Here is a 72,089-nt window from a genome sequence, read left to right as displayed (position 1 = left end):
TAAGTGTTTTATTTTTTTTAAATGTAATATGAAGATAACATGTTCAAATCAAATGTTTGATTGAAATTACATCGGTACATGTGGTGGTTTTTAAGTTTTTTATAATTATTTTGCATGAAATATGAAGATAACATAATTCAAATCGATATTAATTGTGATATGTTGGCATAGATACATTTGTTTAGCAAGACACGGCTTCCGAAAGGAGTGGATACGTGCAGTTGGCCTATACCATTGAGTGTGTGATTATTACATAGTCAATTCACCAAGACACGGGTGAATGGGAGATGTCCTCCAACTTTTGTAATGCCCCCCCCTGCCCACCACCCCCTCCCCCAACACACACACACACACACACGGCCTGCCATAAAGTAAAATATTTCGTCCGATTTTGGTCTTGAATCTTTGTGGCCTCGTATTTATCAATGGAAGATGCGTATTCCGGATATGCTCCCAAAAAGGGCTTTATTGGAAAAAGTAGGGCCCAATATCGGTGTAAAACAGGAAACACAGAAGATACACAGGGTAGTTATTGGACGCTTCTTTCCTTTTTCCTTCCCCTGCTTTGACTTTTCCGCACTAGCCCACCAAATACTATATGTCACCTTCATTTCGAGTCGGAAATGAAAAAGTTTTCGTGAGCGCAAACTTTGCAGTAAAACCCCCACAAAATATACTCGTCTCCCCTACCAATAGATTTTAATGCTTCCGTCGCCACCAGATTTTTCTCCACTCACTAACCTGCATTAACTCGGCACACAAAGGTATGTGTAATGTCCACGCATCGGACAGGTGATTTAGTCTTCCCCTGGTTAAGCCATCATTCAGGTCTTCTATATAGTGACGGTTTGGTACACCCGTTACAAACTCAATTCCAGAAGGTTTTATGCAATCTAAGAAGACACAATGAAGACAATGTCTGTTTAACCTGTTTTCTTTTTTCATCATTAGCAACAAAATTGCCGATTCTTTTCCATCGCCACACGCAGATTAGGAATACAGCGCAGTGATCGTAATCCACGCTGTAATTAGCCCGTTACAAAAGGTTGGCAAATTCGCCATGGAGTAGAAACTATCCCAATTTGTCACTTTTGAAACTCTTTCTTATCTCATTCAACATAATTATACTTTTACACTTGCCATAAATTTGGTTTTCAAAACCAAATGCTAATCAAATTACAACAGGTTATCCTTATATATTGTGGCTAATCAGCAGCAATCAAAAGTTTAAGATGAATTTTCCGAAAGCACCAATATATGCAAGCTGATCTAAAAACCTTCGAGACTCGCTAAAGGCCACTTTTCCGCCTTTAAAAATAGGAAACTGCACTTATGAAAAAACACCTCACTTGCCCTACAATACCTACAAGAACTTAAACGGAGAGTGGGTGTTACAACAGGTACACATTCTTTTATGAATCAAATTGTATGATTATTTTATTTTTATTTTACTATAAACATGTTGACAACATTTTGCAATAAAAACACGTTGACAACATTATTTATTTAAATATTGTTGTAGTGGTTTTTTTCCATATGAAACGGGTTTTTTTTTCAAAGTTTACATGACCTTATATAACCCGGCATGTTACCAACACGTTTTGACAAAAACAAAACACGATTATAACGTTTTAGAAATATTTCTATGCTTGCTGGGAAGAGATCTCGCAGATTCAATCTGGAGCGAAAAGCACACAAGAGCACGATACCATATATGCCAACACCGTACCGAACACATACCGGAAGACCAAATCCTGCAAAACTTAAGAAAAGGCACGCAAGCGTAAATAATCCTACAACCAAATGTCGTGAAGGGCTCATATTGCATGTAGTTTGATATAATTGGAGCCCAGCACATGAAATCTGTGAGAATCATTGAACAGATGACAATTTATAAAACGGTTCTGCTTTTAAGCACTTTCTTTAAGAAACGGGTAGTTTCCACACTATTCCACTTACTCTTTGGAACTTATCATCTGTGTAAGGACTTTGTTGACATTCTCACAGATTTCTTGTGCTGGGTTTCAACTATTAGACTGTGAATGTGGTCCAGGAAGCTGTTCCATGTCAGCGCATGTTGCTGTTGTGTTAGTTGGACAACTGCTTGGTTACCGACATGTGTTTAGAGTAAAGTATTGAAGTAATCCTGTGTGTAATTTTGGTTCATTTTGATGGACATGATTTTAAGATATAACCTTGTGAAAAATCTTCACAAGAGTTTCTTTTTTGGCTTAGTGTATATTCAAGTCAAACAATATATTTAATGAGACCTTTTTGTCAACGCTTGACATGTCCAGGTTGGCAAAATATTATTATGATACTGTTACCACAATACCTGACTCTTTAGATTTATTTTTTTAACAAAAATCAATACCTAATGACAGAGCTAGAGAATTGTTACAACCAAGTATTTCCAACCGTAACTGGCATTCCAGATTACACTCAGAAGGCTCTATGCGAATAAGGATTGTCTCGATCGGACTGTCAAATATGTTGGTCACATATCCGTTCCCGTCAGTGTTACCTAGGAAAAGCTGATATAAAGGAAACGAAATGTGTTATGTTTTAACAAATTGGGCAAAGTTTTTTTTTTCTGCATGCACATTTGATTATATATTAGCGTTGCTGACTCTTTACCCCTTACATTGCTCTAAGTAGAGCATAGACTTCTCCGTAGTCCACTTGCATAGTAGTACAAAACACATCAAAAATATATGATATTATATACAACAATCAAAATTACAATATTGCTCTTGACACATTTCAACACACAATTTATCACACAGCAGTATAAGATAAGTTATGTAAATAAAAATTATAAAGGGATAAAATTTCATAAAAATCAACAGTGGCATATAGGGGCTGAATGAATTAAGTTAGCAGGACAGCACTGGGCAGGTAATAAGAAAAAACTAACTATTCAATAAACTAATAAAATATGGAATTGGACTACCCTGGAAGCGCGAGGTTCTGGTAAAAGCTGGGACAATTTGTCAGCATTGCGTAGGTTGCGACCATGGACCCTGCCCCTGACAGGGGTAGTAAATCATTTGTTTTAGGATTATTGGAGAGCCCTTCGGCAAACCGTAGACAATGATCCACCCTCCTGTAACAGAGAGAGTCCAGATAACAATCACGCAGTGCTTCAGAATAAGCTGTAAAATTCCTGCCCAGGACTATCCTACAAGCTCTTCTTTGCAGCTGTTCAAGTGATTTGGACTGGCCAGCAGCTAAAGATGAGTGACATGCTGTGTCACAATACTCTAAAAGAGGCCTTATATACCCTCTATACACTGTTATCAGTTCTTGATGGTTAAAACCGAACTTTTTCAACATGCGCAGCATGTACAGCCTACGGTTGGCCTTATTAGTAATTTCAAGGATGTTTGTGTCCCATTTAAGATCATTTTGAACCCAGATGCCAAGGATTTTTGCATTATTAACATATTCAAGGGGTGTGTTATTAATATCCAAGGAAGATGGAAGGGGCACATCTCTTTTAAAACACACCTGGAGGGTCTGACACTTGCTGGGATTCAAACACAGTTCACTGGTCACTGGTCCATTGCGAAAAATCATCTAAAACTTCTTGCCAGACATGGAATGAGTGCGATTCTCAAGTGTCAGGTCATCCACATATTTCCAACACTTTGTATTTGGGGCAATATCAGTGGCAGCATCATTAATTATGGCTTGAAATCCCAGAGGACCAACTTTTGTTCCCTGTGGGAGCCCCCCCCCTTTCAGAACTTTAAAATCTGAGAGTGACTGATTATATTTAACACATTGCACACGCTCGTTGATGAAATCACACCACCTTGGTACGATGGCCCCCTGACTCCCAAATGAATAAACTTCTCAATCATGCGAGTGTGGTCAACCATATCGAACGCTTTTGAGAAGTCAGTGAGGACCATCGTACCAATGTTGTTGATAACATCAGCACCTATATGCCCATTTTGCATACTCTGGCTAATTCATTTATACAACTCTGATTTGTATTAATTTGTGTGCAATTGATAGATTTTCACATCTGATCTTTTCAGTCACCGTACTCCCTCTGTTAGCTTCCCAAATGGACTACTTACTTTGGATTGCGGTTAAGATTCTTAACAGGGGTTTCTATGTAAATATTTCTGGCCTACTACAATTGGCCATGATGTAATGCATCTTTAAATGGATCTGGCTTGTGATTGGGCGCCCAGAACTCGCTATGGTTTAATTTCTCCTGGCATGTGCCATTACCATTCACTACATCGAAAACAACAATCTTTAGAATTTTCTGCGCTTTGTCTCACTTGGTGCATGGACGTTGGCCAACGTTTACAAATGGTTTAGCACGTCTTGTACTACCATGCTTAGTACTTGTGGTTAAATTGGATAGATAGATTCCAAAATCAAAATTGTTCAGTATTGAAGTGAGCCATCATAAATATGCACGATATCTTCCATTCAATAACATAAGCCTACGTATAATTTACTTTTACTGTCACTAATTATATACACTCTTTATCACCATTTTACTATTGAGCACTTTAATTTTAATAAACATCAGTATAATCTTGAGTTCAACGGAATGCGTTCATCATGACTAATAATAACATATTTTTATCTATCAAAATTCGACTATGGCATAGTCTATTAAAGTAGAGCATTATGCGTTGTGTGTGTTAAACATGACGATGAATATTATTATTTAAGACACGTTGTCATCTTCATCATCATCATCAAATCAATTATTATTGTTATCATCAACAGCACCATCATCGTCATTATTCTCTTCCTCCTCAATAACATCATCATCATCATCATTTTTTAAGAAATCAATTTAATTATGTATGTTCAACATTTTTTTTTATTTTTGAGTGTATCGTTACAGAAGTACACCCTTAAGGTTATTAATTATTTTAAACTGTTGTGATTTGGTAGTTCACAGCATCTTACGAATGGTAGTGAGCTTTGGCAAAAACTGCATTGCTCAATTCATAGCGAGCGTGTAGAAGAATTAAAATATCACAGATACACTTTTATAGGTGCTGCGGTTCTTGCTTTACGTTGTAAAGAGGGCTGAAACAACAACACTTTTGTAGAACGTACATAACTCATTAACAACAATAAATTAAGCAAGTTTGCAAAGTATATGATTTGAAGAATGGACTTTTGCAAAACATCAAGGTGTTAATTTTCAATAATATATTGAACTAGAAAATGAAAATCGATTTTTAGGTTGCTTCGACCAACAATACCTCGTCTACCCTTAAATAACACTATTTCAGTTAATAGTGCTTTGTACCTTCTTGAAATCACGCGTTATATATTGTAGTTCTCCTCCGAAACTTTGTCTCTGCACATAGTAGCTCATCACCCAGTTAACATCATTTCCCTGTGTCACAAGCGCAGCAACTGTGGTTGTCAACCCTAGATACACCTGCATCCAGGCGCTATAAGTTGTACCTGTGTCCCAAAAATCTATGTTGTTGAGTCTGCCGGCCACAGCCATATGTATATTGAATGGATTGTATTTCTCGCTAGTGATTCGTGAGTCTGGAATCTGGTAATTCTCCATCCCAAGTGGAGAAGAACATGCTGATAAATCAGATATTAAAATATTAAAGAACAATGGTGACGAAGAAGAAGAAGAAGAAGAAGAAGAAGAAGAAGAAGAAGAAGAAGAAGAAGAAGAAGAAGAAGAAGAAGAAGAAGAAGAAGAAGAAGAAGAAGCAGAAGAAGAAGATGAAGAAGAAGATGAAGAAGATGAAGAAGAAGAAGAAGAAGAAGAAGACAAAATTGCTGAAAAACAGCCAAAATCGTTATCGCCGGCTTGTAATCAGTATAATACAATACAAGCCGGCCAAATGACTGGTTTGTCATTTTGCAGACAACTTGCAACAATTTGAACTGACCCATCGAAAGTGGACCGTTACTGGTAATTTCAATGGTCAACCTACCAAAGGTGGTCGATTCTGGTGTAGTTGATCCTCGGGTAGTTAATCCCTGGGTGGTTGATCCAGAGGCTGTCGATCCAGGAGTGGTTGAATCCGGGCCGGTTGATCCCTGGGTGGTTGATATATGCGTGGTATGTCCAGGAGTGGTCGATCCAGGGGTAGTTAACTCAGTTGTGCTCCCTCCATTGTCAGAGGAACTTGTAGTTGTAGGTTCACTAATTGACGGGACATTTGATGTTGGACTCTTTGATGTGATACCTTCTGTGGTAACTGTAGCATGGAACAAGGTATATATACAATGTATATTATACATGTATGGTATTATCGAAGGACCTCCTGAAATTTGACTTTCAATACAATTAGATTGCTATATCAAAAACAAGAGTATTTCAGGAATTAATTTCAAATTACTGGCACTAAAGATGTTTTTAAAATTGTAAATTTCTCCTCATGAATCACCAAATCGGTACTTTAAAGTGATGAATTCACTTGGTTTATCAACGACAAGGTAATAACAATAGACTCAGGAGCCATGGGTTGGGAGCTCAACCGCCATAATTTGGGAGAGGGCTTGAATACACTTCAAACCCCAATAATTACATATGAAGTAAACTACTTGTGATCAGGTACCCGGGATAGGTACCGGGAAAAAAATGACCGTTTTAACATATTTATTACAAAACTTTCTGACATTCAGGGACCCCCCCAACCGTCCAGAACAAATCATCAACAAAATTATGTTTGAAATATTTCTAGGCCAATAAAAACCGATCTATCAGTGTCTTGAAAGTAAACAACTGTATCGCTATACGTCGCTAGGCACGACTAAACGTCGCGCTGGTACAAACAATGCCAGCGTTTGATCACTAGCGATTTTTGAATCAGCGAATGAATTGGTGTTCAAAGTACGATACTGAAGACGTGAGTCCAGTCATATTTGCCTGGTATAAATAAAATGGAGTGGTTTTTATTTATTTTTTATCTCAGGAATTCAGTTCGATTCTTCAATAGAGTTTATTGTAGGGTCTTAATGTTCACGGGTAGTATTCTAGTTTAGATTTCTAATTCAAAAGTCTAAACGGTATATTTTTGTTTTTGGTTTTTTTCACTCATATTTGAACGGTTGTTTACTGTTTTTTATTCTTTTATTTATATGCTCAGAATGTAAAAAAGAAGAAAAAGCGTAATTTAATTGGTGAATTAAATCGAACAATTATTTACTCATGTTAATTGGTAAAATATCTGTTTCTCAAAAATATGAAAAAAAAAAAATTGAAATAGACCAAGGCTTACGACATAAGACCTGCTCTTAGGCAGGGCCAAAAAGCCATTGTAAGCCTGACCTAAAAGGCTGGCGTAGACTACGGCTACAGAAGACTGAATTCGAGAAATGCAAATTTTACCGAATCTTGGGGCTAATCCTACAAGCCTGGCCCACAGGCTAACGAAGTATCGAGGCTATGGGAGCCGTGTTTCGGGAAACGCGTTTTCAGTTAAGCCTGGACTTACGACCTCTTATCCATGAGGCTAGACAAGATAACTGCTAAGCCACTCGTCGAGAAATTTGCTTTTTCAGGCATGGTCTTTGGTGAATATATAGACTAGAACATAACAAACTAATGTACCAATTTCCTCAAAAATATCGAATACGTCATTATGTGATACGGCCGATGTTGCGTGTTTTCCATAGTGACGTATCGTTTTATAATTATTGCTTTCAATTTGCAAGTAATCATGTGTCTTTATTTCTTTTGAAAGTTATATTTAGATAAAATCTATTTAGTTTACTACAGAAATTTCACATCAATTACAAAATACTCAAAATGTAATGAATGTCTGATTTACACAACTAGATTTTTATTTCTTCAAACCCGATTTTCTCGAAAGGTTGTTTATTCGCGATGCCCTACGATACAGCCAACGAAATCTGCCATGTGCCAACTTAACTCTCCCTTTCCGAATTCCCAATTTGAGTAAATACAGTCATGGACAAAAGTTGCGAATATTTTTATTTTTTGCATAGCCCTGTCTTTAAGCGCAGATTTCTTAGCATCAATGACCCACCAGCCATGCAAAATGGATTACGGGTGTCTGGCAAGGTCTTAGGTACAATTCCATATCACACAGTACGTAATGTAGGACAATGACTTCTTATGCCTGACCAATGAACAGTCGGCCATCCTTTTCGCAGTTATTTTAGCGATATGATTTTGAAGGTTACATTGGCCTTTGCATTACCTTGTGAAGAAACCAGCTTTACTTTGTTGCATCTATCTGTTGTATACGATATTGCTGATCATGGGGTGCGAGTTGGGCGCAGATTTATACGCCCGCGTCATTGACTTACGTAATCGCGGCAACAAACAGAAGGATATTGGTGCCGCTTTAGGAATTACAAAAGGTGCAGTTACTAAAATTTTGAAGAGACGTCGAGGTCAGGTCGGCCCCGAAAGACAACCGCCAAGGAAGACCGATCTCTCCTGAGACTTTGCCGCAATGGTCGCACGAAGCCTGCATCTCGGCTACGAACAAAATGGCTAAGGTCCATAAACTTGCCTGTTACTAGGAAACTTGTGAACAATAGACTGGTTAGTGCAGGTATTCGCTCAAGACGACCAATAAGAAAGCCGATACATCTGCAAAGACATCGGCATGCGCGTTTGTTTTGATCAGAGAGACATAGGCATTTGACAGTAGGCCACTTGCGTAATGTGATCTTCAGTGACAAGACCCGGTTCCTCCTCTACGGACAAGATGGTCGATTCAAGGTCTGAATATAGGTTGTTCAAGCCCTGCTTGAGGATTGTATCCTGTCTGGAGTCCAGGGAGATGGTGGTGGAATCACATTATGGGGAGGATTTCACAGTAGGTCGCAATCACACATCTACATGCTAGAAGATCATATGAACTAGGACCAATATCTTCATGATTTTGATACAATTCTGCTTCCGTTTGAAAGAAGAGACTTCGTGAACAATTTCGTGATCCAAGATGACAACACCACGGCGCACAGAGCCCTACGCGTGAGGGGATTCCTTGAAAATGAGAATGTAGAACACCTGGACTGATCGAATATGAACCCTGTAGAGAACTTATGGGCAGAAGTATCCCGCAGGTTAGGTAACATGGACGAGCAACCAATCACCCTGCAGGAACTTAGACACGCCCTCGTTGCGAGATATTCCACAAGGAACCTTAGTAAACCTGGGCGAGGGAATGTCACGTCGCGTACATGACCTTGAGCTTAGCGTTTTCTAAAGCAAGAGACTTATCTGAACATGTCACAGTGAGAGTTTTTAAGTTTTTGTTTAAACAATAAAGTTTGCTAGTGTCTTTAATCTCATTTTGTGATATAAAGAGACCGCCAAAACGTTTTGTGATTGTGTGATCCTTCCATTGTAATACGCTTCTTCAGTTATTTCTTTGTTTAATTGACAAACTGAGTGATGTAAACATCAAAGGTATCTTTCAATTAAATTCAACTCAGCACTACTCCAGAGCAATAGACCTGTTCCTAATATGATTGAAAACTACATTTGATACCAAAATAAAAATATTCCAAACTTTTGTCCATGCCTGTATATACGTGTACTTATTAGTCCCGGATACTGGTATTCACTGCGTTTGTAACGTAGATATTGGTGAAAAATAAAATACACTTATGAGCATGATCAGACTTACCTTTGATGTCGACTACAAAATCACATGTCTCGTTGTTCTTGCTGTTGTCTCCTGCTACGCACGTGACCGTTGTTTGTCCTATAGGAAACTGCGATCCAGATGCCGGGCTGCACACTACGCTCACCTCACCAGAGTTATCATTAGCAGTAGGAGTCTGGTATACAACTATGGATGTGGCTTTGCCTGGATCCGTCTCCAATTCCATGTCTGCAGGACATGACCCGATCACTGGTGCTTCTACATCTAAAATGAGGAACGATGTAACATGTAGCATGTATAACTAGTAATAGTTATTCCACGAGTGGCTTTGAGTTAGTACATGTATAAAGACTAGAAGTCGATGCCTATGATCACGGGTGAAGACGCAACCAGTGATAAGTCTTATATATTACTTGCTCCGCAAGATTCTGAACTGTGTCTTACCATTTCAGTTGACACTGGCATTGAATTTGCGATTAAATATAATTGCATATATTACATTGCCCCATAGGCATCTGTGTTGTAATATCGGGCTGTCGACAGTCCACCTGAGAATACAAACTGGACGATACTATTGTCAACGACCGAATTTGCAAACAAACATTTTATGTGATCATGGTGATGCGATCAAGCAAAATCAGTCGGAACTCGGAAATATTGATTTTGAGATATAGCCATACAAAGGAAATATTTCCTTTTGTTTCCTGTTGTTTTAGAACTCTTTAATTGCTCATACCTTTGGAAATGGTTGTTCAATTTCAATGGGGTTTTCTGCAAAATCCAGATTTGTAAATGTTTTTACTATCCTATAAGAAACTAAAAATTTAATATTTCCGAGTTCCGACTGATTTTGCTTGATCGCATCACATATGTGACCCCTCAGCACAACTGAGCCCGGAAGTCGCCAATCATCATTTTTGAGATATTCAACCAAAATATTCTGCTTGAAATTAGCTTTAAAATGATGTATATCATGTCTATAGTACTTGACATTTAAGTAGTGAAAAATCAATAAAACAGTCAATAAATCCTTTGTTTCCTATTGTTTATTGTTAAGTTCAATGGAGCATATCTCAATAGTGGCACTGGCGACATCCGGGCTCAGTTGTGCCGAGGGTCACATATTGTCCTAGGTTTCTGATGGTATAAAAAACTTTTTTGCGCAAGTTGCACCTTTAAGGAAAATGTCCCTTAAATCTTATCACTCACATTACTATTCCGACCAGATGCGAAACTTTTACTATTTGTCATGGTTTTTTTCTTCAAAATAAAGGCATGCTAGTTGTGCGGGCTCTTTCCCGCGCTCGTGTGTGGGGGTGTATCTATAATATGTGTGTACGTTTATTGTGTGAGTGGACCGACTTGCCTTTTATATCAACTTGAAAGTCGCATGTTACGCTGTTCTCGCTGTGGTCTCCTGCTACGCACGTGACCGTTGTTTTTCCAATACTAAATACTGATTCAGATGGTGGGTAGCACACTACGCTCACTTCAGCGCCAGATTGATCTGCAGCAGTGGGATTCTGGTACATAACCATGGCGGTGGCTTTACCGGGATCTGCCTCCATATTTTGGTTTGCTGGACATGAAACCGTCACTGGTGCTTGTCGTATGTCTGGATGAACAAAAATTTAGATCTTGACTTTTGTACGCTACGCAAAGTAAACGTAATTTTCAAAGATAAAGAAGAAGATGATGATGATGATGATGATGATGATGATGATGATGATGATGATGATGATGATGATGATGATGATGATGATGATGATGATGACGATGATAATAACAATAAAAATAATTACACTAATAACAATAACAAGGAATAGTTTCTTACCACAATATGTAGCGCGGTTCATAAGTTCATCAAGTATGTCCTTTTCCCAATGTTGTCTCATAATCAATAAACTTGGGTCATCGATAAACCACAGGTCGGCTTCTTCATATTTCTCTACCCTTTTTGGACACGATTTTGCATGTTTAGGTGCTACCACTCCTTGGCAAAAACATATTTCCTTATATGGAAGAGACCATCTTAAGACACCGCCTCTAGAAGGATCTGGTCTTTTTTCAAGGATACAAACGGTAGTCTCCACCACAGCTAAATGAGCTGTTAATATATTGACAAAATAGTGAACCAGTTGTAAATTAAAATTAAAAATTAAAAAAGGAATGGGGCGCCCAATGTGAGCTGGACGAGATATGATGATCATGATATGATAGGAAATGCTTCATGGAATGAAGCTTTCGTGTCAATTTGCGATTATGTGGGGTGGGAGTTCTGTTTTGGGGCCTATTGTAGTGAGGATATTGCTTTGGATATTGAATATTGTTGAATTTCGTTATGCAGGGCCTAGGGTATATGATGGATAGTATAGAAGACACAAATAAGTAAGCTTCCCCCTAGTCATCTATACACTCATTCTTGTCACACGACGAATTTCGACAAAGTCATGTAAACGTAATTTCGTTTTTCACCCGACCTCCGTCCAGAAACAATCCTGAAATGTTGAAAACCTGGGGTCGGCGCACTCATGCCAGTTTATCCTATGGTATAATCTGTGTCTTCTGTAGCCAACCCTGTGGCTAAGAGAGGCTAGGAAATACTTAAACTAATACATAAAAATCATACCCTCCTTTCATATCAAACAATTCCAAGAAAATTGACAGGCCTGTTAAATCAAGGGTAAGATCGATCGTTATTCTTCATGAAACGGGCACAGCCCATTTTTATGTTATTAATTCTGCTAAAAATTAATTAATAAATAACAAAAATACGTCATAATTATGACTTTAAATCGGCCCATGATGCAGTCATGTCTACAGTAGAATTCATCTCGACCTTTGCAGGACTTAACCCCATTAAAAGCTATTAAACCAAGATAACACTCATTGAAACAGCTCAACTGATTAAATCGGATCTTCTCTGGTTGTGCACAAGTGTCTGTTTTCATGTGCGATATCGCAATAAAGCTGGTATTCATAGCTTCAGTTGGGTAACCGATTATAAAGGAAACGAAAGGAAACAATGGTATGTGTACCTTTGTTCACGAAATGAGACAATGGCGTGCTTTTTGTAAACCAGCATTCTTGAAAATGAGCAACATAATGATTGTTGACTTAACACGGGTTGGAAATAATTTCTTCATATTTTTTGGTGTTATCTGTCGTTTACATATCCTTCCTAAAACACCAAAGTACGAGTATTTCCAAACATCTAAATTAGCTAAAAATTTAGGACATGTTACAAAACTATATTGTCTAGAACTTTAGAAGAGTACTTTTAATATTGGCCGGTTATTTTTCACACAGCGACGTTAACTAGTCATATCCCCATACTTTTAACGTAGGGCTATTTGTAGGGGTCACGCGTCAATGGGAAAGAGCACTGTGTATTGTGTATAGGAAAACGGACAGTAACTGCAGTATGCATAGAACTCTATTTTAAACGGACAAAATTTCATTCAGCATTTTGGGTAAACACTAACAAAATGACGTAGGCCTAAATCGTACATTATTGCTTTAAACTGCCCAACAACGGTGAACCACGAGTCAAAAGTCGCCTAATTGGGCTACCATATCGCGGGGTTGGCAACTCTGGTTGCAAATACACTTATGACCTTCAACACATTCATGTCTTTCGAATTTATTCCTTTCTCTGCTGACCAGAATTGAAATTCGTTAATTAATGTTTTTATCAGAGATAGTCACCACAAAGATACTGAGCTGTGTTCTAATATCTTTGGTCACAATCAGTTAGCAGTCAAGCACATAAACCAATTTTGTTTGGTTTAAGGATTAGGTGTGCAAAGGTCACGGCCCTGTTGGTATTGCAATCACTATGTACCACAATGGCCTCATTCCAATGGCATATTATCAATAACCTCAATTAAACAATCATAGTGCAAAATTTGACCTTAAGTTGCAGAGTATGAGTTTTTGTACTCATATTTTCAAAGGTCATTCAATAAATGCACAAATGTATTGGGGTTAAAGAACTGTGCCCTGATAGATGAGCATGTTGTAGATTCTTCACATTGTAAACAACTAGTTCATGTGCAAACATGTTCAAAACATACGTAATTAGAATGGTCTAATGTCACCGTCTATCGGGTTCTAAGAGGCGGTAAACTGGTTTAAACCATACCTGATCATACAAAGGTCACGGTTTATTTGGTGTTTTTATAAGTCCAATAATTTTGTATTTTAAATTAAGAATATACGCACAACATTTTATCCCGTGCATATCAGAAAACAATAATAAAATAAAATCCAAGCATTATTGTGGTTTTATTTCTAAGCTGGGCATACTTTTAAGCAAAACTGTTACGAAGTAAATCTAGCAAGACCGAAATTAGAAGCTTTTTGCAAAGTCAAGCCTAATAATGGGCCGCCGCCGTAGCGGGCGCCCCAAAAAGTCTAAAAGGTCACTACCATTGTAGTAAGATCAAACAGAAATTGCCTCGGAATTCAGAAACCCTTGCGCGCAGCTATCTCGTCAGGTCAGTGACATTATATTTATTTGTTTATTTATAGAACAGCAAAATTAGACCAGCAAGCAAGGGCTTCCAGGTCCAGCAGAAATGTCAAATTAAGCACTGACATCTGAGATATGACTGGACCCACCTTTGCAAACTAGTCATAAAACGTAAACAAAAGTATTGCCCTATAGATACCCATAAAAATTGCAAAGATAATAACACATTAAAAGTACAATTTTTAAAATAGCACTATATTAAAAGCATAAAGCCCCAATAAGCAGAATAAAATACACTCCACGTATTACGATAATGCCCCCTCCCCCAGCTACATGACAAAACACAATATTGGCACTAAGGATTACATTGATTGGACTGAAAGTAATCTCTCAAGTGGGATTAACAAATTAATATCCGTAATGTGCCGGGTCTGATTTACCATTGGGCCAAATAGGTTCGGGTCCATAGACCCCCAACATTTTGGGACCCCAAAAATTGCCCTGTGCATCTTCCTTTTTGTTTGCTTACTTGCTTACTTGCTTATTTCGGGTGGTTTTCCCGAACCACGACAGCTCTCCATATCCTCCTGTCCTGCATCGCCGTTCCCAGGTCAGATGCTTCCAGTCCGGTGTCTTGCTTGAGTACATCTACATATGTAAGGGGTGGTCTACCAGGGTTTCTTGTTCCATGTTTGGGTGCCCAGTTTATCAGGTTAGCGACAGGTTCTCCTTTCTCTGGTCTTCTCTGAGAGCCTTGGGAAGTCTCCATACAACTCTTTGTTGCTTATGTGCTGTTTCCAATGGATGTTGTACACTGCCCTAAGCATACGGGTGTAACAGCCGTCCAGCTCTTTAGATAGTTTGGGAGTTATGGTCCAGGCTTCACATCCGTACTTTAACACAGACTCCACTGTTGCACTGAAGACCCTCGGTTTGAAATTCTTTGGTAGAGCAGACTTCCAGATCTTACGTAGGCTATTGCATGCTCTCCAAGCTGCTGCCTTGCGTGTTTTGACATCATGCTCTGTGCTAGCCATCCATGCTCCGAGGTATTTGAAGTCTTTCACCTCATCTAGTTTTGTACCATTATTCGTGCTGATGTTAACTTGCTGATCTTGGTTAAAGGACATGAACTTTGTCTTGGTGGCATTCATCTTTAATCCAACTCTTCCAACTGATGTTTCTACCCTTTGCAGCAGTTCCTGAGCATGATTTATTTCTTCTGACAGTAGGGCGATGTCATCAGCGAAGTCCAGGTCGGTTACCACTTCTGGCCCAACTCGTCTGCTCTTTCTCCTTTCAAGCTGGAATCCTATAGCCGCTCTCAAGGCATAGTCAAGCACTATCACAAACAGATACAGGGCAAGTGTATCTCCTTGTAGAACGCCGGCTACGATGTCAAACAGCTCAGTTTCTCCATCAGGGAGATCACTTTGGCTTTGGTTTTCTTGTATGTCCTTCCAATGGCATCCACAAGTTGTTTTGGTATCCCATAGGCTCTGAGGATTTGTAGCATCTTGCCTCGGTGAATAGTGTCGAAGGCTTTTCGGAATGTGATAATGGCTGGTAGATTTTTGGCCTTCACTCCTTCTATTATCCTTCTAAGAGCCAGTATGTGGCTGACAGTAGTTCTTCCCACTCTGAAGCCATTCTGGTTGTTTCTCAGAAGTCCATCAACTTTGGGTCTTATCCTGTTGAGTATCAACCTATTGAAGGTTTTGGCTACTATTGAGGATAGGCTGATGCCACGGTAATTACCTCCTTGACTTCGGTCTCCTGACTTTGGTATTGGGATTATGTTAAGAATAGACCACTGATCAGGCATTCTTTCTTTCAGCAATGCATCGTTGCAAAATCCTAGCACCAGGTCATCCAGGTCACATCTCTTTAATACTTCTGGTGGGATGCCGTCTTCTCCACTACTCTTTCCCTCTGCTATTGCTGTCTTTGCCTTTGTGTATTCATCATGGCTAAAAAGGACCAACCTCAATCGAGAGATCATCTGTGATGGGCTCTATCGTATCATCTTCTCCCTGTATATCTGGGGAACTTCCTAGTAGGTCTTTGAAATGATGATACCAGTTGTTAACCCTTTCCATCTGAGTATCTCCTTTCAGCTGGCCCCTCATTGACGATTTTCTTCCTGTAATGTCATTGATCAGTCTCCAACTCTGACTGTGTTTACAGTTGTCATGAGCCATTTCAACTTCTCTCAGCTTGATGTTGAGATCATCCTCTATTGCCTGATTATAGGCTCCTGCTAGTTCAGACTTTGGCTGGTTATAACTGAGCCTGTTATCTTCGGTTGTGCATTCTTGATATGTCTCATAAGCCTTCTTGATTTTCTGTCTTGCTGTTGTTACTCTGTGATCACTTGAGAAACACGCCTTCCTGATTTTCTTTCTAACAGGGATGATCTTCTCTGTTGCTTCTGCAGTGGCGCTTATGAATCTCTCATATCGCTCGGTTCCATTTTCATTGATGTCTTCTAGAGGCTGGAATCTGTTACGTACCTCAATTGTGTATTGCTGCTGTAACTTGTTGTTTGAACACAGTACCTTCCAGTCGTAGTGGTTTTTTTTTTGACAAAGCCTTGCTCTTTCTTAGACTTAGTATGATCCTTGCTGATACAATCCTATGATCAGATCCTACGCTGGAAAATGTGCTATAAGCTTCAGCGTTCAGCAAGCTGTTCTTCCACTTTTTCCGAATCAGAACATAGTCCAGTTGATATTTGCTTCCCGTTGGGCTCATGTACGTCCACAGCTTTCCATTCCTCTTTCTGAAGTAGGTATTAGCAATTATGAGGTTTTTCTCAATTGCCAAATCTACCATATATTTTCCATTTCTGTTGGTTGTGTCATGATAGGTATAATTTGCATCTCCAGTTCCAACTCTACCATTGAAGTCTCCTACTATTACAAGGACATTGTGAGCTGGGATGGAATCAATGGCTCTTCTTAAGTTGTCATAGTGTGCTTCAATGTTGTCTTCATTGTCCACGTTAGTTGGACAATAGGTAACTATTACTGTTGTTGCTGGGTTACCCTGAAAGTTGGCAGCCAGGATACGGTCTGTGTGTTGTGTCACGCTAGCTAGTGAGCTTTTGTACTAGAACTGAGAACGATGCCAACTCCGCCAGTTGCTGCACCTGCTCTATTTCTGACAGCTGAAGTTGTAAATAGCGTCTGGCCAAGGATGTTCTCATATCTGACTGGTTCCTTGTGGACTATACGATGTTCCTGTATCCCCAGGATGTCTATGTTGTATGCCATTAAGCTGCACACTAGTTCCTCACTGCATCTTTGTTCTCTGATGGTCCTCACATTCATGGTGGAGATTGTGACAATTTTCTTGCAGTTCATAAGGTTACTCCTTTTGCTTCCACATATGTCAGCCTTGTCCCTTCCTTGCGGCTTTGAGGACAAGCCATCATTTGATTTCTCAAAATCCGTGTCAGCTCCAGAAGTTGGTGTTTTTGTAGGGACTCTAACCCTAGTGTAGTTTAGGTTTGCTGTCATAGTTTTTCTTTTGCTGCTTAATTCTGGGGTCGCAACTCCTTCCTTTTTAGCCCCAAAATATACCATGTTTTGATCCTAAATAGGGTAACATCGTAAAATTGCCCTTCATTTTGGACTAAAATAGTCTGACATGGAATTTTTTTTTCGCACACTTCGCGTACAAATGTCAAATGTCCTAGTAAAATCGGAATATCAAAATTCAAGTTCCGTCGATCTTATACGTAAAACTTGGCAACATAAGTGCACATGCCTTCCTCACGATGAGTTTGGGCCTCCAAATGTTGGCCTGACACAGGGCCCTCAAAAAGGCAAATCCGGCCCTGTGGCTGAGAAGGTCAAACCAGGGAAGTGTTGGATGGAGTGATAAAGAAAAGTATTAGTTTTCAATTGAGATGGTAAAAAATAAGGTGATCAGGATGCCTACTATTCGAACTGATTTTATTTTATGATGTGTCAAATCTGACAGTTCATAATTATTACTATCGAACACATTGTGAAAAGATAATTAAACCGATTCTATCCACCATGTTAATTAACTTTTCTCATCATGTTAATGTTAATGTCTACTTTGCCAATTAATGGATACTCATCACTTGGCGGTGCTATAAAAATTTACGCTACATCTATTTTAAATGCTTTCAGTGCAAAATTCTGTCATTAGAAAGATTATTAAGGGCGTTCATTTATTTCTTCATGGTGTCGAGGCAATTAACAAAGTGCAAACTTACCGTTTTGTACCAAAGCCGGTTCTGCACTGTCGATTATCCCAATAAAAATACACACAAACAAAGCTTTTTGTAAAATTTTCAAGATTGCCTACAGAGAGTTTTCTAAAAGCTAAAAACACTTAATAAATTTAAGACTTAAAATGTTGCCATAATTATATAAATGTATCAAATATTGAGCTTTTTGGGAAACAACGTTTGCTCTCAATTTCTGATAGATTTATTGAACTTGGAACACGTGACCAGAGTTACCCCTGCATGCCAAAGCTACCCTGTTCTACGGTAGGCTTTACTCCACTTCTTGAGCTCAACCATTTGCCTACGACTGTTGAATACATATACACCAAGCACAAAAAGAAACTCGTCAGTTATAATTATCCTTGCTTCTTTTGAAACATACATTTTGCTAATTGGACTTTGCTTTCTTATTTGACACCCTGTTCGTGAAAACCGAGCAAGAATTGACCAAGATATGCGCCTCCAAACCCTCAAACCCCAAAATCAAAAGTGGGAATTTTGACGATTTTCAATGGGAACGCATCGTTGTATTGCACACAAGCACCGCGGACCAATCAACTGTGCTTGTTACATAATATGTGCTTTATTGATTGACCGTGGTGCTTGACGGCACATATCTTGGTAAATTCGTGTTCGATTTTGACGAACAGGGTGTCAAATGAGAAAGTAAAGCCCACTTAACAAACTGTATTTTTCAGGTTAATCCAACATTATCAGGTTGTTGAACAGCAAGGATGACTATAACTGACGACTTTCCTTTTGTGCCCGGTGTAGTTTATTGCACTGTGACTGTGTGGTGCTTAATATTTACATGTAGGCTAAATAATACATACACAATCGACAACACCAGCGCTCCTGTAGCAGTAGGGTTAGAGTTCATCCTCCAAATTTTTAGTGTTATGGTTTATAGATCTTGTAATCCATGAGTGAGCGATTACTACAATGGGAAGAATCACTGAACATGCGACATACCGACTATAACGGTTTATACCACGCCGTGGCGTTGCTAACGGGGGCAGCTGGCCGCCCTGATATTTAAGTTTGTTAGACCTTGTTTGTGCCTTTTTGGCCCATTTTTGACAATTCGTCGGCTGTATTCCATAGTGGCGTATAGTGATTTTTGGTAATTTTTTTGAAAATTGGCACATATGTTTTTAATTATGTCCTCTTTCATTTTTTCTAAGTCTCATCAGTCATAATTAGCTAATTAATTAGTAATTAATTAATTAAATGTGGCGTATAGTTACAAAGTGACATTTTTCGTATTCCATAGTGGCGTATCGACCATACGCCACTTTTTATACACATTTTATAATTATGAACTATCGGCAAAAATGAAAAACATCGTATGTCATAGTGGCGTACACGTATCGGACCTATACGCCACTATGGAATACGAACGACGAAAAGTAACGTCATATGGACTACACGGCGACCGAGGTGGCGTACGGTTAACGTTAGGTTAGGGTATTGCGTTTTGTTCGTTTTCCATAGTGACGTATAGTTTTATTTTCAGTTTGCCAGCAATAGTATGTATTTATTTCTTTTGAAAATATATAACAATAAAATCTATTTAGTTTACTACAGAAATTTCACATCATTTACAAAATATAATGAATGTCTGATTTACACAACTCGATTTTAAATTGGCATTTCTTCAAACCCGATTTTCTCGAAATGTTGTTAATTCGCGGCGCCCCACTATACGCCACTATGGAATATGGTAGATAGATAGATAGATAACAATCTTTATTCAGGGTATTTCATTCAGTTTACAAAAACTGGTCTCCCATGAGACCCTGATAATAATTAAATAATATAAGATTTTAACAATTTACATATCAAGAGATAAATTACATAATACAAAAGAAAAGCAAAATTGAAAAATGTGTACATATATGTACACGTAGGTAATATTTACAAATCAAGATGATAAAATGCATTTTATAAGACATGAATTTTAACAAACAGGAAGTGAAATTTAATACTAACAGAGGTGAAAAGGTGTGAATTATATGCTTATCTGTGATTTTAACATATTCACATTCATTGATGTAAGATTAATTCGAACATCAGAAGACAGTTTGTTCCACACTGAGGCACCTCTGTAAGAAAAAGTTCGTTTCCCTGAATTATTATTCCAAGATGGCAAGACAAGTGTATTACAAGATTGACTTCTGGTACATTTTGAATGAATTGAAGAAGTAAAAATAAATTGCCATGAGAGGTAAGACGGAGCATCATGATGAAGACATTTAAAAACAGTTACAAGGAGCTGTTTATCCCATCTTTCATTTAATCTGTCCCAGGAAAGAGTGTGCATCATATCAGAAATGGGTGTTCTAATGTCAGCAGACAAAAGAACACGAGCAAGTTTGTTTTGAAGAATTTGGAGAGAATTACAATGTTCAGAAATGCAGTTTGACCAAACAGGACTGCAATAATCAAAATGTGGGAAGACCAATGCATTGGCAAGTAAATTTAATGTGGCTGGAGGAAGATAGAACTTAACTCTGCGAATGACACCAATACGTTTAGAAATAACTGAAGAAATATAATTGAATACCTGAGTGGAAGAAGGGCCCAACTCCATCAACACTGTTTTTGAGATATTAAGAAAAAACTTAATATTTGGAAAAGTTTTATAGACAGAATGTTTTCATCTTCAGGGGACCTTTAATACATGAACATACAATACTACATATATTCGAAATTATATATGATGTTTCTATGGCAACGGGACAGGTCTTAATACGAGCTGGAGTTGGGCCCTTCTTCCACTAATATACTGCAAGTGCCAGTTCCGTGAGCAGATGTGTTATAAATACCACAGAAATTTGATAATTATCCATTAATTGCATAAGTAGAAGCATGTAATATGTTAGCAAGAAAAAAAAGCAGATTTCATGGATGAACAACATTCCTCTTATTTGTGGAAGAAGGGCCCAACTCCATGGAGTTGGGCCTTTCTTCCATAAAACCATGATTAAGTGTACATGGAAGACTATTTAGAGAGTGGATTTTGGCTCATCTTTCACACACAAGGAAGAACAATCTGCTGGCAATAAAATGCTGGGTCAAACTCATTTTGTAAATAATTGGAGTTGGGCCCTTCTTCCACTCAGGTATTCAATTGATATGTTCATTCCAAGTTAAGATTGGATCAAATATGACCCCCAAATACTTAAATTTATCAACCTTTTCGATAGACTCATTACCATAGATAAGTGAAATGTCATCAAAATTTTTCAAAGTATGATTTGTTCCAAAAAGCATGTACTTAGTTTTCTTAATGTTAAGAGTAAGCTTGTTGATTTCGAACCACCGAGCAATTTTTAACAAGCTATCATTCATCTGAGACTGAAGAGCATATGGGTCAGACGATTTGAAAAGCAAAGTTGTATCATCAGCATACATAACACATTTACAATCAATACATTCAGGAAGAGAATTAACATAAATTATAAACAACAGTGGACCTAAGATCGAACCCTGTGGAATGCCGATGTTTACATTCTTAAAATCAGAGAGTGTAGAGTTAACATTGACTGATTGTATTCTACCACTTAAGTACGACCTAAACCAATTTAAAGTATTACCAGTGACACCATAGCTATGAAGCTTTTGAAGAAGAATTTTGTGATTTACAGTATCAAAAGCTTTTTGAGGTCCAGGAACAATGCTCCTGTGACAACACCCTGATTCATGTTATTTAAAATGTAATCGGAAACATCAATAAGAGTAGTAGCAGTAGAGTGATTACGTCTGAAGCCAGACTGACAAGGGTTTAAAATGCTATTTTCAGTGAAGAAATTGTAAAGTTGATCGTGAATAGCTCGCTCAATAATCTTAGAAAGGACAGGAAGCACAGAAATTGGTCTATAATTATTTACATCATACTTATCACCTTCCTTATGAATAGGAGTAATTTTGGCTTGCTTCCAGTCATTTGGAAAACAAGATGTATAAAGCGAAAGATTACAAATATAAGCCAGAGATTTACAAATAACTGGAGCAGCCAATTTTAAAAGCCTTACATCGAAATTACTAATACCAGGTGATTTGCTGTTATTCATCTTACAAATTTCATCAAAGACAAATTCAGGTGTAATATAATCAAAACAAAATTGAGCATTAACACGATTACCCAGAGCACATTCTTTGTCATCATAATCATTACTGTTAAATTTAGTGGCGAGACTGTTTCCAATTGATGCAAAAAACTCATTGAATTTGTTCGCAGTTTCTTTATCATTAGCTGTGATTCCCTCATTAGATTTGACAGCATGAACGGAAGACTTATTGTCAGGAATCAACTTTTTAATAGTAGACCACAACTTTTTAGAATTATTTACATTTTCATTAATAGCATTACAGCAGTAAGTCTTTTTCAAAGACTTATTCATATTATTAACCTTATTTCTTAACACTTTAGCAGTCTTCCAATCTTCAGGATTGTTGGTTTTGTGTGCTTTCTTGAAGTGGTAATCTCTATCTTTAGTTAATTGAATGAAGTCCCTAGTAATCCATTCAGGAAGTGGTGATCCTTTCACAAGCTTTTCTTTTATAGGTGCATGATCATCACAAACATCATTGAATAGTTCTTTCCAAACACTTAATGCATCATTAACATTATTACAATTTAAAACCTTATCCCAATTTTTACCCTTAATAGAGTTAACAAAATCATTATCATTAAATTTTTTCATTGAGCGATACTTAATTGTTTTTGAAGGAGCTTTTGGTTTTTATTTTTCCGTACCAAGTATATTAAGGAGTGATCGCTGATACCAAAACTATGAACACCCGAGTCAGAAACTCGATTAGGATTAGAAACAAAAGCAAGATCTAATTTTGTTTTGGTTGTTTCAGTAATTCGTGTATAATCATCAATAAGTTGCTTCATGTTACAATGAGAAGCAACTTTATTTATTTTACTACTGTTACATTTTTTACATAAATCCAAATTAAAATCACCAACTATTACAACATCATCATAAATAGAAGTACAGTTTTGAAAGACTAAATCTAATTTGTCTAAATAGGCAGCCTTTGAATCAGGAACTCTGTATACAGTTCCATGGAGAATTGGCCTAGTGTGAGGAAGATTGATTTCAACCCAGAGAGCTTCAACTTCATTATCATGCAAATCAGATTTCTCTTTGAAAACAATACCATCTTTTACATAACATAATAATCCACCATGCTCCATTGTTGTTCTATCAAGTCTACAAAATTTAAATCCTTCAATTGTAATATTACTATCATTATCATCATTATTCAGCCAAGTTTCTGTCAAGCACAAAATATCAATATTATTTTCATCAAGTAAAATTCTGACATGGTCCACTTTGTTTCGTAAACTTTGAATATTAAGATGAGCAATTGTAAACCCTTTAGACATTTTACAATTATAATCAATAAATGGTTCATTACAAAAAGGAAGTTCAATGAGACATGTTCTGTAAAAGCATGAGTGGCACCAGTAAGAGGCATTATCATTTTCAATAGATACACAATCAATATGGTAATTTAGAGAGCATTGAATACAAGTGGTTTCAGATTGGGATGCTCTTATTTTACAATTACAAGTTCCACAAATAGAATTCTCAGAATGACTAGCAAAAAAAGATGATATACCTTTGGCAGCACATTTTTTTAAATTATTATTTGAAGTTATACTGTCAATCACATTTGCTGTTGTATGAAAGTTCAAAGAATTAACATCACAAACATCCTTATTCTTATCAATTGAGATCAAGTCTCTATTGTCATCAAAATTTGTTGGAACATAATTACATTTAATATCACATTTACTTTGCATATATAATGTACAATCAGGATTCAGTTCATGTATTTGAAGCTCTTTAGATTTTTAGAGTTCATAGTGAATTCCGTAGTCTTGTTTATTTTACAGTTTGGTTGTTCTTCAGTTGAAAATTTTCAGGAGCAGAATAGCGTAGATCTTGGATTATAGAAATATAGTTTTTTGCAAGTATGGTGGTACCAGTTTGTTTCAAATGAAGACCATCATCACCAAGATGAAATGAAAGTATGTTGTCATTTTTAATGAAGTGCCAACCAAGTTCATGGCAAAGTTCACTCATTCTTGTATTAAAATCCCTAATCCACACTCGGCGACCATGATGCCTTTGTATGGTGATTCCGGAGATGACAATATCCATAGGTTTCGTACTCAAACAAAGTAAGGTTTTAGCAAGTTGGTGAATACGATTGGCACATTCAGCTGGGGAGTTGAAATCAATGTCATTAGTACCAAGATGCATTATAACTACATCAGGAGTATCAAGTTCAATATATGCAGGTCCGAGTTTGTTCCAATAATCCAGATTGGAACCAGGCATGCACCGATTTAAGACGCGTTGAGTTCGTGACATGCGTCTTCCCTGAAGATGCTTGGGAATCGAGTCTCCGATTAATAGTACAGTTCGTTTGCGCGGTGTAAATCCTCTTGATACATTGTTGCGTTTGGGTGATGGTGAAGATCTAGAGTTGATAGCAGCAGGGTTATTTCTTGGTTTTGGTGAAGATTCAATCCATGGCAAGGGGAGAGGAGGCAGTTCCTCATCCAATGTATCCTCCACATATAACACACTAAATGAGTTGCTGGTAGGTACAGCTGGAATATAAACAGTTTCATGAAGTACATGTAGTTCATCATTTGATATGTCCTCCAGCTCTAATACATCAAATGGGTTACTGGTTATCGCAGGTGGAATTATACATGGAGGCTTGGGAACTGGCTTGTTAGCAGGCTGGATATGTGGTAGATCCTTAATTGCAGGTGTAGTTTGACAAAAGTTCGATGACAAGGAAGTTTCAGTTTGCATCGTGGCATTCACATATCTTGGAGCAGGGATAGGAGCAGTTTGAGTTGCCACACTCATGCATCTAGGAGCAGGGGTAGGGGGTGTTTGTGTTGTAGCATTAACACATCTTGGAGCAGGGGTTTGAGATTCTTGCATTTGAGTCAATGTTGCAGGTGAGAATGGCGAGATATCCATAGGCCCAGTACTTTCCAGACTGGCATTTAGTTCAAAGCATGGCAAGGTTGTAGATCTTTGATGTGTAGGCGAAGGAGTAGAAGTGATTGGCTGATCACATGGTATATCTTCTGCTGCAATTTTCTCCTGAATTTGCGAAAGTACATTGTCAACCCAGAGTTGGTGAAGTTTCCCTTGTACAGAAATGTTGTAAGTGCTGGCGTAGCATGTGATTGTAACTTGTGATTGTTCACTGTTGTCATCATTTGGCTGCAGGCATCTGTAGATATGTCCATATTTACTTCTATCATCAGGATTACCATACCTTGCATAAAGTTCGTACATAAGTTGGTCATAAATATCTGGATTGATGGCTACAGTTGTTGAACATGTCCTAGGTAAAATTTCCCACATAGAGTCCAATATTGCACTATTTGTAAATCCATTGAAGGTTTCATTGACAGAGTTGATGAGGAAGTTCATTGTGTCCATTGTAATGTCCATTGTCAAAGATATTGATTAGGCACAAGATGTAAACAGGAAGTGATGATGCATGGAGGACAATAGCAGCTCCTTAGCAATACACCATATATATGTCCACACAGTCAGAAAATATATCTATAAATCACCAATTTTTCCAGAAATATTGCACAAATTGAGAAAATAAGTACACCAAGATGATCCTGGTGCAAACAGCTACAATGTCATATAAATATGAAGCAATAAATCAATCTGGAAGCAGTCAAATTTTGGATCAGTTGGCAGAGCTCAAAAAGCTGTGTGCACTATATGTAGCTGTTATGAACGACGAATTATCGTCAATTTTCCCCCTCCCCCTTGAAATTCCCCCCCCCCCCTTCCCCCTTTTGAATATGTTCTGGCTACACCACTGATGTGTCTTTCTACAGGACTATAGTTGCTCTATTGGCATATCAGTTGTTCAATGATTGCTCGTTTAGCATTGGTAAGACCCTCGACATTGCACTTCAGTATCGCGACACCCTTACCCTTAAAAAGCACCAAATCTGGGGGCCACGGCGCGCCGAGCTTCAGTCCTATCATCGGGTCGGTAATATGATTGCTCAAAAACTACCACAGCAAGTACAGGGCAACATTCTTGGGATTCCACGCTATAACAGGATGCGATTCCGTATCGGCATTTACTGGATTTGTTAAGGAAATGTATTATGTATTTGAACAACATCCAGAGCACCTTGGTGGAATTGAAATAGATGGTTATTTTGCACCAGTATAAGAAGACGTCTGCATACTCTACTGTGTCCCAGCTCCCTTTTAGAGGGTTAGTCATGCCCGACATGACATGTTTAGGTAATGATAGAAAGAACTAGAGAAGATCCTACCAACCTCCATTGGGTTTTATGCAAATTGTTACTCAAACAAAAATCTAAAAATCCTAAATTGCAACAGCCAATACCCCACACGCTAATGGTGATTTCTGAACAATTGTCATACATGCAGATGGTTTCCCATCTAACTAGACAAACTCTTAAGATAAGTGTAGGCTATACATAATCGTTAACCCTGTTCTTACAGTATCCTTCCAGGTGCACTAAAACACTCGAATATGCGACCAAGTGACTTGTACTAATCTTGGGACCATGCGGAACCATAACGACAGTCAAACTTCAAGGGCAGATGAAATACACTGATATTCATTTTTCCTCTTACAAAACACTAAGGAGATTAAAGAGAGTTTAGTGATCTTCTTTCATATTTAGCCAAAAATCTGGTTCGTTCGATTTGAGTGCCGATGTATGACATTTTAGGCAAAATCAATCATTTCTGGCCTATATTTCATTATTTTGTACATATCGTCGTCTGTATTCCATAGTGGTGTATACAGCCTGTCTCAAAAAAAAATTGTGCAAGTGAAAAGTGCCCTCTTTGGCGATTAGAAAATACCGTTGTGACATGATGCTTACATCAACGTCAAGGGCCCAGTCTTAGCTCTCAAATACCGTTTGTTCTGTTCAATTTGCTCTTTTTAAACTCGAGATATGTTTAGTTAAGAACAAAAGGGTAAAATCATAATTGTGCCACTTTTACTAGGGAATAGGGCTGTACATGTAAATCAATGATAGCTGATGTTGATGCGTCTAATGCCCCCCCCCCTTCTGGCTCGTGCATTAGACGCATCAACACCAGCACGCTTGCATTATTTTGTCTAATTTCATTAATTTGTCAAATTTCATGAACTTGTCAAAGTTCATTAACCCATAAGTGTGTAATATTTGTTTGTCTTTTAACATGTCTTGAATGACAAAAAGAACAGTATTTACCATGGTAAAACCATTGACATGCACATGTATTTAATTTTACTGCAGAATGTGAAATATTTATTTATCGTTTAATTTGTCGTAAGAGGAAAAAGAGAATCATTATACCTAATTATATAAAACATTAAAAACAATTTTGTATTGTTGTGTAATTGATGCATTCTTTTGATTTCACGAAGGAACTCGTGATAAACTTGATGCTATCATTGATTTACATGTACAGCCCTCTTCCCATGTAAAAGTGTAAAAGTGGCACAATTGTGATTTTACCCTTTCGTTGTTAAGTAAGCATATCTCGAGATTAAAACAAGCAAATTGAACAGACTAAACGGCATTTGAGAGCTAAGACTATGCCCTTGACGTCGATGTAAGCATTTTGTCACAACGGTATTTTCTAATTGCCACAGAGGGCGCTTTTCACTTGCACAATTTTTTTTGAGACAGGCTGTAGTGGGGCGCCGCGAATAAACAACTTTTAGAGAAAATCGGGTTTGAAGAAATGCCAATTTAAAATCGAGTTGTGTAAATCAGACATTCATTATATTTTGTAATTGATGTGAAATTTCTGTAGTAAACTAAATAGATTTTATTGTTATATATTTTTCAAAAGAAATAAATACATACTATTGCTGGCAAACAGAAAATAAAACTATACGTCACTATGGAAAACAAACAAAACGCAATACCCTAACCTAACGTTAACCGTACGCCACCTCGGTCGCCGTGTAATCCCTACGGCGTTACTTTTCGTTGTTGGTATTCCATAGTGGCGTATAGGTCCGATACGTGTACACCACTATGACATACGATGTTTTTCATTTTTGCCGATATTTCATAATTATAAAATGTGTATAAAAAAGTGGAGTATGGTCGATACGCCACTATGGAATACAAAAAATGTCACTTTGTAACTATACGCCACATTTAATTAATTAATTACTAATTAATTAGCTAATTATGACTGATGATACTTAGAAAAAATGAAAGAGAACATCATTAAAAACATATGTGCCAATTTTCAAAAAATAACCAAAAATCACTATACGCCACTATGGAATACAGCCGACGATACATCGACTATTTCCCAGTTATGCTTGGGCGCACTTATGATAAAATAGTGACGTCATTTAGATAATGCTGGTACTTATTGTTGGTATCACTGGACAGATGAGTCCTATGGCAATCCATTGGTAGCAATATACCAAAATACATATTGTATTCCATTAATACATTTAGCCTATTGATTTTTAAGTTTGTATAAGCTGCAACATACCGGCTTCTTTTTTTCTTTTCCTATTTTCTGCATAAGATATGAATAAAAAATGTGCACTCACCTATTAATGTTATGGTGACGATGAAAACAAAAGAAACGTAAAATTCCATTGTCATATTCTATATATGTTCATCTTCTTCAAAGTGTAACGTTGATAGAGAAACATATCGTTCTTTAGTAACTCTTAAAGCGCTATGCTGATCAATTGACACAAAGGAAATGCAACTGAATGTCACGTGTTGACTTTGGGTGACGAATTGAGTGCCGATTGGTTACAGCTACAGCATCACATTATGTTATTAGCCTTAACGCCATATTGTAACATTTGATGAAGAGGACACCCTCAATGATTTTTGGAATTCTGATTTTCATACGACTGTAATGAAGTTGAATAAACTAGCATACCGTGCTAAAATCTAGGCTTAAGGTTATGCCAAATAACTTATTGTGTATTAAAGGAAGGTTTGTATATTGTAAGTAACCAACCGGTTTTTTATCTTCTTAATTCTCAATATAGGGATAGTTCATCTATTTCATATATTTTACCTTTATTGTATTCGTGTGTTTTGAACACATTTTAACTAAACTAGCCTCAAAAAGAAACTTACAGTTTTTTACCAGGTCATATCTTAAACTCCTGTCCATAAAAATGAAAAAAAATTACACACTGGATTACTTCAATACTCTACTCTAAGCACGTGTCAGTAACCAAGCAGTTGTCCAACTGACACAACCGTAAAATGCACTGACACGGAACAGCTTCCGGGACCACATTCACAGGCGAATATTTGGAACCCAGCAAAAGAAATCTGTGAGAATGCGTACAAGATCCTTACACAGGTGACTATATCCAAAGAATAAGTGGAATAGTGTGGAACGGGGCTGCTTCAGCTTTGCACACATTTTCTTCAAGAAACAGGTCTTGTTCCACACTATTCCATTTACTCACAGATTTTTGTGTGTTGGGTGCCAATTTATATTGGGCTGTGAATGTGGTCCAGGAAGCTGTTCAATGTCAGTGCATTTTGCTGTTGTGTCATTTGGACAACTGTTTGGTTACTGGCCAGTGTTTAGAGTAGAGTATTGATGTAATCATGTGTGCAATTTTTGTTCATTTTTATGGACAGGATTTTAAGATATGACCTTGTGAAAAATTATATGTTTCTTTTTGAGGCTAGTTTATATACACACAATGACTTCACACTTCACACGTTCCATTTCTAATCTAATACAGTAGTGCATTTGTCAGTTTATTGAAACCAAATATATTATGAAGATAAAGACATGATTAAATTGGCCCGGTTCAAGTCTTTGGTAATGAAATACAACGTTGTGCTTAATTACTCTGTTTCTACAATTAAGAGCAAGCTTGTCCAAATCTGCAATGTTAATCAATTCAGGTTGTTATAAAAAGGAGTTAAAATTGTGACCTGCAACCTTTCAACAGACCTGATATTGAGACTGTAAATTTATTGCAGAAAAAAGGACGATTATTAGGAAATAATTGTTGACTGCTGTTAAAGCAATAATGTGTGATTTCCATAAAGAATAGATTCCTATTTAAACGTTAGTTTTCGCTGATAGCTATTGATTACATCCCCGTTTAGTTTCAAGCCAAACAATTGAGGTAAAACGAAGAAAATGTCATTCCAGCACCTACAATTTGTGTAGCAGCTCGACGTTCGTATTGTGATCATGAATATTGGCGTAGTTTTACACAACTAGGACGAACAAACGAGGCGTAAGACGAATAGCGATATAAACACAGCTTATACGTCAAGGCGGACGGCGCCTATAATGCGTGTATAATATCGCCGATCGTATAATTTTCATGATTATTAGCGGAGCTACACGCAACTGATGAGATGTGCAAACAAGACGTAAGACAAAAATAGCGATGTGCATACAGTTTATACGGTACGTCACGGATACAATGGATTTTCGGAATGTGTTGATCCAGCACTCGATCAGTGAGCTCAGAATAAAATCGGAGATACCCGGTTTTATTATCAATATTAAATTTTACTGCAATTAAAGCACTTCAGGCTTAGTCTTTCACAGTGCATTTATGTACACCAATGGCACACTCTGAGATTCACTGACTTCAGATGAATAGAAATCTCTTAAGCTACGCAATTTCACAATGCGTAATCTGTTTGAATTCAAAACTTTTAAAATCGCACCAAACTTGGTATCCATTTTCATCTTAAAAAATAATTACCCTCATGTTTAATCAGTTTTATTGCTTTTATTTAAATATATTGATAGTTTTGACCACCTAATCAAGTAGGGACTTTCTTTTTTGGATGTGTTTATTTTGTGTTGAACGGCTTATACATCTTATTATACCCAAGATTATGCTTTTCTTTCAAACTGTTTATATTTTGGCTACCAACTAGAACAATGGTAAACAGCTATTACACCACAACAGATTATTGATATTGAATCATATTAATACATACTATTATCTCAAACTTCAAAGTTATATGATCATAGCTGATAGGCCTAGTGTGACTTCCATGGTCCTGATGGATCACAATTGTAAGTTTAAAGGGACATTCATGTATATTTTAGTTTCAATGTTTGCAACAACAAAAAACCTTTCATGGTGATTGACTCTATATAGTACACACTTCAAAGTTAAATGATCATATCTGATGGATCACAATAATTGCAAGTAAGTTACTGTTCCTCTATTAGGATAGCAGGCTTTTGCAGCTATATAATTTAGACTGTTACTTTATCTATCAAAACTGATCTTGCAAAAAGTAGCCCAAATCTTTTACAGAGTTTTGAGTAGTGATGAAAAATTAACAGACACGATGTAGGTCTAACAAATCATGCTGTTTTGTCAAAATGAATGTGGATTTTTTTGTTCATATTGATTGCACCATATCATGAGATCAAAATACTACCATTCTAAAATGTCCGTAGACCATGCCCACAAAAACATCCCTATCAAGAACCAGGATTTTTCCGTAACTAGCACACTTGTGAATAGTTAACGGAATTGCTTAATTAGTAGTCTATTTTTCCTAGCAGCGTAACATGATGCAGTTTTGTCTGCAGTATAATTCACCACGACATTTGCAGGACTTAAACCCCACTAAAAGCTATCAAACCAAGATAATACTCATTGAAAACAGCTCAACTATGTTTAATCAGATCTTCTCTGGTTAAATCCACACTACACATGTTTCTGTTTTACCTGTGCGATATTGCAATGAGCTGGTATTATAGTTTCAGTTGGGTGAACGATTATAAAGCAAACGCAAGGTAACAATTATACTGTGTGGGACTTTGTTTCCGAAATGAGACAATAGTCTGCATATTGTTAACCAGCATACTTGAAAATGAGAAACATAATGGTTGTAGACTTAACACGGTTTGGAAATAATTTCTTCATTTTTTTTTGTGTGTGTTATCTGTCGTTTACATATCCTTCCTAAAACACCAAAGTGCGAATATTTCCAAACTCCTAAGTTAACTAAAAATTTAGGACATGTTACAAAACTATATTTTCTAGAATTTCATAGAGTACTTATTGGCCGGTTATTTTCAGGTGGTGTATGACGTGCAGTCCCTAAATTCAGTAAATTTTCATCGTCAACCGTGTAATTGAATGGGATTATTTTGACATTTTAAAACGCTTGAAATATCACAAACAAATAGGCCTATGTTGATAAATAATATAAATACAAGCTAAAACCGTTGGGGTTCGATAATGAACCCCACAAAACTAACCAAGTATATGGAAAATGCCATACGGCCGGGTGGTTTCACGAGTTGCCGGCTCGATCATGTCATCCGCCGCCTGGTTATTTTTCAAACAGTGACGTTAACTAGGCAATGCTCTAATACCTATAAGGCTATACCATACACTAAAACACCAAAGTGCGAATAAACACCTAAATTAGCTCAAAATTTAGGACATGTTACAAAACTATATTTTCTAGAATTTCAGAGAGTACTTTCAATATTGGCCGGTTATTTTTCACACAGTGACGTTAACTAGGAAATACCCATATACCTATAACATACACTGTTTGTAGAGGTAACGCGTCAATGGTGAGAGTACTGTGTGTTATGTATAGGAAAATGAACAGTAACAGCAGTACGATCTTAATTTCTGAAAAAGAGTGTGTTTTGTAACTTTTAAGGTTGTGGTATTGATTTTTCCATTTCCTTTTTAGCTTTATTATGTTTAATCATTGTCTATTATGGTGATATATGTAAACGAGCCATGATAGATTTCTCCATTTACTTGAATTGCAATATACACCACTAAACTCTCGTCCGGATCTACATCGGCTTCGTCAACGATACTCAGGCTAACTGTAGCATCAGTCGCGGCAGGCATAAAGTTTACGAGTTCGTCCTGAAGAGGAATATAGTCGACACCGGCTGTCGCTGTATAATCTGCCGTGTTCATAACTGCAACGAAATAATAATACGCGTAATTGAATATAAGTTATGTTTTCTTTTTACCTAGCTTGGGGGGTTTACAAGCCCCCACGCTAGGTCCTGTTTTTCTATCCGATTCTTCTTTCTTTCTTCTTCTTCTTGCAACAAACTACAAAATGCTTTTCCTCCTACATGTTACACCCTACAATTATGTCACTTGCACATATGTATCGGCTATATCCAGTGCCCATAGGGTGCAAACATAATTGAGGTCAAAGGTCATTAAGAGGGCATTACCGGTATATAAAACCTTCAAAATGCTTCTTCTGTCACATATTACATAGCACAATGACGTCACTTACACATGTGCATCGGCTTTACCCAGTGCTCATAACTTGCACACATAATTGGGGTCAAAGGTCATTAAGGGGGTAAAATCTTACAATTGCCTTATCTCGACATTGTAAGGGGTGTGGGGGTACAAGGCTCAAACTCCGTGACAACAACCAATTTACTGACCAGGGGAACACTTTGCAACGCTGTGCAGGGGTCAGGTCAAAGCTTATCTGTGTCAAATCTTAGATTTTAATTTTCTGAGCATCTGTAAGGACTATGGGACTCAAACTCGGTGACAACAAACCTCATGACCAGGGGAACATTTTGAAACATTTAGTAGGGGTCAGATGCCTCCAAAACACTAACATGCCCCAGCTAGGTTTGTGGTCTATGACCACCATATGCCACTAGTCTATTTTGTTTCGTTCCCCCCTTTTTGTTTAACTTTTGATCAGGATTTCGATCGAATCTCTAACCAAATTAATTGATAATGTGCAAAATAAATTTATGATATGAAAAATGAGATTTGGAAATTAACATTATAATAAATAGGAAAAATTAGCATTTGTTCATGTTTCATGGATTATGTAGTACATGTATATAAATAGCGTTCAAAACACTATATGTTTAAACAACAATGTGAATTATACGAAAGTAAAACTACCGACTATTTCTCATAAATTAGGTAACAAAACGTAATTTCTGGATCAACAGTTTTTAAACACATGTTTGTAAATATCAACGGATTATAGGTACTACACATTCATTATATAAATGTCTTATGTGTCGACGGTCATTCCATGGTATTCAGATGTTCGAAATGTTTAGGTAAGGGGCGCACTATTATATAATCCAAGAAGCATAATTTGACTACTGTCTGTTCAATTAGCTTAGATTATTGTTTTTTAAGATATTTGAAAAAATAAACAATTGTGGTAAAAGTCATCAAAGAAAAGAGTTAGCACATAGACTCAACGTGATTTATACTTTTTGTGTTTGTTGAGGATGGTTCGTCTCAAATTTGTAACGGAACTTTCCCTCTCATTTTACATGAAAGTTACTGAGAAGTCTGAAGAACTAAGCAAAATGGTTTGCTGACATTACATGGGTGGGTACTTGATCTGTAATCACAGCAATATCTAGCTTTATTTATCTAGTCCTGCGCGAGATTCGGTATCGTTTCAAAAATGTGAATTATACTGTGTGTTGTGTGCTCCTCCTTAAACATTCGGCAAAAACATGAATTCTTCAGCTTAATGATGACATTATATTACTCATGCGAAGACTACTTAGGCTTAAAAAATGTTATTTCTCAAAGCCCACGCGCGCATTCTTGACGCGTCCATTTCAGCTGAAACAGCAAATTCATTTTTTATTTTATTTTTTTATTTTGTTTAAATAGTTTTTTGCCGAAAAATCATAAAATTCTGTGACAAATTTGGAAGAAAAGTTACTGGATTCGATACTAGCAGTTGTTTAGGTATAAAACAATATTTATTGATATTTGTACTTCAATTGTGTAAATCAGCCACAATTTTATGCGAAATGACATCTTAATTCAAAATTAAGTTTCAAAAAAATCTTTAAAAAAAATAAACATCTTTAAAAAAAAACCTCATTCCGCATTCGTTCTTGAATGCCATGGGCTTTGAGACATTATTTTTTATTTATTATGAATATATTTCAAACTCACCAACTACACCTGCGTTTACACAGTCCGGTAAACATGTCCTTGTAATAGTGATGGCTACAGCGCCGTCTGCTTCACCAACAACATATTCTCCAATGATGGAAAATGGTTTTGCTTCTATTCAGGAAATAAAATAATGATAAAAGAAACTAATGGGGTCTACGGATCCTGCATATAAACTCTATGTAGTCTCAGATATGACAATATAGGCCCACCATAGCCATCACTGTTCTTCAATCATGCCATACGGAACATGTTATCCAAACTCAACGAGTTTTATTAAAATTTAAAATAATAATAGCTAGGACATTTTCTAGGTTTTAATGTCTTTATATACTGCAATTTACTTGGTATATACTTATTAGGATTTTGTCTTTTATTCATTAATTGGTGAATGACCATTTTGTTACCTACATATTGCGTTACGAAGTAGCAAAACTTTCTTTATATATGGCCTCGTTCGCTCCTGGAAAGCTATATTGATTTTATCAAGCAAAAGGCTATCCCTTCTTACATCGACAGGTCTAATTTTTATAATGAGGTGTCACGGGGTTTAGAACAGATAATAGTTTTGTGTATTTAGAACAAAAATATGCAATTTTCGTTAAATTGGATATTTAAGAGTATACGAGGTATTGTTGGTCGAAGCAGCCAAAAAAAATCGATTTTCATTATCTGAATCAATATATTATTGAAAAATAACACTTTGGTGTTTTGCAAAAGTTCATTCTACAAATCATATACTTTGAAAACTTGCTTAATTTATTGTTGTTAATGAGTTATGTACGTTTCATAAAAGTGTTGTTGTTTCATCCCTCTTTACAACATAACTCAAGAACCACAGGACCTACAAAAGTATATCTGTGATATTTGAATTCTTCTATACGCTCGCTATGAATTGAGCAATGCAATTTTTGCTAAAGCTCACTACCATTCGCAAGATGCTGTGAACGACTTTGTTTTGGCTGTTTCGACCAACAATACATCGTATACCCTTAAGGTAAGTTGTTATGGCGGAAGGAAAACAAATTGCATCGAAAAAAGATTGCCTCGCCTTAAGGGGGTACTACACCCCTGCCCAATTTTATGCCTATTTTTGCATTTTTCTCAAACATTTTGGACATTTTATTTCAGCACAGACAACACTTGTGGACTTACACCAAAAATGAGGGAAAACCAATTTTGATCAATAAATCAATAACTACTTGCCTTGAGTTGCTGAATTTTCAGTGCAGTGGTTGTAGTCTTTTCCCCTATGATATACATATCTTATCTGTCACCAATGCGCTATAATTTTTGAGAAAATTGCAAAAATAGGCACAAAATTGGCCAGGGGTGTAGTACCCCTTCAAAGTACATTCAACTTACTGAAAGTTGGTAGTGTTAAAGTGCCATTAGCGTCGTCGCAAGTTAATATTTCAAATCTCATTGAAATAAAGGCGTCTGATGTAATGGTGAGAGGTTGCATTTCAATCAATGTGGCTTCTGTCACGCTTTCAAATGATATTACATCGTATGCATATATCGCCTGATGGTTAACATGAAATATCTGTGAGAGAGAAACAGAAATGGTAATTGCATTAAGATACGAATAGGTAGATGTGATGACATTACTCTCAACCGTCATAGATATATAGAAATGCAACAGTAGCAGTAGCTTATGTTGGCCACAGACTTAATTAATTTAAATTTGTCCAATTTGAATGAAAGTTGGTATATGTGATCCTGATGTAATTCAAAATATTATGGAGGTTATTTCAAGGTCACCAGAGGACAACCAGAGGTCAAAAGGGGTAAATACCAAAGTTTGTCCAATTTGAATGAAAATTAGTATATGTGACGTTGATATAATTAAAAACATGGTGAAGGTCATTTCAAGGTCATCATATGTCAACCAAAGGTCAAATTAGTGTATTAGGTAGACTGTTATTAAACTTAGTGCCGATGTTGACAATTTTGTCCAAAGAAATTTCAAGGTCAACCTTTACATTTGCTGTAGCACTCACATTGTTACACCAATTTTGACCTTTCTTGGTCACAACCATCATTGACTATGCTCCTACATGTCCCATGAAACTTGTGGGGTCAAAGTTCACGCAGTGGTCATAGGGGTCAAAACGTAATTTCAACTCAAAATGCTTCATCTCCCACAAATTACGTAGGACAGTGACGCCACTTGTACACATGAATTGCTATTACCCAGTACCTATGGGTTAAACACAGATTTGAGGTCTAAGGTCATTAAGGGGTCACTCCCGGTATAAAACGAAATGCCTTTTATTTTTATTAGCTAAAAAAAACATAGGACAGTAACGTAATGTTCACACATGAATTGTGGTTACCTTCTATACATGTAGTATTTTTATTTAGGGTTGAAGGTCATTATGGATTCACTTCCGGTATAAAACAAAATGCCAAAAAAAAAATATTAGGTAAGGAAAACATAGGATAGTAACGGTATGTTTACACATGAATGGTGGTTACACATTTTATATGTAGTATTTTTTATTTGGGGTCAAAAGGGTCATTTAGGGGCTCACTTCCGGTGTAAACGAAATACCTTCAAAATACTTCTTCTGTCAGAAATAACGTAGCAGAGTGACACCACTTGCGCAGATGCATTGTAATTATCCAAGGGGTCAAAGGTCATTAAGGGGTCACACCACGGCTATGTTCGTGGTCTTAGACCACAGCTATGTCTAGTTACTATTATTTGCTCTTACTTAACAAAAAGAAACGAAATATGTTAGATTTCAAATTCTACCAAGTATCGACCGCGGTTCGAACCAGACACCTATGGACCCATAGTCCAGACGATATAACACTGTGCTACGAGTTGTTCTGCCAGAAAGCCGTCTATTAAATCATACTTATTGTTTACGGAATAAAGCGCATATACACGATATAATATTACATGTATGCAATATATTCAAAAATTTTATTCATATTGCTATGGTAGTTATTCCGATTATTACGTCACGTAGTCTTATTGGCTATGGCTAAGAGTCATACACTTGTGTACGCAACTGGCTCTGGTTATTAAATTCAATCTGATCTACTGGAAATCAGTTTTAAAAGTTCAAGTCACATACCGGAAGTTAACCATAAATTACCTCACCTATTAAATTTTGTGTACACTATATTATTGTGCTGACCATTGTGGTACAAGTCACTTCAAAAACATTTATCATCAATCATGGACTTACAGCTAATAAGCGTACACCCTATACATACCACCATAAACCGTATCAGCCATTTTCATGCCGCTCCCCAGTTCTCGTACGGGTAACCGGGACACTAAGCAGTTAGTTTTTTGTCTAGGGAAATTTCAATTAATTCAACTATTTCACAATAGATTGTGACCGCTGACATAATTGGATTGTTGACACCAGCATTGCAGAAAAATGGTGAAGTTTTTTTCTGCAAGGGCGGTGTCCACAATCCAATGTGTCAGCACAGGGTGTGAATTGCGCTGTTCACACACATTGGTATAGGAGAGGAGTTGCCAGTGCTTGACGTCAATGTGATGAGCTTATTGCATCTATTGTTATCCTTTTTATGACGATGAATAATGTGGCCATCATATTAATATCTTCACCATCTATACTGCTTTAACATCAGGTTTTTAAAGGTATAGTGCTATTGAAAGTTACATACAAATTAAAGTTTACTTACCTTAGGCAGTACAGGGCATGATTAGTAATATATTCCATTGTATTGGTATCGTTGCCAATTTTAATCAACACACTAGTGACACAGTTTATTTTTGAACCCTTTGTTCCCTGCGGTTTACATTGCAAAATTACGCCAGATATTAACATTGGGTAAGCAAATGTCACCTGAAAAATTAAGCAAGATAAAATTCCGTATTTCATTTATTCGGTTATTATTCATCCATTAATTCAACATGTTCAATCATTCATTATTCAATTAACCCAAGTTATCCAAGTTGACTGTAAAATGGTTAAGTGTGAGCCGTTATTGAAGATATTGTTACTAAATTCAATTCAATTCAACTTTATGATGATAAAAGCACAGACAAAATACTTATTAACCGTAATGGAAAATATAGGGTGCACAACTTATAAGTTCCCCCCTACATATTTTTTACAATAAATCGACAACTATTTGACGAAATGCAAACCTGTAAAATGATTTGGGTAGCCTTATTTGTTTTACACATGTGGACCAAATGTTAGCGTCACACGTCATTGCGTTCAGTCACAATGGTTCATTATGTAAAAAAGGAGACCGTTTTAAACAGTGTTAAAAGTTGCATCTGAGTCCATAGGACTCAATTCTCAAACAATACAGTAGGCCAGGGATATTCATGTGTTTGTAAAAGAAAACTTAATCTTTGGTATTCTTCTTCTTCTTCTTGAAAAGCAAAGTAGGTGTTTTATTCTTTTTTTTTTTATGATAAATGTTTGAGATGGAAGGGATATGTACTGCAGTGAGAATAGACCACATCGCCAGTAGTTCATCACATGTGAAAAGTCACATTTTAATAATGCCGCGTTTACCAGAATTTCTTCGCGGTAGAGCAATAGGTTTGCTGGATGAAAATGTACCGGTGAAAGAAATTGCTCGTCGTATGGGAGTTGCGCCTAATGCAATTCAAAATTTGAGAACAAAATTTCAGTTGACAGGAGAGGTGAAAAATCAGCCAAGAGCACCTCGTCGACGTGTCACGACTGATCGTTAGGACATGTGTATAGTGAATCTGGCTGAAATCCGTCGAAAAATGTCTGGTAAGTTATTGCGTTTCAATCAATTACCGTACGTCGTTTCCCAAACAAATTTGACTTACACATTACGATTTTCATAAGTTGTATCTGAAATTGTCTTTCACCACGTTATCTCTTTACAAACACATGGACAGGCCTAACATATTGTATTGTTTGACAATTGACTCCTATGGACTCAGGTGCAACTTTTAAAACACTCTCTTTTTTTACACATTGAACCATTGTGGCCAAACGCAATGATGTGTGACACTACAAATTGGCCCGGATTTGTAAAACAAATAAGGTTACTCATAACTTTTTACAATTTTACATTTCGTTAAATAATTTTCGATTTATTTCAAAAAGCATTAGGGGGAACTTATAAGTTGTGCACTGTATACTACGATGATAACCACTGCGCATGCATGAATCGTGATGTGATGATGCAATCACCCTAAGTGTTATATGATCGGGGAATTGCTGGTCAGGCCAGCGAAATCCCTGTGACTACCGGTCGGTGGTCGTGTGACTTCTTTATTCATCTTCTCACCTTTTTTGTTTCTTCTTTAACTTCCGATAGCAAAAAAACAGTGTTCGGTGTTAGGGTTAGTTAACATGTATTTTCCTAGATTGCGGCCTATATTAACCCAAACCCCTGAAATTACCACAAAATACCACGATGATAGCCACTGCGCATGCATGAATGATGCGATGACGCAATCACCCTATGTGCTATATGATCAGGGAATCACTGAGCGGGCCAGCAAATCCACTGTAGCTTCCAGTCGGTGATCGTGTGCTTGGCATGAGAGGGGTCTAAGGTTCGAATCCCGGGGGTAAGAAGTGACTTCTTTGTTCATCTCCTCTCCTTTTTTGTTTCTTCTTTAAAAGCAGTGTTCTGTATTAGGGTTAAATGCATTACTACAAAGACAGATTAAACCAAACGATTATGGGAATGATCGAAAGGCCAATAAGGCTAACTAGCGAGCGAAGAATTGAGGCCTCTGATGACTGTCTTGAATGATTTGGGTGTCGTAGCTTTAATTTATACTACAGTCTGGACAAAAGTTAGGAATATTTTATATTTTTTTGCATAGCCCTGTTTTTAAGTGCAGATTTCTTACCATCAATGACCCGTCAGCCATGCAAAATGGATCACGGATGTCTGGAAAGGTCTTAGGTACCATTCCATAACACACAATACGCAATGTAGGACAATGGCTTCTCATGCCTGACCAATGAATCATTGGGCATTCTTTTCGCAGTTATTTTAGCAATATGATCCATAAGGTTACATTGACTTTTGCATTACCGTGTGAAGAAACCAGCTTTACTTTGTAACATCAGTCTGTTGTATACGATATTTCTGATCATGGGGTGCGATTGAGCATAGATTTGTACGCCAGCGTCATTGACTTACGTAATCGCGGCTACAAACAGAAATATATTGTGCCGCTTTAGGAATTCCATAAGGTGCAGTTCCTAAAAATTTGAAGAGACGTCGAGAGACCGGAACTACTACACCTACAACAAGGTCAGGTCCATAAACGCGCCTGTTACCAGGAAACTTGTGAACAATAGACTGGTTAGTGCAGGTTTTCGCGCATGCCGACTAATAAGAAAGTCGATACTTCTGCAAAGACATCGGTAATCGCGCCTGCTTTGGTCACAGAGACATAGGCATTTGACAGTAGGCCAATGACGTAATTTGATCTTCAGTGATGAGGCCCGATTTCGCATCTACAGACATGGTGGCCGATTCAAGGTGCGAAGACTGGTTGGTCAAGCCCTGCTCGAGGATTGTATCCTGCCTAGGTGCACCCGATACACACATGATTATGTACACGTAATACACGTAATATTGGCACGGTATATGCGTGCTGGGATGGATATTCTGTATTACAGCATACATATGGTCACGGTGTATCCCGTTGTCAAAATACCACGTACTTTAGTACAGTAATAGCGCCCTCTGTTGGTCATAATTCACTTTAGAAATATTTATGCTTCCGTTTGAAAGAAGATACTTCGGGAACAATTTCGTGATCCAAGATGACAACACCACGGGGCACAGAGCCTTGTGGCATTCCTTGAAAATGAGAATGTAGATAACCTGGACTAGTCGGCTTTGAGCCCGAATATGAACCCTATAAAGAACTTATGGGCAGATATATCCCGCAGGTTAGGTAACATGGACAACCAAACAATCACCCTGCAGGAACTTAAACACGCCCTCTCTGCTTGCTGGCGAGATATTCCACAAGGATCCTTGGCAAATCTGGTTGAGGGAATTTTCACGTCGTGTACATGACCTTGAGCTGGCAAGGGATGGACACTCCAAATATTGATGAGTTGTGTTTTCTCAAATAAGATACCTATCTGAACATGTTACAGTGAGAGTTTAAGTTTCTGTTTAAACAATAAGTTTGCTAATGTCTTTAATCTCATTTTATGATACAAAGACACCGCCAAAAAGTGTTCCAATTGTGTGATCCTTCCATTTTAAATTTTAATTCGCTTCCTCAGGTAGTTCTTTTTGTTTAATTGACAAACTGTGTGATGTAAACATCAAAGGATATTTGTATCTTTCAATTAAATTCAACTGAACACTACTCCAGAACAATAAACCTGTTCCTAATATGATTGAAAACTGCATTTGATACAAAAATAAAAAAAAATTCCAAACTTTTGTCCATGACTGTATATTGGAAAGCATGTTGGTGGTTTCTGAGTAAACAAACCGCGTGAGTGCTAATGCTCTGATGGTTTAATATTGATATCAACATCTGACTTAATGGTAACTTAAATGTCCTCGGATTTACCTTCAGATGTGACAGTGATGTTTAGCTGCATTGGAAGAGATTTGCGAACGACATTTATGAAAATATTGTAAGGGATATGGAATTGATCTATTAAATGGATAACAGTCATAACTAGATGCCACAGTAATGTGTTTTACCAAACACGAATATCTATGCCCGTGACCACACCTAACCCCCTTCCCCTATTCACTAAACGAAAACTTGGTGAGCACCATGTGAAAGGACTTGTTTTAAGCTTTCATTTGATATACAGTGCTCATAACACTGGACTGGCCCACACTCTCTCTAATACCCTACCAAGCCTTCATTCTCTTTTATACCCCCATCAGACCATCACTCTCTCTCTAAAACACCACCATACTGGACCACACTCTCTCTTATACCCCATCAGACCCTCACTCTCTCTTATACTCACCAAACCATCACTCTCTCTGAAACACCACAAGACTGGACCACACTCGCTCTAATACCCCACCAGACCCTCACTCTCTCTTATACCCCATCAGACCCTCACTCTCTCTAAAACACCACCAGACTGGACCACACTCTCTCTAATACCCCACTCCTTAACCAACCACACCCCTTGTCCCATCATGATAACCTTTTGAAGTGGTCCAAGGAACCAAAATCAAAATACCTACACATTCTCTTCAAGTGATCAGTTTCCTTGACGTACGATTCAGATCTTTATCATTGCAAACACAGGTAGCTAAGAAAATGAGAATGTAGATAACCTGGACTAGTCGGCTTTGAGCCCGAATATGAACCCTATAAAGAACTTATGGGCAGATATATCCCGCAGGTTAGGTAACATGGACAACCAAACAATCACCCTGCAGGAACTTAAACACGCCCTCCTGCTTGCTGGCGAGATATTCCACAAGGATCCTTGGCAAATCTGGTTGAGGGAATGTCACGTCGCGTACATGACCTTGAGCTGGCAAGGGATGGACACTCCAAATATTGAGTTGTGTTTTCTCAAACAAGAGACCTATCTGAACATGTCACAGTGAGAGTTTAAGTTTCTGTTTAAACAATAAGTTTGCTAATGTCTTTAATCTCATTTTATGATACAAAGACACCGCCAAAAAGTGTTCCAATTGTGTGATCCTTCCATTTTAATTTTTAATTCGCTTCCTCGGGTAGTTCTTTGTTTAATTGACAAACTGTGTGATGTAAACATCAAAGGATATTTGTATCTTTCAATTAAATTCAACTGAACACTACTCCAGAACAATAAACCTGTTCCTAATATGATTGAAAACTGCATTTGATACAAAAATAAAAAAAAATTCCAAACTTTTGTCCATGACTGTATATTGGAAAGCATGTTGGTGGTTTCTGAGTAAACAAACCGCGTGAGTGCTAATGCTCTGATGGTTTAATATTGATATCAACATCTGACTTAATGGTAACTTAAATGTCCTCGGATTTACCTTCAGATGTGACAGTGATGTTTAGCTGCATTGGAAGAGATTTGCGAACGACATTTATGAAAATATTGTAAGGGATATGGAATTGATCTATTAAATGGATAACAGTCATAACTAGATGCCACAGTAATGTGTTTTACCAAACACGAATATCTATGCCCGTGACCACACCTAACCCCCTTCCCCTATTCACTAAACGAAAACTTGGTGAGCACCATGTGAAAGGACTTGTTTTAAGCTTTCATTTGATATACAGTGCTCATAACACTGGACTGGCCCACACTCTCTCTAATACCCTACCAATCCTTCATTCTCTTTTATACCCCCATCAGACCATCACTCTCTCTCTAAAACACCACCATACTGGACCACACTCTCTCTTATACCCCCATCAGACCCTCACTCTCTCTTATACTCACCAAACCATCACTCTCTCTGAAACACCACAAGACTGGACCACACTCGCTCTAATACCCCACCAGACCCTCACTCTCTCTTATACCCCATCAGACCCTCACTCTCTCTAAAACACCACCAGACTGGACCACACTCTCTCTAATACCCCACTCCTTAACCAACCACACCCCTTGTCCCATCATGATAACCTTTTGAAGTGGTCCAAGGAACCAAAATCAAAATACCTACACATTCTCTTCAAGTGATCAGTTTCCTTGACGTACGATTCAGATCTTTATCATTGCAAACACAGGTAGCTAAGAAAATGAGAATGTAGATAACCTGGACTAGTCGGCTTTGAGCCCGAATATGAACCCTATAAAGAACTTATGGGCAGATATATCCCGCAGGTTAGGTAACATGGACAACCAAACAATCACCCTGCAGGAACTTAAACACGCCCTCCCTGCTTGCTGGCGAGATATTCCACAAGGATCCTTGGCAAATCTGGTTGAGGGAATGTCACGTCGCGTACATGACCTTGAGCTGGCAAGGGATGGACACTCCACATATTGAGTTGTGTTTTCTCAAACAAGAGACCTATCTGAACATGTCACAGTGAGAGTTTAAGTTTCTGTTTAAACAATAAGTTTGCTAATGTCTTTAATCTCATTTTATGATACAAAGACACCGCCAAAAAGTGTTCCAATTGTGTGATCCTTCCATTTTAAATTTTAATTCGCTTCCTCAGGTAGTTCTTTGTTTAATTGACAAACTGTGTGATGTAAACATCAAAGGATATTTGTATCTTTCAATTAAATTCAACTGAACACTACTCCAGAACAATAAACCTGTTCCTAATATGATTGAAAACTGCATTTGATACAAAAATATAAAAAAATTCCAAACTTTTGTCCATGACTGTATATTGGAAAGCATGTTGGTGGTTTCTGAGTAAACAAACCGCGTGAGTGCTAATGCTCTGATGGTTTAATATTGATATCAACATCTGACTTAATGGTAACTTAAATGTCCTCGGATTTACCTTCAGATGTGACAGTGATGTTTAGCTGCATTGGAAGAGATTTGCGAACGACATTTATGAAAATATTGTAAGGGATATGGAATTGATCTATTAAATGGATAACAGTCATAACTAGATGCCACAGTAATGTGTTTTACCAAACACGAATATCTATGCCCGTGACCACACCTAACCCCCTTCCCCTATTCACTAAACGAAAACTTGGTGAGCACCATGTGAAAGGACTTGTTTTAAGCTTTCATTTGATATACAGTGCTCATAACACTGGACTGGCCCACACTCTCTCTAATACCCTACCAAGCCTTCATTCTCTTTTATACCCCCATCAGACCATCACTCTCTCTCTAAAACACCACCATACTGGACCACACTCTCTCTTATACCCCATCAGACCCTCACTCTCTCTTATACTCACCAAACCATCACTCTCTCTGAAACACCACAAGACTGGACCACACTCGCTCTAATACCCCACCAGACCCTCACTCTCTCTTATACCCCATCAGACCCTCACTCTCTCTAAAACACCACCAGACTGGACCACACTCTCTCTAATACCCCACTCCTTAACCAACCACACCCCTTGTCCCATCATGATAACCTTTTGAAGTGGTCCAAGGAACCAAAATCAAAATACCTACACATTCTCTTCAAGTGATCAGTTTCCTTGACGTACGATTCAGATCTGTATCATTGCAAACACAGGTAGCTAAGAAAATGAGAATGTAGATAACCTGGACTAGTCGGCTTTGAGCCCGAATATGAACCCTATAAAGAACTTATGGGCAGATATATCCCGCAGGTTAGGTAACATGGACAACCAAACAATCACCCTGCAGGAACTTAAACACGCCCTCCCTGCTTGCTGGCGAGATATTCCACAAGGATCCTTGGCAAATCTGGTTGAGGGAATGTCACGTCGCGTACATGACCTTGAGCTGGCAAGGGATGGACACTCCGAATATTGAGTTGTGTTTTCTCAAACAAGAGACCTATCTGAACATGTCACAGTGAGAGTTTAAGTTTCTGTTTAAACAATAAGTTTGCTAATGTCTTTAATCTCATTTTATGATACAAAGACACCGCCAAAAAGTGTTCCAATTGTGTGATCCTTCCATTTTAAATTTTAATTCGCTTCCTCAGGTAGTTCTTTGTTTAATTGACAAACTGTGTGATGTAAACATCAAAGGATATTTGTATCTTTCAATTAAATTCAACTGAACACTGCTCCAGAACAATAAACCGGTTCCTAATATGATTGAAAACTGCATTTGATACAAAAATAAAAAAAATATTCCAAACTTTTGTCCATGACTGTATATTGGAAAGCATGTTGGTGGTTTCTGAGTAAACAAACCGCGTGAGTGCTAATGCTCTGATGGTTTAATATTGATATCAACATCTGACTTAATGGTAACTTAAATGTCCTCGGATTTACCTTCAGATGTGACAGTGATGCTGAGCTGCGTTGGAAGAGATTTGCGAACGACATTTATGAAAATATTGTAAGGGATATGGAATTGATCTATTAAATGGATAACAGTCATAACTAGATGCCACAGTAATGTGTTTTACCAAACACGGATATCTATGCCCGTGACCACACCTAACCCCCTTCCCCTATTCAGTAAACGAAAACTTGGTGAGCACCATGTGAAAGGACTTGTTTTAAGCTTTCATTTGATATACAGTGCTCATAACACTGGACTGGCCCACACTCTCTCTAATACCCTAACAAGCCTTCATTCTCTTTTATACCCCCATCAGACCATCACTCTCTCTCTCTCTAAAACACCACCATACTGGACCACACTCTCTCTTATACCCCATCAGACCCTCACTCTCTCTTATACTCACCAGACCATCACTCTCTCTGAAACACCACAAGACTGGACCACACTCTCTCTAATACCCCATTATTAATGCTCATGCATATATAAATATTAATGAGGGGGCGTGGCTAATTAGCATATCTGAATATTAATGAGGGGCATTTCCGGTTGACCTTTTTCAAAATGGCTGTATTTCCGGTTGACCTTTGACCCGGACAGGACCTCGTGACCTTTGACGAACAAGTGAGTAGTGCAATGAGCGAATGAACAGCAAAATGAGCGAATGAGCAAGGAAATGGGTCAATGAGCAGCGAAATGAGCAAATGAGCAGGGAAATGAGCAAATGAGCAGGGAAATGAGTCAATGAGCACGTAAAATGAGCAAATGAGCAGTGAAATGAGCAAATGAGCAGTGGAATGAGCAAATGAGCAGTGAAATGAGCAAATGAGCAGTGAAAAGAGCAAATGAGCAGCGAAATGAGCAGCGAAATGAGTCAAAGAGCAGTGAAATGAGCAAATGAGCAGCGAAATGAGTCAAAGAGCAGTTTATAAAAAGGTCGGTTTCACCTCGTTCTTGTCATTTGGAGATCAACTCTCGAGGAGTCGACGCATGCATGGCTTCTATTTCAGCGTTCAAACCCCACTCTTGTCACGCGTGCGACAAACATTTCGATCGATCATTCAACTTGAGGAGACACGTGAAAATGATGCACGGCGAAGAGGAGGAACGCTCCGAGACGGACGATTCCGAACCCGAAAATTCGGGGCCGGATGATTCCGAGCGGGGAAGCGCGACATCCGGAGAAGATAGCGACGTGGAGTTGGAGGATAATGTCACGTATCGAGAATGGCTTAAACGGGCCAGAGTTGCTACTCGCGAGATGAGGACCCAAAAATACGAAAAGTACGTCAACAAAGGTATGGCTGAAGACCTGGCCGGGGAAAAGGCTAATATGAAGACTGTATGGGCCGTTAAACGAGATTTTTTTGACAGCTACGGGACATTTTTGGCACATAACGTCCATTTGAAATATGACGAAACTCATCAGGATATCGTGATCGACCTAGAAGAGAAGACAGATAAAGGCATGGACGTAGGCAAAGCGGTGAAAATAACGTTGGCTAAACATCGATCTCAATTCACCGGGCTTTTCCAACAGGACGAAGAGGATGACGAGATGGAAAGCGATGAGTAAAACGCGTTAATCGACCGCTCTTTTCTGGAAGTTGCTAATAAAAGTTTTAAAAGAAGATAGAATCTTACGTTTGTTTATTTCATTTTTCATGCTCATTGACTCCTTTCCATGCTCATTTCACTGCTCATTTGCTCATTTCCATGCTCATTTGCTCATTACCCTGCTCATTCGCTCATTTCGCTGCTCATTTGCTCATTTCACTGCTCATTCACTCATTTCACTGCTCATTCACTCATTTCACCGTCCCTAAATATTAACGTTGGTAAAAAATCAACTTCTCGATTCAACATGGCGGTATTTTATTTACATTCGCTCATTCATATTCATCTGTGGCAATTAGCCGCGTCCTCATGACTTTTTTTTTCTTAATTTTTTTTTTTGCCATTTTTTTTGGGCCATTTTTAAAAAAAAAAAATTTTGAAATTTTTTTTTTTTTTTTTTTTTTTTTTTTTGAAATTTTTTTGAACATTTTTTTGAAAATTTTTTCCGAAATTTTTTTTCAAATTTTTTTTCGAAATATGAATGTATTTTGAAATTTGGTTTGAAATTTTTTTTTTTTCAATTTTTTTTGGGGAATTTTTTTGAACGATTAGCCACGCCCACCTCATTAATATTCATGTATTCTAATTAGCCACACCCCTCATTCATATTCATATATGCTAATTAGACACACACCCTCATTAATATTCATGAGCTCGTGTGACCTTGAAACACGTCCCTACAGTCCCGTATACTACTCCCATCAGACCCTCACTCTCTCTAAAACACCACCAGACTGGACCACACTCTCTCTAATACCCCACTCCTTAACCAACCACACCCCTTGCCCCATCATGATAACCTTTTGAAGTGGTCCAAGGAACTAAAATCAAAATACCTACACATTCTCTTCAAGTGATCAGTTTCCTTGACGTACGATTCAGATCTTTATCATTGCAAACACAGGTAGCTAACAAAATACTACCTATTGCGCTACACTGTGTTAATAGGTCGTACCTATTTTGCTTTTTAAAGCCTTTGAACTTTGACCTCTGGGGTTGCGGCTACCACAGAATACATCTAGGTTCATGGGCCATCATTGTACCAAGTATGAACACTGAGGGCGCTGTAGTGCTTGAGCTAGGGCTGTTTGAAATTTTACACATATTGCTCCTTGTAGCCCATGACCATTGCCCTCTGGGGTCGATGTTACCTCAAAAAATATCCAAGGGTCATGGGCCATCATTGTATCAAGTATGAACCATGAGGGCGCTATAGTTCTTCAGCTAAAGCTGTTTTAAAAGTTTACACATATTGCTTCCTGTAGCCTATGACCTTTGACCTCTGGGGTTGTGGCTACCATAGGTTACTTCTAGGGGTCATGGGCCATCATTGTACTAAGTATAAACCCTGAGGGTGCTGTAGTTTTTGAGCTTGAGCTGTTTGAAATGTTTCACATATTGGCCCCTGTAGCCCGTGACCTTTGACCTCTGGGGTCGAGACTACCCTACGAAATTTTCTGGGGCCATGGGCCATCACTATACCAAGTATGGGCCCCGAGGCTACTTTAGAGGAGTGCAAAGGCGTGGTCTTAAGAAGATGAAGGAGAAGGCGAAGAAGTCGAAGACTAAACACAACAAATACAATATCTATGCCCTGTTGCACGGGCATAGATAATTTATTGAAACTTCATTCTGTCAAATGGCAGAAACCTATGGAATCAAATACCGACCTTCGTAAAGCTCTCTTTTAGTAATCTTTAGTTTATTTAGCTTTCTTTTTGGCATTTTGTTTAGTGTTAGATGATCGGAATAAAACTGCCAAGATGATATTAGGTTATATTAATGAAGATAGCAAATCAGTATTTCAATCCCTTTAATTTGTATAGAAAAGTCAAATTTGACCTGGTGCACGTGTTTCAATTCACTAACCTTCATGACATTATTGATCAGAGGGACTTGGGGTGCCCAATTGTTTGTTGGGTGATTTAGTCTACCGTTGGGAGGGTCTATAACATAGCGGTCTGATATTCCCGTTACACTCTCAATTCCAGCAGATATCATGCAAGCTAATGAGAAATAAAATGAAAACATGTAAGTGTTATTTTAATAGAGCAAAATTAATGTTATAACTTTCACGGAATAGAAAAAGAAACTGTAAGATATGACGTCCTCTGCTACAATAAGGTAAATAGTAAAATTCTGTTAGATTTAGAAGTGAACCATACCTTTTGTCAGAGCTAGCGAACTGTTACAACCCAATATTTCCAACTGTAACTGGCATACACCATTACACTCATGAGGCTCGACACGAATAAGAAGAGTCTCAATCGGACTGTCAAATATGTTGGTAACAGATCCGCTTCCGTTAGTGTTCCCTGGGAAAAGCTAATATTAAAGTAACAACTATGTTATTTTATGTTTTGAACAAGTCTAGCTTTTCACAAATTACCATTAGCTTTTTCAAAATCGACACTTTTTCATGTTTTCAACATTTTGAAACTGCTTCACATATTACATTCGTAATTTCAAAATCGACACTTTTCCCGATTTTCAACACTTTTACAATATTCACAAATTAGAATTAGTTTTTTCAAAATCGACACTTTTCCATGTTTTCAAAACTTTTTTACTGCTTCACATAATTACATTCGTAAATTTCAAAATCGACACTTTTCGCAATTTTCAACACTTTTACTATTGCATACTACATTCAGAAATTAGAATTAGCTTTTTCAAAATCGACACTTTTCCACGTTTTCAACACTTATGACATGTATTGGAAGACACGTTTTAAAACATGATTAAAACGCGTGCGCGGGTGAATGGTGGGAGCGACACGCAAGCGACACATAAACGACACGCGAGCAAGTGCGTTAAACATGTTTAAGTTGAAAAACACTGCGCGCAAAACGGAAAATATAAAAAATACATTATAAAAACAAAATACGCAAACGCGTATGCGAGTACAAAAAAAAATGGCGTCGCACAAGCGTACGGTACAAGTGTAGGCCTAATGGTAAACACGCGTGGTGCGAGTGAATGGTGAGAGCGAGTCCGTGTAAACACTTAAAGATGTAAACCATGATCTTGAAGGTGATGCGTTCACGAATCGGTAGCCAGTGAAGTTCTTGAAGGTAAGGTGTGGCATGATCTCGCGTCTGTGCACGGTGGATACGCTTGGCCGCCCAGTTCAGTATGCGTTGGAGACGTTGTAAATCTGAGCTGGTGGATCCAAATAAATAACTGAATTTTGAGGACCCAATACACACATATTGTACATGGAAAATACGTAGTGTATTGTCACGGTGAAGACCGTGCTTGGAAGAGTATGCTGTATGCTAGCATACGTATGGTCACGGTGTATAACGTTGTCAAAATACCACGTACTTTAGTACAGTAATAGTACATTAATAGCGCCCTCTGTTGGTTATAATTCACTTAAAAACGTATTTTCAACGTAGTGAAGAAATATTTTAGGTAATATAACACTATAGAATATAGAAACTAGTATTTTTAGAAGTTACATTTCAAGGTCGTTACATTAAGCTTACTCAATGTTTCAACATTAAGGTTACTCAATGTTTTAACATTAAGGTTATTTTTTGTTAAACAAATTAGAGACAGCCCGTCACCCTTAAGGTTACCCACTGTTGTTTGTTGATGCTGGGGCCCAGTATCAACCAAAACATCAAGGCCGCAGGGCCGGCAGGCCTGAGGCAGGAGACTCCATACGACGACTAAACACTCCAAGTGGGACCCCAATATAAGGGCCCCGCAGGGCAAGAAAGCAAGAGTAACCTTAAAGATGACGAACTGATAAGGAATATTCTGTTATATTTACGGACAGCTCGTCACCCATTTCATAGGCCTACTTTTACATTTTTTTTTTACTCTTTACCCCATAATTTCCCTCATTCTTCAGGCCCTGCCCTCTATCGGGGGCTAATTTACAGTTTAAGCTTGTTTGCTATTGTTTATGGAGCAACATTGTTTCTTTATAAGCCTGCGGCGCAACCTTGAACAATATTGTCTTAGCAATATTGTCTTTTGAGATAACGCCCCGTAGCCACCCCCAGCCAGCCCTATACCTCATTTTGATTTTTAACATACCAATATTCTGCTTTTTATATTCTATGGCGTCACATATTATCTCAAATATTTCTTCACTACGTTGAAAATACGTAATTATGACCAACAGAGGGCGTTATTACTGTACTTAAGTACGTGGTATTTTGACAACGGTATACACTGTGACAATACGTATGCTAGCATACAGCATACTCTTCAAGCACGGTCTTCACCTTGACAATACACTACGTATTGTCACAGTGTTTTCCATGTCCATACGTGAGGTTCAGGATCTTAAAAGTGGATATGGAATCAGAATTTCTGACAGACTTTGGGAGAGCATTTCCATGTTTTCGGGAGCAGTATATCCAGAGCCTAATTTCATCTATACACAGCGATATGTGTGAGAGAGCAGATGTGATGGAAGCTTGGTCTCGTGGGTCGAACTCCGTGGCATCAGCGTAGAAATGAAACAATATGTCATACGTTCTCAAGATCTTGCCAATCATTATTTATTTCAAGATCAGTGTGATGATCATCATCGATATAATTAAGCAAGACCACGGTAAAATATGTCGAGTAATACGATAGTAAATGATGATTTGGCAAGAAAATTAAAAATTAAAATAAATAAATAAATTAAATAAATGAATAAATAAATAAACAAAAAAAATAAATAAATAAATAAATAAATATAAATAAAATCCCTTTTGGGATTGAGCACTTTATTCAAAAGATAGTCTAACTATGAGTAAAAAGTTGTTAAATAAATAAAATAAATAAATAAATAAAAATAAATAATAAAATAAAAAATAAATAATAAAATAAAATGAAACCGATTTTCGATCGGAAAAAGGCAATACAATTTCGTTAGACTTACACAAGATTAAACCTGTATATAATAGACGAGTCAATTTATGTTTGAGCTGATCAAAATTGGAACATGTTTTATGTTGTTAATATCTCTAAAAGACAAATGCTAATTTGGATAAAACATAAGTCGCCGCTTATGCAGGGCTTAAATTGGTCAATTGCTAATTATTAGGATTCATAACAGTATAGTTTTACCTATCTCCGATGTAGAGTTCTTTAGTTATAGTCATAAAGGTCAAATGCTAAATTTTGGTCTCCAAATTTCCATGGGGGTAAAAAATCAAAAATGCTCCGATTTTGATTAAAGTGGTATCCAATTGTTCCGACTGGAACAACATTTTAAACAAAGAATAGTTCGCCATATCTCAGATGTTTTGTTACATCACAAAACAGGTTAAGGGTAACATGATTCAATGGGCTTTGAATTTCTTGCTCTGTTATCCAGGTAGCGAAAACCCTGAGATATGGCACACTATTCTTTGGTTAAAATGTGTTTCCAAGGGGAATAATTTTGAATAAAAGCGGAGCTTTTTTGTGGTCAATGGCAGGGACCGAAATTTGACATTTGACCTTTATTCCTATGAATCAAGAAATGTACATCGGATGTAGGCCAAACTTTTTCTGAATCCTAATAATGAGAGGAATACAATATGATGGTTTTATCCATAGTCGCTAAATTCTATTTAAGGAAATGAGCAGTTTGTCCCATATTCACCTTTTTGTCATTTTTGGATATGTAGTCACTAGCAAGCAAGAACATTGGTGTTCCAATTTTGTCTAGGTGCACCCATTATTTTACTTAAAGTGGCTCGCCTGTAACGCTATATCGTATAATAATTAAAATGGTGGTTTGTACCTTCTTGGAGTCATTGATATCATGCGTTATATATTGTAGTTCTCCTCCGAAACTTTGAGTCTGTACATAGTAGCTCATCACCCAGTTGACATCATTTCCTTGTGTCACAAGACCAACAACTGTCGTTGTCAACCCGATACACCTGCATCCAGGTGCTTAATGTTGAATCTGTGTCCCAATAATCTCCTTTGTTGAGTCTGCTGTCGAAAGCCCTGTGTGAAACCCACGGAGAGTGTATCTCGCTAGTAATTCGTGAATCAGGAATCTGCTCACTCTCCATTCCAAGTGGAAAAGAACATTCTGATAAATCTGATATGAATAAAATAAGAATGGATTTTTAAAGACCCAATAACGTGGTGAACCAGGAACCTTAATTTTAAGCTATTAGGAAAATTCAAAGAGAAGGACATTTGCATGGCAATTTCAATTTTCACCCATATTTTGTCAATTTTCAAGGAAATGTGCTTAATTTTACTGGTGAAATCTGCTGAAAAACGAGTACAATGAGCCTTTCACAGAAAAATGTTGTTATTGACTTATATTAAAATAATAATCCAAGAAAGGTTGAAACCATGGACATGGTAAAGTGCTCAACCAAAAGGGAGCTTAATACATGATAAAACTTAGATGACCCTGCTACATTAGTTTTACAGTACTGTTTCGTAAGGGCCTTAGCCCTCACTCCTCAGAGTACACTCCATACCAGTATCTTGATCAATTTTAGTTACATGGCAAAGGAGATGTTGAGCCCTATTGACGTTGACATATTTTGTGATGTTACTTATGTAAAGAAACATCCAAAACAATCCAAGTTTTCTCATTTAGATTTATTTTGTCAAAGTAACCATTTGAGACCAGTTTGCTTAACATTGGGGCATTGTAGAAACGTGTGGACCCCATGTGGACAATTTTATCTGTGACCTTTTGTGTATAACTCAAGAACTGTATGTCTGAGACAGGTCAAACTATACTTTTTCTAAATTATTAGAGAGAATACATTGGTATTAATTTTACCAGAGTTGACCAACTTTGAAATTTCACACCTTCATAAGCGGCCAATTTGGATTCGTGAAATAAAGGGCTGGCAAAGAGCTTTTGGCAGGGCAAGAAATATTTGGCAGGTCGAAAGGGAGGGACGAGCAGTTTTGGCAGGTCGAAAGAGGGGAAAGTTTGGTTATCCCTATTGAGCGGCAGATGAGTTCTTCCGCGGTTTGTGTTTTCAATTTCTCTCATTCTTGGGGAACGTGTAAAGTGTACGCTTGTTGGATATCCAAATTTCGCAGTTTGTGGTCACGGTTGTTTGATGGAAGAGAAGATATCGCTAGTATCCAAGATCCTTTGCGGTTGCCGCGGTCGACTTGCTAAAACCATGCTAAAACCACGTGATATCACGTGATACGTTGTTATCGGGTATCGATTGATCAGTTGCCTCTCTCAGTTGTTTACCTTGTGTTTACTATGCAATGACCGTGGACCGAATGAGAGATCGCAATTAGAAAACATCATGCTCAAGAACCATGAAATGTTTTCATTATTCAGTAGAAAACGACATACCAATAAATATTCCAGGGTATGTCAAGTCCAACTGTTGCACAATAAAGCAAAATGGTCATCTGAAATTTGGATTTCGTCAGCGAACCTGTCGAATTCCACTACCGTAGCGCGTAGCATACATACATTCATATCAAAGGAAAGTTCCACAGAAGTCTCATTTGCATAATTTCACGATATTCGGGCACAATTTCAAGATATTTATGGACATTTGCATAATTTCACGATATTCGGGCATGTATGCAGTGCATGATTTCACGATATTCGGGCACACAGAACCCTTCTCGGGCACGACGTATCACATGCAATCATCATTCATATCTCACTCAGTCAGAATGCTGACTATAATTAGGGACCTACTTGAAAAATCCCAATTGTAAATCTAAATGGTTATTTATGCACATGTAAACAAATGAACAATCTTTGACTTTTGGATATGGTATCAAAACACATGAATCCACGCCACGGCCAATTGTCTTTATATCCCTGGTCCCATCAACTCTATTTTTTGAGGTGTGGTATTTTTTGAGGTGTGGTATTAATGCGGCTGTCAATTGCAATCCTGCTCCCTAGAAATAATAGGTGTCCACCGCTCAGTCCGACACGCCGCTAGTCCGACAACACAAATTCCCTATACTTAGAGGTGCGTCAGTCCGAAATTGAAAAGCACGGCGCTAGTCCGAAAAAAAGCATGCATTAGTCCGAAAATAAAAACCACTGCAACAGCCCGACACGCTGCTAGTCCAAATCTGAAAGCAGTTTTCTGTCTGACACACCGTTAGTCCAAATCCGAAATACACTGCGCTAGTCCAAATTTGGAAAACACTTCTTCAGTCCGACACTGCGGTAGTCCGAAACTGAAAACCATGGTGCTAGTCCGAAACTGAAAACTACAGCGCTAGTCCGAATCTGAAAACACTGCACTAGTCCGAATCTGAAAAACACTGCACTAGTCCGAATATCAGACTATCGCAGTGTTTCCCCATTCAAATTCGGACTAGCGCAGTGTTTTCAAATTGGGACTAGCGCAATGGTTTTCAGTTTCGGACTAGCGCAGTGTTTTTAGATTCAGACTAGCGCAGTGTCGGACTGAAGGAGTGTTTTCCAGATTCGGACTAGCGCAGTGGTTTTCATTTTCGGACTAGCGGCGTGTCGGACTGGCAGAGTGTATTTTAGATTTGGACTAGCGGCGTGTCGGACTGGTGCAGTGCATTTCAGATTCGGATTAGGGGCGTGTCGGACTAGCGGAGTGTCGGACTAGCAGCGTGTCGGACTAACGCCCTGTACTCGTTTAATAGTACCTGGGCCAAGTGATGTAACACAGTCACAGGGCTGTCAACTTGTTAGAATTACGGGGACACGGTCACCCAGTCAGTCCGAAACACCGTCAATCCGAACCCCTGTCAACCCAAAACCTCAAAAAGACGTCTTATTTTTTAAAATGCGACTTAATTTAAAAAGACGTCTTATTTCTAAAAAGGCGACTTAATTTAAAAAGACGTCTTATTTTTTTAAAAGGCGTATTTTTTACAAAAATCTCCCGTTCTAAAAATAAGTCGGCTTTTAAAATAAAGTCACCTTTTTTTCTGAAATGGCGACTTTAAAAAAAAGAAAGCCCCTCTGAAAAAGTTTAAGCAACGCTACAAAATAATGTACTGCAACACACTGAAAGATACGAGTGCTTCCACACTTTATATTTAATTTCTTTCTATTTTATTTTTAATGTACATGATTTTTTTATTCTATTTTGTATTACAATGAATAATTTTGTGTTAAAATGGAAAAATGAACAATTCAGTACCATATTCAACATGTTTAGAAAACAATAATTTTCTTCCTGAAAATTGCAAAATATGCTCAATATTTTGGGCATGCATCATTTAACTTCAGGGGGGGGGCTGAAGATTTTTGACAAAAAAATCCTCCCACTACATGAGCAAAAACCAAAAGCTACATTGTACATGTACATGTAGTGCAAAAAAAATAGCTGGAAAAAAAATGCATGCCGTGAAAAATAACTTCGTATTTGTATATAGTACTACACACAGTAAATACACATGTGAAACATTATTTTTGCATTTTTGTTAAACCTTTTTTTTTCATTTTCAGCCAATTTGACCTCATATGAACTTGGACCTCCTATACGACCTTGAACACCATGAGGGTTCCCATAGTGCAGCTATGACTCAAGTTTGATATAAAATTGGATTGACTGAGTTTTAAATATTGGACAAGATGTAGTCGATTCCAATATTTTAAAATTCATAGTGAGACCAATAAATACTGGGCGTAAAGCATCCAATTTTATCATTATTATGTGTTGGATCCAATATTTCCACACACTTGGATTAAACAAAACATATAAATAATGGTTGCAATAGGATTTGAACTGTTCATATGTGTACATCCATTTCAAAACGATGCACTTGTCGGCTGCTACATGTGTCTCATTTCAAATAATAGCTAGGAATAAATACCAGACTCATCTCAAGTGGAGGTCAATTCAAATCATCCCCAAGTCACATGGTTAAAAAGGAAGCCCCGCCAGATCATTTCTTCTGGGGTGAACCAAACCTGCCTGGTTATCAAATTAATCACAAGGTTATCTCTGAATTTGATAGATCCTAATTGATGTTTTAATGTTATTAATTTTAATGTTATTACATCAATTAGCATCAGAAGAACTGCTCTGGCAGGGCTTCCTCTTTAAGGAATGTTCTCTGTATTCTAAACCATGTGACTTGGGATGATTTGAAGTGACCTCCACTTGTGTTGAGTCTGACATGTAGCAGCCGACAAGTGCATCGTTTTGATATGGATGTACACACATGAGATCAAAAAGCCTTACATTAATTGTTGACACACTGACACACAGACGGGACAGACACACACACGACTCGTGATACCATAAGGTCTTTTCCTTAGGACGACCTAAAAATTAGTAGAAAACGATAAGCTATGTTAAAAAAATTTTGTCCCTAGGGGTCAAATTTCATACTACAGGGGTCAAATTTACAAATGGTCAGATTTTGTCAAAAACCACGGCATGGTATGGTACCTCTGGTAATAACGATTCAGAAAAGTATAGTTTGATCTATCTGTGGCATACTGTTTGAGAGTTCAAAAGGTCAGAATTAGGAGACAACTCACCAGCGGAACACTTTGGCATATAGTTTTTGACAAAATCTGAACAATTTTGAAATTTGGACCCTGTTATATAAAATTTGACACCTGTTCAACCCAAGGAAATTTTTTGAATATTTTAACAGAAAACGGAGATTGTCGTTTTGTGCACATTTTTTTCTGATCTACAGTCATTGATTAGAAGTTGATTTCTGAGGGTGCACAATTGAGTGACTCCTCTTTTTCCAACTAAACTACATCTGGAACATCACCCTGTGGTTGCCTAATGTAATTTGCTACATTTATAAGCATGTGATGCATGTAATGCAGCGTAGAGTCTAATGGAAGTTAATGTCCATGTATACTGGAGCGAGTTCCAGTTGTGCAGTCTTTGGGAAGAACTTCTGCTGGAAGCAATCTGTAATGATACGATGATACTTTTTGATGGTACTTTTGGGGGAGTGGATTAGGATTTCTGGTATTATCATTGGTGCTACGTTGATGGAGTTGAGGTAATTCCCTTGAGGTAGTTCGCAAGCTGAAGGCGTAAAACTGGATATCCATTCTCCGGTTTACCGTTTTCCATGTGATGACGGTCTGAAGCCTCAGGGCTGTTTCATGGTTGGGTAATCACCTGTGTATACAGCAAAAAGGAACAAAAAACAATTTAGTTTCAAAGTATGAAAATCAAATTGCAGCACAGACCAGCACTCGTTTTATACAGTCTGAACAGTCGTGGCGGCATCAGATATTTTTGCCGGAGGTGGCATTTCATTAAATTTCCACAAAATTGTGCCACAAGGGGGGGGACTGAGAGGAGATCTCCGACTGGGGATTACTAGTAACCCCCCCGGCATGCACTGCACCGCCACTGCTGAACACACAATCCCATCACATGAACAGGCAATAAATGAATTTTGTATTTGAATGATTTCTTGCCCTGTTTTGTATACGGTACACATAAATTTTTAACTTCCCGACCAAAAACACGAGTTCCAATCCAAAGGAAATTCATCAGGTGGATTATTTGTGTTTAATTTGGACAACCATGTATTTACATGTACATGTAGAACTTTGTTGTTGTTGGGCTCTGTCAAGTCAACAAATTTACAAAGGAAAAAACAATCATGTTGTTTACCCTTCCTACATGATGCACAGATGCAGTACATACTACATTACAGTTAACATGGTTAATACACCATATTATTTTAGGATTTCACTACATTCATAACATTTCTAATTTGCATGTACCACACTCGGGGTGTCATCTCATCTCAGCTCCTATTAAATTTTGTTGTTGTCAGAATTAAAAACCAACCCACAACTATTTATTCGGAAAATATTCTTTGAAGAAGAAATAATTAAAACGATCGACATGAAAATACAAAGCCAACAATTACATCACAAGCATGAAGTCTACGTGCAGCAATGCTACAGCTGATTTTATCATGACGAATGATGACATAATGCACGAATATCATTCTTTGCCTGGATCCGGGAAGTCATCTCATCTCGGAAACAATAAAGGATGTACTACAAAACATCAGAATTAAAAACCAAACCACCAAGTCAAGTATTTATTCGGAAAAAAGAAGGAAATAAAATTCATATTGCGATCGACACGGCATGTGAAAATGCAATATCCACACGTACGAATGCATGCAACCAAACAGCCAAAGAAACTCTCTCTGACCCGCGTACCCGGGCTCAAACCAAGTAGCAATCGAATATTTAGGTACACAAAGACTCATACTTACCAATATATCCCAAAACATTCAATGAAACTTGATATTTTCCACAATTTCATAGCAGATTCCATCCTTCTGTTCTGATCACACTCGCTGTCCACTCACCACTCGTGAATCGTGACCTCGGGTTTGTTTACAACTTGGTAGCCCGATATCGATTGATCGCTGCTTTGTATACATTTGGCTGATCCCCGTTTTTTCAGCAAATTTGGCCGAAATTAGGACAACTTTCATTGACTGTTTTGCCGTCTAAACCTGAATCGTTAGTGAAAAAAATGAGCATAGACACGAAGGGGAACCACTGTGAACAAGGGATCGTCTTGATTTCACTAACGATTCAGGTTTAATGCCTATAAAGTGAGTTCAAAGATGGGGAGTTTCAGACGGGGACACACGCAAGAGAATAGGGTGTAATTTGAAACGCTTGCGAACACGCAGGAGTTTCGGAGCGAGTTCTGCTGTATGCAGGGATACTAGCGATATCTTCTCTTGTTTGATGGCATGTAAAACTGAATCATTTTTAAGAAATGTTGAACAATGATGGCGCTATTAATCTTAAATCTTGTTTGCAACTTTACAAGGGGTAGACACTTGTATAATGGTATTAGAACATCAGCAAAAATACTTTTGATAAGGGATTTTTCAAAAAACTTTTTATCATAAAATGTAAGATATAACTGATATTATTGGGCTAATTTAAATATAAAATATATGTAAATAGCGCCCTCAATTTCACAAAAATGTACAGTTTTTTGGTAGAAATTACCAAAAAAGAGCAAAAAAGATGAATAATTTCATATAGAAACGAAAATCTATTTTACAAAGTGCTACAAAATATATGTGTATATACAGTTTATTAGTGTCATAGCTGTTGGTATTATTCAGGTCTAGAATTGAACATTATATAATGTTTTGTTAGAAAAATTAATAAATGATCACATCAAACAACCGCGTTGTTCTTTGTAGCCCTGCGGGCAATCTAGTTAGATATCCCTGTTGAGCGACGGTTGTTGGTGACTTTTGTGATTTGTGATTTTAATTTTGCCTTTAATTTCCTGCCACCCCTCCTCCACACCCTCTGGATGCTTTAACTGAATTATTTCCCATAATTCCAATTCTATGGTGTCAAGAATTACTCTTCCTTGGTACGATAATTTATCTTACCATGATGACTTATATTTTTTGTTAAGTCAACTTGACGTGACGAGTTATCCTACCATGTAGACATTAATTTTGCCAAGTTGACTTGTATTGGCATAATAATTTATTTCGCCAAGACGACATCCATTTTTTTGGTATGTAGACTTGGCATGATAATTTGTGTTGCCATATTGACTTACATGTTTTCTTTGCGAGATAAATTATCGTCATGTTGACACAATGCTGATAATAAATCGACATTATCTTGCTAAGTCGTGGCACTTATACGTTTCCGTACTATGCAGTATGTTTGACAAAAGTTAAATGAGGTTTTGGAATCACAATAAACGATACGAGTTGAAGTGGATATTAGAGAGGATTGCGATTTCCAAACGAAGAATCGAACGCCCGTGCAATCTATTCAAAATCCTGTCACAGGAGAGTGATTTTGAATAGATTCCACTGCCGTTCGATATGTACGATTGGAAATCACAACCTCTCTATTATGTGGGAAAGAACGTAAACTTTATTGTTAATTTCTTCATCGAGCTATTTAGTAGATCGATGATTTCTTTTGATTTATCAATTTAAGAGAATTGAATAAAGGTGTTATTATATGACAATCGAGCTATACTGTATTCAGCGAAACGTCCAATGACGTCTTTCGACAATTCCACCATCTCGGATAGGGTTTACTGTAAAATTGCTTCATAATCAAGTCGCTAGCGATGACCACTTGCAATTTGAACAATAAATTAGTGAAAAAAGGTTTTTGTTTATTACGGGTGCACAACAGGATTTTTTTTACTTGGAAAAATACGACCTACAGTAATTTTCCAACTGATCAAGCAGCAGAATCTCACATGATATTCAGAAAAACCAAATTAAGTTTCTCAACTTTTAATTGTTATCATTACACCTTTCACATATTAGGTATTCAACTGACAAAGTTGATTTATCGTTATGTTTATTTTATTGGTACATCTTTAATCATCTAAATATATATCACATTTTTAGACTTGTGCCTACTAGGCCTACCGGTGCGTTCTCTTATAGACTAATTAAAGATTTTCTTAAGTAATATGAACAAGAAATTGGATGCCTATGGACATGATAGATGTACATCTTAAAACATAATAAAGATCTTTGATGGCCCTCTCATCTCTAGATGATCACCCAGATCAATTTAAAATAGTCTTTGCGTATCTTTACAGATGCCGAAATCACAGATGATGGTTCAAAAAGATATCGATTTGCATTTGTCGGTGGATAGTTTGATTTTTAGACCCATATTATGTTAATTTAGCTACAATAACCGTAGTATGAAAGAGTAACAGATAACATGTAGGTTTCGATAATAGGCGAAGCTACATTTTAGTCGTGTTCACACAGTCGGATATAAATCACTTGTTACCGGACCGGACTCTATCGGACTTAATGTGCCTTAAATTCGATGATTTAAAGCCGAATATGAGCAGGGTTAAGACTGGTCATAACGTGGTGTCCGGTAATAGTAATTACGTGTGGACAGCATTATTGGACTGTCGGATATACACCTTGGTGCGTGAAGAATGTATAACAAAAGCCGGCTTCTCCATGCCTCTTCTAGTCGAAATCAAGAGCTGTATTATTCATGTTATCCAAGAGCAGCAGAGGTGTTATATGGTCCACAACTTATAAGTTCCCCCCTAATACTTATAAGTCAAAAACTATTTTACGAAATGTAAACAGATATGTATTAGCCCTTTTTGTTTTACCTGAGTCCATAGCAGTCAGGTTTTCTTTGAGGTAAATGAATAGACCTGGCCTACTGTATTGTTTGAGAGCTGACTCCTATGGACTCAGATGCAACTTTTAGCACTGTTTAAAACGGTCTCTTTTTTACATAATGAACCATTGTGACTGAACGCAATGACGTGTGACGCTATAATTTGGTCCGTATGTGTAAAACAAATACGGCTATCCATACCATTTTACACATTTGATTTTTGTCGATTTATTTTAAAAAGTATGTAGGGGAACTTATAAGTTGTGGACCCTATATTTCATCTAAATCGCCATTCGCTACGAAATATTGCCACAAAAGCATGAAAACGAAACAAAAGCAATTTCTCGTTGTTTACAAGTAGAGAGGTGACCGTATTTGCCGGAACGGGTTAGAGTTAGTGTTGGGGTTAGGGTTAGGGTTAGAGTTAGGGCTTCCGGCAAATACGGTCATCGTCACTCTCTTACAAAATCACATTTCGCGCGATTTGGGTCAAAACGATTCCAGCTTGTCACGGATCATATCCGGCTAGCTGTGACCGATAATAAGCTTGACGGACATAAAAACGTCGGATCTAGCGCTATTGCCGACTAATGTGGACGCGCTGAGGGATTATCGGAAATTTTTTAATTACATCGGACATAACTGCATGTGTGAACACAGCTTTTATAACTACACATCCGCCTCAATATCAAAACAATCTATCCATTCAAGCGAATGATCCTGGGATTGGTTGGACGGACTATAATAGTAAATTGTTTTCCTTTGTTTATGGTCATGGCCACAATGCTTTGTGGGTAAAAATTACGTCATTCTGCTTAGAAGTCGCGATAATGGTGCACAGTGTCATCGCCCCGATATCTTCCTGGCAGATATCGCCATGGTAGGTTGAATCTACAGCCACGCATCGCCATTTTGTTCCGATCTGTTTAATAGTTTTGAGACGCATAATGGGCCGAGGGATATCCGACTAAGGCTACTGACAATAGCCTAGTGACTGACCTCTCTGTGTGTGAGTGAGTATGGTATACGCCATGAGGTCATCTTCTTTTAGACTGCCTCCACGAGTGGCCTACGCTGCGCTATAGTTCGGCACATATAAAATCAGAATTTTTGTCAGTTTTTGAGCTCAATACGCACCCTTCTTTCTCAATACGCAAGCTAACGACTATCATATCATTTCAACATATATATTCAAGTGCAAGCCAAAAAACATGGCTTCTTTAGAATAAAAAGAAATACGGGAGATATTCATCATTTTCTACCCCGGTATCCAAAGATTTATCGTTTGAATATCAAATCGTGCATAGCACGTTCACGTGTATCGATCCCGGGTATTGATTTTAGTGTCTCTGCTGTACCAAGTAATTATTAACCAGGCGATGTCGGTCAACGCTCTGCAGGGTCTATTGTTCTATTGTTTCCGATTAGAGCGCTGACATATTGGAAAATGTTGCCAATCAATATTCATGAGAGTGTACATTCAACGTCCAGTTCTCGAAATTGGGTGACTTGTGTTTGGCAGGTGTGAAATACATCTGACTGGGCGTTTTAATTACGTAACGAATAAAGGCATTGACATCATCGAATGGCTGCCCAGTGCTGTTATGTGTTTAGTTATTATATAGGCCTATAATAATAATTATTAAATGTATTCATCATTCCTTTCTTTTCCCTTCTCTGTGCTTATTCTTTCCTAGGCCTACACTTTATCACTCCCTCGCTCTCCTTGTCCCCTCTCACCCTCCCTCTCTCATTCCCATCATTTTCATTATATTTCTATTTATCTACTTGTCTTTATTATATCTTTTCATTTCTCCCTTCCTCCAGCCCTCTCTCATTCTTCATATCCCCTCCCCCCTCTTCCTCCCTCATTCCCTCCCAAGACTTCTCACAGGGGTGAATCTGCCCCTTCCCAACCCCCTCCCCTCTTTGGGTACGCCACTATTTCTATACCAATCTCCTTCTTAAAATAAAATTAAATGGACATTTCTTAAAAACAACCTTTATAGGCCTATACTTATACTTACATGTATACGTATAGCGATTACCATTATAGTGTAATATATGTGGAAATGGCAGCCTTCATACATTCTAATGTGTAATCGATCAGCAAGAGCATTCAATTTATTTAAATGAAGCGCCTAAAGCCAGGTGGGTGGTAAAGATGATTGCATCGACAGCTAAAACCTCTTTTAAAGATTTCAGACCCACACAAGCACACATTGGGATACATGGATACAATGGTACCACTTTACACATGACTGCCCTTACACATGACTGTATTGTGGTCACTTATTGATACTCGCATGTTGTGTAGAGCGTTAATATGATGCCGGATCAGTTACCAATTTAATGGCGGAACCCCTTTGTTCGAAACAATGGTACCACTTTTATGAATAGCCTGTCGCATCTTCTAATCGGCATCAAAGGAACAAAGCATTATATAATCTATTGCGACTCTATTTCTATTTAAAAGCTCTTTGATGTCGGTGTGTGGTGGTTCATAACCAGCCAAGCTCAATAGATAAGAAGCTTAGCAAATCGATAGTCCACCATTCATACCTGATTGCTCAGTATCGACTCATAACGATCATAGAGCGTGTTTATAGTGAGCCAAATTATCTGGTATTTAGCGTATATTAGGGTACTGCGAAATCAATTGTTATTGCAGTATAATCTTTCCGTATACAGCCACTATTGACACTCTCATTGTACAAAGGGAACTGGGTTCGTGGATTCTCCTTCTATTAATAGCTCGATGATATGACGAAGACAAAGACACCTCAAATGTGAATGAAAATCAAACAAGTTTCCTTGATATATACAAATAATATCACAATAGCAATATATGGATGTTTAAAATTGTGTTATCCTTGATTTAAGACAATAAATTGGTTAATAAAACATTGAAAAAAAATTGTGCCCGGGTTTGAACCGGCGCGAAAAAAATCAGAAATGGATTAGGAGTTCATCGCTTTGAACGCTCCGCCACGGGCAGCTGCTTTAAATTAGCTGCGGAAATGGAGTATTTCCTCATATGAATGTATGTTGTGTTCCGCAAAGAAAGAAAGAATTGTGAAAAACTTGATTTTTTGGCTGACCACTCATCAGCCTCAGCCACTTTTCAAAATTGGGGAAGAGCATGTTAATAATGGTTGCTCACTACTGCAAAATGTTCAGTGGAACGGATATGCTATGATTGTTTGCAGCCAGTTAGTTTTAAACACACTTCTTCCATCAAGACATATATTAAAATGCAACTAGTTAACATAATTTTCTGTGAACCAAAATGCTAGCAACAGTGGTTGTAGGGGAATATCAAGGGCTCTGGTAAACAGTTCCCTTGCACAACATGACAAGCTATGCAGGCAAATCTGAGCCATTATGAATTTCAACAGGGTTATACCAGGTTAGATTTACGCTTTCAACCTTTTGGCAAGGAGCGTCGGTATGACCCTGATGTAGATTTAACCTAGAAGAATCTAATACCCAATGATGATCTGCACGACAGGGAGCGCCATGGTAAACCAACATACCAGTCGATATCAACACTTTTGGATACATGGTTAGGATGATCACATTTTGGAGTATAGTTTTATCTAAAATTGATTTCATCCAATGAAATGAAAATGAGGGTCAATGACAAAAATTTGCTGAGTTATGGGCAAAGTAGTGCCGTCTGAATTGTCCCAAACTGTGTGACTCAACATTGACATATGTCTTACTGTAATGCTGACGTTATTATTTTACCACGAAGGACTACTGTGACGAAGGGCCATTTTACAAAAATGTACTTATAATTCATGAAATCTGGCTATTGCTACATCATAATACAGAAAATTATGTACCGATGTGGGCCCTCTATGTAAATAGCAATGTGGTCATACCTACCAGGTGTGGTTGGTTCAATGGTGGTCGATACAGGAGTGGTCGATACAGGAGTGGTCGATACAGGAGTGGTCGATCCAGAGGTGGTCGATACAGGAGTGGTCAATCCAGGGGTGGTTGATTCAGGGGTGGTCGATCCAGGGGTGGTTGATTCAGGGGTACTTCCACTGTCAGTGGAACTTCCGGCATCTTCAGTCCTTGGTGTAGGTTCAACAGTTGAGGTTGGACTCTCTAATGTGGTAACATCTGAAGCACCTAAAAATTGTGACATGGTATACGTAACCGTTCGCCTATTGGCGCTATGGGCTCCCTTGACATAACTGAAATTTTAGACACAAACTAAAAGTGCCCTCCCATAAAAATCCCATCAGCAAATAAGGCCACATACCCTTAATTCTTGTTGGGATTTTTAGAGGAGGGAGCTCTCTATTTATACATGAAATTTACCCCAATGCCAAGGAACCCAGATGCGTCATTAGGCGAACGATTACGGTAATAGTAGAGAGGCCACATTGGTCTATCTGCTCTAGTTAAGGTTTTCGTGCAACATTTTTGGACAAAGGTGCCAGCCGGGTTCAAATTAAACGTAAGATTCTCATCTTTCTGATTAACCCGGCTGGCATTTCTGAAAAGTGACGTGAACTGAGATATTTGGGTTGAAAAATGCAGTTTTTGCGATTTTTCCCTTTTTTACCAAAAATACCAGTTATTAAAACAGATATAACTTTGAAAGTAAATATGGTATGAACTTCATATATCCTGTGGAGAATACATATCGCATGTGTATTCAATATTTGTTAACAATAAAATATTGTCTTTATATCTTGATGCAAGTATTTGGGTGAAATGCATTATTTTGATGATTTTCTTCAATTTTGACCAAAAAAAGTTAATTTTACATGATAAAAAATGGAATGTTTTAAAAAATTTAAAATATTTGAAATAAAAAATATACCAATGCATTGATAAGAATATGCACATCAAAAAAGTCAATCATGACAACTTCCTGAAGCCAAAAGTTTTTGACCTATGACCTTTTGAAAATCAAAGGTCAACATAAAATGTTCGTTTTTGGCAGATTTGCCATCAAAATTGATTGAAAAAATTGCCGGAAATGTGGTTGGTATGGTAACTGACCAACCAGTGACTCCTGCAACTCTCCTAAAATTGTGGTACTAGTTATATAAATAACATTAGTTGCAATAAAAACTTGTGTATAGCAAGAAAACAATAAAATTAGCTAAAAATTGTCATTTTTTAGCACAAAACAAGCATTTTATGCTGACCTTTGGTATTCAAGAGGTCATAGGTCAAACACCTTTGTTTTGGGGAAGTTACTTTTGTGATGAACACATTCATATCAATGCATTGGTATATTTTCGTTTCAAATAAAAATTCTCAATTTTTCCCATGCTTTACCATGTAAAATTCACCTTTTTTGGTCAAAATTGAACAAAATCACCGAAATAATGTATTTTCCCTCAAACTTTTGGTCAACATATAAAGATGCAATTTTTTTTTGTTAACGAATATCGAATATACATGTGATATTATTCTCCACAGCAAATATGAAGTTCATACTTTATTTACTTTCAAAGTAATAGGTGTTTTAATAATTGACATTTTTGGTAGAAAGGGTAAAAAAATCACAAAAACTACATTTTTCAACCCAAATATCTCAGCCCACTGCACTTTTCAGAAATGCCAGCCGGGTAGATGAAAAGATCAGAGTATGTAGATACAATTTAACATCAAAAGAAGCTTTGTCCAAAAATGTTGGGCAAAAACTTCAAAATTACTTTGTGGCCTCTCTAAATCTTGAATCAAAGGATTTGTTATTGCGGCTTTATTGCTATATGCCTATGTATTTACACGTATAAAAGTGGAAAAACTCAAATAATATGTATTTCATGCTGAAATGGCCTATGGTTTTCTGGAAGGCATAAGTAAAAAACTGTGGGTCACAGAAATATGTTACTGTGAACTTTTTCAATTCAAAGATCCAGCTCAATACATTAATATACATTTCTTGTCAAATATATACATTTTTTGTTAAAAAAAAAAAGCGTAAAAATGGGCATTTTTGGTTAAAAATGATAAAAATCATAAAAAAGCATGTTTTAACCCAAATTTTGCCTCAATATAGTATGATGGAATATTTTTGTTCACAGATATAAAATATTCATATGCCCTTTATTACTCAGAGCATAAATTAAGGTTACAGTCAATTTTCTTTTGTCTACTGTTAGATTAGAAATTTTTGGGTAAAAATTTGAAGAAATAAAGCCGCAAAAAACACATTTTTTAACCCAAATACTTCATTTCCCGTTAATTTTTCAGAAATTAAAGTCGGGTTAAACAGATAAAGGAGATTCTAACGATTAATTCTAACCCGGCTGGCACCTTTGTCCAAAAATATTGCACGGGACCCTAAGTAGGGTAAAAAAGGGGATACTAGGACACCCTTGTATTTTCCCTGTAAAAATAAAAAAACCTCTTAACACAAAAAATACACACAAAACTTTTTATACCCTGTAATCCCCCTGCATTATTTTACCCTAAGCTTCCCTGTATTCTTCCCTGTAAATTGTTCAAAAATAACAACACAGGATTACACAGAACAATAATTTACACAGGATTACACAGAACAATAATTTACACAGGATTACACAGAACAATAATTTACACAGGATTACACAGAACAATAATTTACACAGGATTACACAGAAAAACAATTTACACAGGATTACACAGAACAATAATTTACACAGGATTACACAGAACAATAATTTACACAGGATTACACAGAACAATAATTTACACAGGATTACACAGAAAAAATAACAACACAGGATTACACAGAAAAACAATTTACACAGGATTACACAGAAAAAAATAACAACACAGGATTACACAGAAAAACAATTTACACAGGATTACACAGAAAAACAATTTACACAGGATTACACAGAAAAACAATTTACACAGGATTACACAGAAAAAATAACAACACAGGATTACACAGAAAAAATAACAACACAGGATTACACAGAAAAACAATTTACACAGGATTACACAGAACAATAATTTACACAGGATTACACAGAAAAACAATTTACACAGGATTACACAGAAAAATAAAACACAGGATTACACAGAAAAATAACAACACAGGATTACACAGAAAAACAATTTACACAGGATTACACAGAACAATAATTTACACAGGATTACACAGAAAAAACAATTTACACAGGATTACACAGAACAATAATTTACACAGGATTACACAGAAAAACAATACACAGGATTACACAGAAAAACATCCTTGTATTTTTAATTCACCCCAATCCAAATTACACGGAAAAAATTCCCTGCATTTTAACTTATCCAAAAAAAACCTATTATGACCTTAAGCTGATCCAAGTAGGGGAACAATCAATTTGTTTAACCGGAAACCTAGCCTGGAGGTACTTACAAACTAGCACACTTATGTACACTGTTGAGTTGCAGGAAGTGAGACAAAGTGGTTTTATGCTAAGCGGAAGAATTAATTTGATATGTCTAACCAGGCGGAAACCTAGCCTGAGGCAACTCACAAATCCTTGACTAGCACACTTATGTACACTGTTGAGTTGTAGGAAGTGAGACAAAGTGGTTTTATGCTAAGCGGGAAGAATTAATTTGATATGTCTAACCAGGCGGAAACCTAGCCCGAGGCATTGTGGAGTTGAAACTTAATAACACACATTCCTTTGTTAGCATGTTGCCTGATCAACCCTATTTACGTACATTAGGATAATTTTGCAGGGAATTTTTTGTTGTTGATTTTATCCAGTTGCCAGATTTTTTGATACAAATTGGGCGACATACCTAAAGGTATCACACATTCCGATCCGGCATACACATTCCGATCCGACATAATTTTTTTGAAAAAATTTTTAATTTTTTTTGATACTGTTTGGAATGTTTGTGTCGGATCGGAATGTGGAAATGCTAAACAGAGATGGCGCTGTTATTTTTTACTAGTTAATACCAGCTGGGAGAGGGCACACACTATTTTTAGATTTTTTCCTAATTTAAAAAAATAATTTAAGAAATTTTGATATAATAAAAAATCTTATAATAAAAAAAAAAATGGAATCGTTTAAAATTATCGCAATATCGAAAAGAAATTACTCTTGAGTCAAAAGTTGAAAACAAGCATTTGTTTGTATTTTACAAGGATCAGTGGATTCAGCTTAGTCATAAGAAAAATCCAGACAAATTTGTTGGTTATCATACGATGATTAATCG

General features: G+C 37.4%; 3 protein-coding genes and 1 long non-coding RNA gene across 4 annotated transcripts in view; all 4 read right to left on the bottom strand.

Moving 5' to 3' along the window:
- The window catches only part of LOC140170519 (lactadherin-like), a 22,740-nt gene extending 19,161 nt beyond the window's left edge, over positions 1–3,579 (bottom strand). Inside the window, exons 1-3 of the mRNA XM_072193873.1 lie at positions 3,511–3,579; positions 2,375–2,534; positions 742–893 (exon numbers count right to left, since the gene is read on the bottom strand). Coding sequence (XP_072049974.1) covers positions 742–893; positions 2,375–2,534; positions 3,511–3,579 — 381 coding nt within the window. The remainder of the gene's footprint in view (positions 1–741; positions 894–2,374; positions 2,535–3,510) is intronic.
- Positions 3,580–15,469: 11,890 nt separating this feature from the next.
- On the bottom strand, positions 15,470–17,666 carry LOC140170518 (uncharacterized). Its single transcript, XM_072193872.1, has 4 exons — positions 17,214–17,666; positions 16,912–17,127; positions 16,065–16,616; positions 15,470–16,030 (listed from the first exon to the last, which is right to left on the bottom strand). Exons 1-4 carry the CDS (start codon positions 17,664–17,666, stop codon positions 15,470–15,472), a joined length of 1,782 nt encoding a protein of 593 aa, XP_072049973.1.
- Positions 17,667–30,141: 12,475 nt separating this feature from the next.
- On the bottom strand, positions 30,142–39,031 carry LOC140169603 (uncharacterized). The gene is made up of 4 exons (XM_072192868.1): positions 39,023–39,031; positions 36,716–36,896; positions 35,351–35,464; positions 30,142–33,351 (listed from the first exon to the last, which is right to left on the bottom strand). Exons 2-4 carry the CDS (start codon positions 36,813–36,815, stop codon positions 33,122–33,124), a joined length of 444 nt encoding a protein of 147 aa, XP_072048969.1. The 5' UTR covers positions 36,816–36,896; positions 39,023–39,031; the 3' UTR covers positions 30,142–33,121.
- Positions 39,032–39,041: 10 nt separating this feature from the next.
- LOC140169604 (uncharacterized) lies at positions 39,042–51,151 on the bottom strand. Its single transcript, XR_011861370.1, has 3 exons — positions 51,004–51,151; positions 50,708–50,844; positions 39,042–39,186 (listed from the first exon to the last, which is right to left on the bottom strand). It is a non-coding gene; the product is annotated as an uncharacterized lncRNA (long non-coding RNA).
- Positions 51,152–72,089: the final 20,938 nt, after the last annotated feature.

Source organism: Amphiura filiformis, chromosome 14, assembly GCF_039555335.1.
Source record: "Amphiura filiformis chromosome 14, Afil_fr2py, whole genome shotgun sequence".
NCBI lineage: Eukaryota > Metazoa > Echinodermata > Ophiuroidea > Amphilepidida > Amphiuridae > Amphiura > Amphiura filiformis.
The sequence above is the reverse complement of the archived record's forward strand: the minus strand, read 5'-3'. Positions and strand labels throughout refer to the sequence as shown.

Coding starts and splice junctions, on each gene's coding strand:
- LOC140170518 (XM_072193872.1), bottom strand. CDS start 17,666: ATGGTATATTTTGGGGCTAAAAAGGAAGGAGTTGCGACCCCAGAATTA. Junction 17,128..17,213: donor CAGGTGCAGCAACTGGCGGA/GTTGGCATCGTT, acceptor GCCAACTTTCAG/GGTAACCCAGCAACAACAGT. Junction 16,031..16,064: donor CAGATGATCTCTCGATTGAG/GTTGGTCCTTTT, acceptor GAATACACAAAG/GCAAAGACAGCAATAGCAGA.
- LOC140169603 (XM_072192868.1), bottom strand. CDS start 36,815: ATGCAACCTCTCACCATTACATCAGACGCCTTTATTTCAATGAGATTT. Junction 35,465..36,715: donor TTTAACACTACCAACTTTCA/GTAAGTTGAATG, acceptor TTTCCTGAATAG/AAGCAAAACCATTTTCCATC. Junction 33,352..35,350: donor TGTAAACGCAGGTGTAGTTG/GTGAGTTTGAAA, acceptor ATTTCGTTGCAG/TTATGAACACGGCAGATTAT.